Here is a 72,089-nt window from a genome sequence, read left to right as displayed (position 1 = left end):
TGAACGCATTGCACCCGCACTGAATCCGGACACATTCACTTCAATGGGGCTGTGTACATGATCAGTGATTTTCACGCATCAGTTGTGCGTTGCGTAAAAAATCGCAGCATGCTCTATATTCTGCGTTTTTCACGCAGCGCAGGCCCCACAGAAGTAAATGGGGCTGCTTGAAAATCGCATTGCATCCGCAAGCATTGCGGATGCAATGCGATTTTCACGGATGGTTGCTAGGAGATGATAGGGACCCGAACTTTATTATTTTCCCTTATAACATGGTTATAAGGGAAAATAATAGCATTCTTAATACAGAATGCTAAGTAACATGTGGCTTGAGGGGTTAAAAAATAATAAAATATTTAATTATTCACCTCATCCACTTGATCGCGCAGCCCGGCTCGTCTTCTTTCAGGACCTGGCAGGGAAAGTATCTTTGGTGACAACGTGGTGAGCGTGGTGACGTCGGAGCAGGTTCTGCTGAATGAAGATAGAAATCTTCTATCTTCATTCAGCAGGACCTGCGCCGACGTCACCACGCTCACCACCAGGTTGCTAGGAGATGTTGTTTGTAAACTTTTAGTTTTTTATCACGTGCATGAAAAACGCATCAAAACGCATTGCACCTGTGCAGCAAAAACTGAACGCAATCGTAGACAAAACTGACTGAACTTGCTTGAAAAAAGGTGCGAGTTTCACTGAATGCACCCTGAACGCATCTGGAGCCAACCCGTATCGTTCGTGTGAAAGGGGCCAGCCATTCCCGTATTGCGGACTGCATATGCGGATCAGCAATAAATGGGCACCCTTCCGTGTGCGAAACAGAATCACGGAACGGAACACTACATAAGCACTACGCGGTGCTTCCGTGGGGTTCCATTCCGCACTTCCGTTCCACCAAAAGATAGAACATGTCCTTTTTGCAGAATTGTGCTTTCCTGAGTAATATACCCGGAGAGGTGAAGATGACATCACACGACACTGTATGTACAGCACAGGATTACCCCTGCTGTAGGAGAGGCGTCCATTCTATGTATTGCTGCAGGGCTGACACCGACTGTAGTCTGTCCCCATGGTCTGAGCCCCTGGTAACCAGTGGAGCAGCTAGAAATGACTGGGCCCCACAGCAAATTTTTAAACGGGCAGGCAGGCGTCATACAGTGGCATCTGATTCTTTAACATACATGTGTTTTTACTGGACAATGACGTACACGATACAAAAATGCAGTACTCCACGTTCTTGTATCCTGCACAATCCGGTAAAAAAAATGGATACTTTTTTTTTTTTTTTGCAATGAAACTCTATGGTGAACGGATGTCACTGTCATGGCATCAGTATGAGGCATCCGAATACGTTTTTTTGTATACGTTAAACGGATGGGAAAAACGTGATGTGAACCCAGCCTTAAATGTGGGACAAAAATGTGATGTGAACTAGCGGTGCATTGTACAGTTGTTGAAAAAACCATACTCGCCTGCTCCCCGCCGCTCTGTGATCTTCCAGTCTCCATTCTGGCCTCATACTGGTGTCCCCAAGCTGCACATGGGCACCCAGAGGAGTGTGGCATCAGATGGATAGGGGGCCTAGAGGGCAGGGCATCACATAAGTAGGGGGCCCACAGGACAGGACTGGGGGGCTTCTGAAAGGACAGCAGATGAATGCAGCTGGGGGGGGGGGGCAAAGGACAGCAGATGAATGCAGCTGGGGGGGGGGGGGGCTACATGAGATGCTGCAGGACAGCTAGGGTTGGCAGGGATAAGCCTGGAATGTATGGGCTCCTGACAGTGACAGGCACAGCATCTTCTTTCTGCAGCACATTCAATCTCCCCTCTCCCTCCTGTTACTGCCGACTACAGAGCAGTCTCTGTAGCAGAAGCTGGGCTGTACTAATAGTTAGGAGAGGGAGGGGAGACAGGATCTCCCTGTAGCACCCTGTACTGAGCCCTGGCTGCACTATTAAGCAGCCAGGCTCCTCTATTAATGGTCCGTGCTGATGGGCGGGGCTTAGCTCCCTGCTCTGCTCCGACATTCTAAAGCAGCAGTGAAGTGAGTGTAGAGGGGGGTGTGGCCAGTCTGACTGTTTACTACTGCCCCGGGCCCCTTGTCAGCCCGGGCCCCGAAGCAGCTGCTTCCCCTGCTTCCCTGGTAGTTACGCCACTAGTTCAGACAATACACTGGCTGCAGGGCAGGCCAGCACCTCCAAGGCGTAAAGGGCAAGCTCAGGCCATGTGCCCAATTTGGAGACCCAGAAGTTGAAGGGATCAGACCCATCAGTCAGTACATGTAGGCTTGTGCACACATACTGCTCCCACCATGTCGCACGTCCCCGTGATGTCGACGATCCAATTAGATATCTTCTCTATCAACTTTCGATGTTCTTTTATGCTCCTACCATGGTGATCACGGGTAACGGGGAGTCAGGGTACCATGCCGGAGAGGGAGCGTGAGAAAGGGATACCACAACCAAGGGAGGTCAATGGCTAAAATGTGATCAAGCGGAAATGTCGGACAAGTTGTTAAAGCGGAAGGATCGAATGAAAGGAGGGGGCGCGCGTCAATTAAACGAATTTTAGGTCCCTGTCACCTATGCAGAGCAGGGGTTTTTCATGGGCAAAAATGGGTTAATGTCACCCACCAATGGAACAGACGATTTTTAAAAATTTCGGTCCCTGTCCACTATGCAGAGCAGGGGTTTATTCACGGAAAACTGGGTTCATGTCACCCACCAATTGAACAGACGATTTTACAAAAATGAGTTCCCTGTCAACTATGCAGAGCAGGGGTTTGTATACGGCAAAAATTGTAAAATGTCACCTGAGAATGTAACAGACGATTTTATTAAATTTAGGTCCCTGTCACCTATGCAGAGCAGGGGTTTATTCACGGCAAAAATGGTAAAATGTCACCCAAGAATGTAACAGATCCTTTTGCACCCTGCTCCCTCTTTTGCTGTGCTGGTGCCTTTGTGCAACCACAGCCTGTTCCTTCAAACTGCACACATCACTCGCATGACCTTGATTCCATGTGGGGTCTAGTACCTCGTCATCGTCCACCCACTCTTTACCCCTGCTCTCCTTGTGAGTCTGCAGACAGCAGAAAGCCGCAGCAGTTGGCACCTGTGTTTCGCCATCATTAGAGACGTGCTGTGGTGGTCTTCCCATGTCCTCATTCTGAAACGTAAGTGATTGGGCATCAGTGCACTCAATCTCTTCTACTTCTGGGGCAGGGCTATGTGGATGGCCCACGGAAACCCTGCCAGCAGAGTCATCAAAAAGCATAAGAAACTGCTGCATGACTTGGGGCTCAGACTGCTTGCCTGATTTGCAAGGGGGTGAGTTGAAAGACAGATGGCCATGGGCTGTAGGTGCCAAATCTGATCTTTCAGCATGGGACTGGGTAGGAGACAATGTGAAGGAACTGGAGGCACTGTCAGTCACCCAATCTACTATCGCCTATACTTGTTCTGGCCCCACCATTCGTATTGTCCTAAATGCAGTGTAGGCCGCAAATGTACTTTCTAGCGCAAAGATGAGCATTTGTCACCCAACAATGTAACAGACGAATTAGTGAAATGTATTTCCCTGTCCACAATGTAGAGCAGAGGTATATCACAGCCAAAAAATTGTGAATGTCCCACAACAATGTAACAGACTAATTACTGAAATGTATTTTCCTGTCCATAATGTAGAGCAAGGGTATATCACAGCCAAAAATTCGTGAATGTCACACAACAATGTAACAGACAAATTACTGAAATGTATTTTCCTGTCCACAATGTAGAGCAGGGGTATATCACAGCCAAAAATTGGTTTATTTCACCCAACAATGTAACAGACTAATTAGTGAAATGTATTTTCCAGTCCACAATGTAGAGCAGGGGTATATCACAGGCAAAAATTGGTTAATGTCACCCAACAATGTAACAGATGAATTAGTGAAATGTATTTCCCTGTCCACTATGTAGAGCAGGGGAATATCACAGCCAAAAAACTGGGATAAGTCACCCAACAATGTATCGGACAAATTAGTGAAATGACTTAAAATAACATAAAATACGTAAAAATAAAAATTATAATCTTGATCTAGGAGGTGGAGGTCCATATGGAGTAGAAGGTTGGACATAGCGGTGTAGGTGGAAGCGGCGGTGGAGGACGAGGAGGTAGCCAACACTGGTTTTTGGTTTAAATTTTTTTGTTTAAAATAGGGTACACCCCAAAACATTGGGAAACATTGGGAAATATAAAAAATGAGAAAGTGTGCTGGAGTATAACAATGACTGGGTAAGGCCGGTATACATGTGTATTCTGCACAAGGTACGGACAAGTCCTGTGGGATCCATGCCTGGTTCATTTTAATGAACGTGAGCTTGGTCACATTTGCTGTGGATAGGTGGATGCGCTTGTCTGTGATAACGCCCCCTGTCGTGCTAAACACATGTTCAGACAATACACTGGCTGCAGGGCAGGCCAGCACCTCCAAGGCGTAAAGGGCAAGCTCAGGCCATGTGCCTAATTTGGAGACCCAGAAGTTGAAGGGGGCAGACCCATCAGTCAGTACGTGTAGGCGTGTACACACATACTGCTCCACCCTGCTGAAATGCTGCCTCCTGCTAAGATGTTCCATATCAGCTGGTTGTTGTGGCGTGCTGACAAAGCTTTTCCACATTTCGGCCATGCTAACCCTGCCTTCTGAGGTGCTGGTGGTGCCCCAGCTGCATTGGCGACCTCTTCCTCCTCCTCTGCCTTCGCCTTGTACTCCCACTGTGCCCCCCGCTGTCAGGTGGAAATGCCATCAGCAGCGCGTCTACCAGCGTGCGCTTGTACTTGCGCAATCACGCTCCAGTGACGAAATTAAGGACAGTACGTTGTCCTTGTAACGGGGATCCAGCAGCGTTGCCACCCAGTAATCAGCACAAGTTAGAATGTGGCCAACTCAGCGGTCGTTGCGGAGACACTGCAGCATGTAATCGCTCATGTGTGCCAGGCTGCCCAGGGGCAACGACAAGCTGTCCTCTGTGGGAGGTGTATCGTCTGTGTCCTCTGTATCCCTCAGCCACGCACCAGTGATAGCCATGAGCTGGTTTGGGTGCCACCCTGCTGTAAACATGGTTCCTCCTCCTCATCCTCCACCTCGTCATCCTCCAGAACTATGCCCTGGCTGGACAATTGTGTACCTGGCGTATGTTGGTGCAGGAACCCACCCACAGAGCCACTTGTGAATGACTGGCCGGAAACCTTTGTAAATGATTCCTCTTCCTCCACCTCCTGTGCCACATCCTCTTCCATCATCGCCCGAAGTGTTTTTTCAAGGAAGCATAGAAGTAGGATAGTAACGCTGAGAGCGTCGTCATCGGCACTGGCCATGTTGGTGGAGTACTCGAAACAGCGCTACAAGGCACACAGGTCTCGCATGGAGGCCCAGTCATTAGTGGTGAAGTGGTGCTGTTCCGCAGAGCGACTCACACGTGCTTGCTGCAGCTGAAACTCCACTATCGCCTGCTGCTGCTCGCGCAGTCTGGCCAGCATTTGCAACGTGGCGTTTCACTTTGTGGGAACGTCGCATATGAAGCGATGACCGGGAAGGCCGAAGTTACGCTGCAGCGCTGACAGGCGAGCAGCAGCAGGGTGAGAACGCCGAAAGCACGCACAGACGGCCTGCACTTTCTGCAGCAGCTCTGACATATTGGGGTAATTTTTAAGAAATTTCTGCACCACCAAATTCGGCACATGCACCAGGCAAGGGATGTGTGTCAAACCGGCTAGGCCCAGAGCTGCTACAAGATTTTGCCCATTATTGCACATCACCAGGCCGGGCTTGAGGCTCACTGGCACCAACCACTCATCGTTCTGTTGTTCCATGCCCGTCCACAGCTCCTGTGCGGTGTGTCCCCCAAACAGATAAGTTTTAAAACTGCCTGCTGTCGTTTACCCCTGGCTGTGCTGAAGTTGGTGGTGAAGGTGTTACGCTGACCGGTTGAGGAGGCTGTAGAGCAGGGGTCTCCAAACTTTTCAACAGGAGGGCCACATTGAAGATTTTACAAGTATTCGGGGGCCGGAAAAAAAAATCAGTTATGTATTAAATTAAATGTATATATTTTACATGGATCGTTTTTGTAATCAGCATGATATGACTGAGAACAAAAGAGAAAAAACTTTAGCAAAACAACGCAAAGACACCCGTGTCCCTATCAGCGGTGTCCCCATCAGCACAAAAATGTCCCCATCAGCACAGCAATGTCCCCATCAGCACAGCAATGTCCCCATCAGCACAGCAATGTCCCCATCAGCACAGCAATGTCCCCATCAGCACAGCAATGTCAGCATCAGCACAGCAATGTCAGCATCAGCACAGCAATGTCAGCATCAGCACAACAATGTCCCCATCAGCACAGCAATGTCCCCATCAGCACAGCAATGTCCCCATCAGCACAGCAATGTCCCCATCAGCACAGCAATGTCAGCATCAGCACAGCAATGTCAGCATCAGCACAACAATGTCCCCATCAGCACAGCAATGTCCCCATCAGCACAGCAATGTCCCCATCAGCACAGCAATGTCAGCATCAGCACAGCAATGTCAGCATCAGCACAACAATGTCCCCATCAGCACAGCAATGTCCCCATCAGCACAGCAATGTCCCCATCAGCACAGCAATGTCCCCATCAGCACAGCAATGTCAGCATCAGCACAGCAATGTCAGCATCAGCACAGCAATGTCCCCATCAGCCGTGTCACCCTTAAGCACAGCAATGTCCCCATCAACGATGTCCCCATCAGAACAGCAATGTCCCCATCAGCGGAGTCCCCATTAGCAGCTGATAGGGGCCACCACTGATGGGGACACTGCTGTTGGGGACGCGGCTGATGGGGACACCATTGATGGGGACACCCGTGTCCCTATCAGCGGTGTCCCCATCAGAACAGCAATGGCCAAATCAGAACAGCAATGTCCCCATCAGAAAAGCAATATTCCCATAAAAAAAAAAATATTCCCATCAAAAAAACAATATTCCCATCAGAAAAACAATATTCCCATCATGGGGACACCCACTGATGGGGACGCTGCTGTTGGGGACATTGCTGTGCTGATGGGGACACCACTGATGGGGACGCTGCTGTTGGGGACATTGCTGTGCTGATGGGGACACCACTGATGGGGACACCATTGATGGGGACACCCGTGTCCCTATCAGCGTTGTCCCCATCAGCACAGCAATGTCCCCATCAGCGGTGTCCCCATCAGCACAGCAATGTCCCCATCAGCGGTGTCCCCATCAGCACAGCAATGTCCCCATCAGAACAGCAATGTCAGCATCAGCACAGCAATGTCCCCATTAATGATGTCCCCATCAGAACAGCAATGTCCCCATCAGCGGAGTCCCCATTAGCAGCTGATGGGGACACCACTGATGGGGACACTGCCTTTGGGGACGCGGTTGATGGGGACACCCGTGTCCCTATCAGTGGTGTCCCCATCAGAACAGCAATGTCCCCATCAGAATGGGGACGCTGATGGGGACATTGCTGTACTGATGGGGACACCATTGATGGGGACACCTTTGTCCCCATCAGCAGTGTGCCAATCAGCGGTGTCCTCAGCAATGTCCCCATCAGCACAGCAATGTTCACATCAGCAGTTTCCACATTAGCAGCGTCCCCATCATTGCTGATGGGGACGCCGCTGTGCTGATGTGGAAACCGATGATGGGTCACCGCTGATGGGGATACCCATGTCCCCATCAGCGGTGTCCCCAGCAATGTCCCATCAGAACAGCAATGTCCCCATCAGCAGTGTCCACCGCAACATCCCCATCAGCACAGCAATGTCCCTGTCAGCGGTGTCCCCAGCAGCATGTGTCCCCATCACCGCTGATGGGGACACCTCTGATGGGGACATTGCTGTGCTGATGGGGACATCGATTATGGGGTTACCGCTGATGGGGACATTGCTATCCTGATGGGGACACCATTGATGTGGACACCCATGTCCCCATCAGCAGTGTGCCAAACAGCGGTGTCCCCAGCAATGTCCCCATCAGAACAGAATTGTCCCCATCAGCAGTGTGCCCATCATCGCTGATGGGGACACCTCTGATGGGGACATTGCTGTGCTGATGGGGACACCATTGATGGGGACACCCGTGTCCTCATCAACGGTGTCCCCATCAGAACAGCAATGTCCCCATCAGCACAGCAAAGTCCCCATCAGCAGTGTCCCCAGCAGCACAGCAATATCCCCATCAGTATGTGTCCTCAGCAGCTTGTGTCCCCATCAGCGCAGCACAGCAATGTCAGCGTTCCCCATTGTGTCCCCATCAGCGTTGTGCAACACTTGCCTCCGCTGTAGCCGGCTTCTGCTCCTCTTCTTTTTTTTTTCTTCTTAGACTCCTGAGTCCCGACTCCCGCCCGCTGCTACACACGTGGATTTGTTATTTCAAACAGCGGGCGGGAAGAGGGGAGGTGCCGCACCTGTGACGTCACTGGTTGCCGGGACATCGGCGGTCCCAGCAGCCAATCAAAAAGCACAGCGTGACAGCATGGGCGGTTGTGCGGCTTTCGTTCCTGCAACCTGTCAGCTGCGGGCGGGCGCGGAATCGAACACACAACACAAGCGTGACAGCATGGGCGGTTGTGCGGATTTGGTTCCTGCACCCTGCCAGCTGCGGGCGGGCCGGATCGAACGCACAAGCGGGCCGGTTCTGGCCCGCGGGCCGGGGTTTGGAGACCCCTGCTGTAGAGGATGAGGAAGCGGAGTAGGAGGAGGAAGCAGCAGGAAGCAAAGAGAAACGCCCTGCAATCCTCGGTGCTGGAAGAACATGCGCCAAACTGCTATCCACCTCAGGCCCAGCTGCCACTGCATTCACCCAGTGTGCAGTTAGGGAGATATAATGTTCCTGACCGTGCTTACTGGTCTACGTATCCGTAGTTAGGTGGACCTTGCCACAGATGGCGTTGCGCAGTGCACACCTGATTTTGTCCTCCACTTGGTTGTGCAGGGAAGGGATGGCTCACCTGGAAAAGTAGTGGCGGCTGAGAACGATGTACTGTGGGACAGCCACCACCATAAGGCTTTTAAAAACTCTCTGTCTCCACCAGACGGAATGACAGCATTTCAAAGGCAAGGAATTTTGAAATGCTGGCATTCAGGGCCAGGGATCGCGGGTGGGTAACGAGGTACTTCCTCTTTCGCTCCAGTGTTTGGGAGATAGACAGCTGAACGCTTCCATGGGACATTGTGGAGATGCTTGGTGACCCAGATGGTGGCGTTGCTGGCACATCCTCTGTTTATGGGGTGGCAGGTGCCACTGTCACTCCAGAGGGGGATGAAGAGGCTGAGACTGCAGCAGGGGAGGAAGCAGGAGGAGCCAGAGACCTTTCTTTGTTTTTGAGGTGTCTACTCCACTGCAGCTCATGCTTTTCACTTAGATGCCTGGTCATGCAGGTTGTGCTCAGGTTTAGAACCTCGCTTCAGGCTCTGATTGCTGCAAACTACTCGTGTCTCGTCGTCAGCACATTGTCTGAAGAACTGCCACGCCAAGGAACTCCTTGGAGCTGGCTTTGGTGTGCTCGGTCCCTTGTTGCGGTGGGCAGTAGCAGGACGTACTGTCTAGGGGACAGCCGCTCCGCTTTTGCACCCTGCTCCCTCTTTTGCTGTGCTCGTGGCTCTGTGCGACCACCGCTTCTTCCTCCGAACTAGACAGGTCACTCGCATGACCTTGATTCCATGTGGGGTCGAGGACCTCATCATTCTCCAAATCATCTTCCACCCAGACGTCACCCCTGCCCTCTTTGTCGGTCTGCACACTGCAGAAAACCACAGCAGTTGGCACCTGTGTTTTGTCATCATCCGAAACGTGCTGCGGTGGTCCTCCCATGTACTTATCCTGAAACATAAGTGGTTGGGCATCGGTGCACTCAATCTCTTCCACTTCTGGGGCAGGTCTTTGTGGATGGCCCTGGGAAACCCTGCTAGCAGAGTCATCAAAAAGCAGAAGAGACTGCTGCATGACTTGGGGCTCAGACTGCTTTGCTGATTTGCAAGGGAGTGAGGTGAAAGACTGATAGCCATGGGCTGCAGGTGCCAAATCTGATCTTTCAGCAGGAGACTGGGTGGGAGACAATGTAAAGGAACTGGAGGCACTGTCAGCAACCCAATCTACTATTGCCTGTACTTGTTCTGGCCTCACCATTCGGCCCTACCAAATAACGTTGAAGGTTCTGTCACCTACTCGCACCTGAGGAAGGTGTTTTTTACTTGTGCATGTAGCTGGCCCAGATCGACCACGTCCTCTCCCTGCAACAGGAGCTCCACCAACACCAGCAGCACCACGACCAGGGTCACGTCCCTTATTTGACGCTCTCCTCATTCTCTGCGTTCACCAACCAAACTAACAGATGGTTTATGTCAGGTAACAAAACTGCCAATAGTCAACAATTAAGTTCACTGACAGTAAGGCAGTGTCGGTGTCATAAAGAGCAAAAATTTCTTGAGGTCACACAACAGTGTGACAGGCGAATTTTATACAATTACTTCACGGTCACAAAAAAAATTTAATTTGTCAACCAACAATATAACAGCAGTATTGACTGGTTGTATTGGACTGTGACAAATGCAGCAAAGGCCGCAAATGTAGTATCTTGCGGAAAATGGGTGTTTTTTTAAAACCAGAATAAAATAGCAGTATTTATCGCTTGTATTGGACCGTCACAAATGCAGTCTCAAATGTAGTATCTAGCACAAAATGGGTGTTTTTTTTAAAACCAGAATATAACAGCAGTATCTAACGCTTGTATTGGACTATCACAAATACAGCAAAGGCCCTAAATGTAGTATCTTGCACAAAATGGGTGTTTTTTTTAAAACAAGAATATAACAGCAGTATCTAACGTTTGTATTGGACTGTCACAAATACAGCAAAGGCCGCAAAGGTACTTTATGGAACAAGAAATATGATTTTTTCACCCACAGTTAATCAGATGAATTTACTGATTTTATTTCACTATCAGATTTGCAGTGCAGGCCGCAAAGGTGCTTTCTGGCAAAAAAAAAATGATTTTTTTCACCCACAATTAGGCCTCCTGCACACGAACGTATTTTTTTGCGCTCCGCAAAAACGGGTCCCGTTTTTCCGTGATCCGTGACCGTTTTTTCGTCCGTGGGTCATCCTTGATTTTTGGAGGATCCACGGACATGAAAAAAAAGTCGTTTTGGTGTCCGCCTGGCCGTGCGGAGCCAAACGGATCCGTCCTGAATTACAATGCAAGTCAATGGGGACGGATCCGTTTGACGTTGACACAATATGGTGCCATTTCAAATGGATCCGTCCCCATTGACTTTCAATGTAAAGTCTGGAGTCCCATACCATCGGATCGGAGTTTTCTCCAATCCGATGGTATATTTTAACTTGAAGCGTCCCCATCACGATGGGAATGCCTCTATGTTAGAATATACTGTCGGATATGAGTTAGATCGTGAAACCTCATTTCCGACAGTATATTCTAACACAGAGGCGTTCCCATGGTGATGGGGACGCTTCTAGTTAGAATATACTACAAACTGTGTACATGACTGCCCCCTGCTGCCTAGCAGCATCCGATCTCTTACAGGGGGCTGTGATCAGCACAATTAACCCTTCAGGTGCCGCACCTGAAGGGGTTAATTGTGCTATCATATCCCCCTGTAAGAGATCAGGGCTGCCAGGCAGCAGGGGGCAGACCCCCCCCTCCCCAGTTTGAATATCATTGGTGGCCTGTGCGGCCCCTCCCCCCCCCCCTTCCTCCCTCTATTGTAATAAATCGTTGGTGGCACAGTGTGCGCCCCCCCCCCCTTCCTCCCTCTATTGTAATAATTCGTTGGTGGCACAGTGTGCCCCCCCCCCTTCCTCCCTCTATTGTAATAATTCGTTGGTGGCACAGTGTGCGCCCCCCCCCTTCCTCCCTCTATTGTAATAAATCGTTGGTGGCACAGTGTGCGCCCCCCATCGCCCCCCCCCTCCCTCTATAGCATTAACAACATTGGTGGCCAGTGTGCGGCCTCCCATCCCCCCCCCCGATCATTGGTGGCAGCGGGTTACTAGCAATAGTACAATAGTAAAAGATTCATACTTACCTGGGATCTGCGATGTTCGTGTCCGGCCGGGAGCTCCTCCTACTGGTAAGTGACAGTTCATTTAGCAATGCGCCGCACAGACCTGAGGCTGTCACTTACCAGTAGGTGGAGCTCCCGGCCGGACACGAACATCGCAGCAGCCGGTAAGTATGAATCTTCTACTATTGTACTATTGCTATGTAACCATGGCAACCAGGACTGTAGTAGCGTCCTGGTTGCCATGGTTACCGATCGGAGCCCCAGCGATTAAACTGGGACTCCGATCGGAACTCCGCTGCCACCAATGATAATGGGGGGGGGGGAGATGGGAGGCCGCACACTGGCCACCAATGTTGTTAATGCTATAGAGGGAGGGGGGGCCGATGGGGGGCGCACACTGTGCCACCAACGAATTATTACAATAGAGGGAGGGAGGGGGGGTTGCACACTGTGCCACCAACGAATAATTACAATAGAGGGGGGGGGGGGGGCCGCAATGGCCATCAATGATATTCAAACTGGGGAGGGGGGGGGGGTCTGCCCCCTGCTGCCTGGCAGCCCTGATCTCTTACAGGGGGATATGATAGTACAATTAACCCTTTCAGGTGCCGCACCTGAAGGGGTTAATTGTGCTGATCACGGCCCCCTGTAAGAGATCGGGTGCTGCCAGGCAGCAGGGGGCAGTCTTGTACACAGTTTGTAGTGTATTCTAACTAGAAGCGTCCCCATCACCATGGGAACGCTTCTGTGTTAGAATATACTGTCGGTTCTGAGTTTTCACGAAGTGAAAACTCAGCTTTGAAAAAGCTTTATGCAGACGGATCTTCGGATCCGTCTGTATAAAAACTAACCTACGGCCACGGATCACGGACACGGATGCCAATCTTGTGTGCATCCGTGTTCTTTCACGGACCCATTGACTTGAATGGGTCCGTGAACCGTTGGCCGTGAAAAAAATAGGACAGGTCATATTTTTTTCACGGCCATGAAACACGGATCACGGATGCGGCTGCAAAACGGTGCATTTTCCGTTTTTTCCACGGACCCATTGAAAGTCAATGGGTCCGCGAAAAAAAACGGAAAACGGCACAACGGCCACGGGTGCACACAACGGTCGTGTGCAGGAGGCCTTAAACGGGTGGATTTAACTGATTTTCTTTTACTATCACAAATGCAGCGCAGGGCACAAATGTACTTTTTTGCAAAAAAAATATAATTTGTCCCCACAGAATCGAACAGATGGATTTACTTGGATTGTACTTTACAGTTCAGGTTCGCTCAACCCTATTAGTGACTCATTTCTTGCTGAAAACCGGATAGATTCCGCTGAGGCATCTGCCATGAAAGATGTAGCCATCTTCAATAATGGTAGTGACTAGGGATGAGCGAACCCGAACTGTATAGTTCGGGTTCGTACCGAATTTTGGGGTGTCCGTGACACGGACCCGAACCCGAACATTTTCGTAAAAGTCCGGGTTCGGTGTTCGCCGCTTTCTTGGCGCTTTTTGAAAGGCTGCAAAGCAGCCAATCAACAAGCGTCATACTACTTGCCCCAAGAGGCCATCACAGCCTTGCCTACTATTGGCATGGCTGTGATTGGCCAGTGCAGCATGTGACCCAGCCTCTATATAAGCTTGGGTCACGTTGCGCTGCACGTCACTCTGCTGATTCAAGCATAGGGAGAGGTTGCAGCTGCGACGTTAGGGCGAGATTAGGCAGATTAACTCCTCCAAAAGACTTCATTCTGTGATTGATCTGCAGCTGTGGATCATTGAAGTGCTAATATCGACTTGCTCACTTTTTTGAGGCTGCCCAGAGCGTTTTTAGATCACTTTTTTTCTGGGGTGATCGGCGGCCATTTTGTGACTTGTGGTGCGCCAGCACAAGCTATCACCAAGTGTATTTAACCATCAATAGTGTGGTTATTTTGTGCTATATCCTACATCAGCTGCAGGCTGAGCCTGTGTCACCGAAGTGCATTTAACCATCAACAGTCTGGTTATTTTTTGGCCATATACTACATCTGGTGCAGGCTGAGCCTGTGTCACCCAAGTGCATTTAACCATCAATAGTGTGGTTATTTTTTGGCCATATACTACATCAGGGGCAAGTTCAGCCTGTCACCCAGCGCCTAAAAAATAGACCTGACATTTCTATTCAACCAAATCTGTACTGTTTTAGCTGGTCAAGTTATTTGTAGTGACCGTAAAAGCACACTTTTTGTTCTGGGTTGAAAAACTATTCCCAAATTTGCCATTCTCAAAATAACTAGTTTCTGGTATATGAGGCCTACTTGAAATCTATCCCAAAAAGGATATCTTACATTGAAGGTGCTGATAGTGTCATTCAGAAAAACCTAAGACACACGCTACCGTGCAGATAGAAGTCAAATTCTGTGATTAAACCTATACCTGTCACACAGAGCAAAAAAAAAACAGGCCTGACATTTCTATTCAACCAAATCTGTACTGTTTTAGCTGGTCAAGTTATTTGTAGTGACCGTAAAAGCACACTTTTTGTTCTGGGTTGAAAAACTATTCCCAAATTTGCCATTCTCAAAATTGTGGTGAACGGGAACAATGAGGAAAACATCTAATAAGGGACGCGGACGTGGACATGGTCGTGGTGGTGTTAGTGGACCCTCTGGTGCTGGGAGAGGACGTGGCCGTTCTGCCACAGCCACACGTCCTAGTGAACCAACTACCTCAGGTCCCAGTAGCCAGCAGAATTTACAGCGATATTTGGTGGGGCCCAATGCCGTTCTAAGGATGGTAAGGCCTGAGCAGGTACAGGCATTAGTCAATTGGGTGGCCGACAGTGGATCCAGCACGTTCACATTATCTCCCACCCAGTCTTCTGCAGAAAGCGCACAGATGGCGCATGAAAACCAAGCCCATCGGTCTGTCACATCACCCCCATGCATATCAGGGAAACTGTCTGAGCCTCAAGTTATGCAGCAGTCTCTTATGCTGTTTGAAGACTCTGCTGCCAGGGTTTCCCAAGGGCATCCACCTAGCCCTTCCCCAGGGGTGGAAGAGATAGAATGCACTAACGCACAACCACTTATTTTTCCTGATGATGAGGACATGGGAATACCACCTCAGCACGTCTCTGATGATGACGAAACACAGGTGCCAACTGCTGCATCTTTCTGCAGTGTGCAGACTGAACAGGAGGTCAGGGATCAAGACTGGGTGGAAGACGATGCAAGGGACGATGAGGTCCTAGACCCCACATGGAATGAAGGTCGTGCCACTGACTTTCACAGTTCGGAGGAAGAGGCAGTGGTGAGACCGAGCCAACAGCGTAGCAAAAGAGGGAGCAGTGGGCAAAATCAGAACACCCGCCGCCAAGAGACTCCGCCTGCTACTGACCGCCGCCATCTGGGACCGAGCACCCCAAAGGCAGCTTCAAGGAGTTCCCTGGCATGGCACTTCTTCAAACAATGTGCTGACGACAAGACCCGAGTGGTTTGCTTGCTGTGCCATCAGAGCCTGAAGCGAGGCATTAACGTTCTGAACCTTAGCACAACCTGCATGACCAGGCACCTGCATGCAAAGCATGAACTGCAGTGGAGGAAACACCTTAAAAACAAGGAAGTCACTCAGGCTCCCCCTGCTACCTCTTCTGCTGCTGCCGCCTCGTCCTCTTCTGCTGCTGCCGCCGCCTCGGCCTCTTCTGCTGCTGCTGCCGCCGCCTCGGCCTCTTCCTCTACCTCTGGAGGAACGTTGGCACCTGCCGCCCAGCAAACATGGGATGTACCACCAACACCACCACCTGCGTCACCAAGCATCTCAACCATGTCACAAGGCAGCGTTCAGCTCTGCATCTCACAAACATTTGAGAGAAAGCGTAAATTCCCACCTAGCCACCCTCGATCCCTGGCCCTGAATGCCAGCATTTCTAAACTACTGGCCTATGAAATGTTGTCATTTAGGCTGGTGGACACACACAGCTTCAAACAGCTCATGTCACTTGCTGTCCCACAGTATGTTGTTCCCAGCCGCCACTACTTCTCCAAGAGAGCCGTGCCTTCCCTGCACAAACAAGTGTCAGATAAAATCAAGTGTGCTCTGCGCAACGCCATCTGTGGCAAGGTCCACCTAACCAAAGATACGTGGACCAGTAAGCACGGCCAGGGACGCTATATCTCCCTAACTGCACACTGGGTAAATGTAGTAGCGGCTGGGCCCCAGGCGGAGAGCTGTTTGGCGCATGTCCTTCCGCCGCCAAGATCGCAGGGCAACATTCTTTGCTTCCTGTCTCCTCCTCCTCCTACTCAGCTTCCTCCTCCTCTTCTTCCACCTGCTCATCCAGTCAGCCACACACCTTCACCACCAACTTCAGCACAGCCCGGGGTAAACGTCAGCAGGCCATTCTGAAACTCATATGTTTGGGGGGACAGGCCCCACACCGCACAGGAGTTGTGGCGGGGTATAGAACAACAGACCGACGAGTGGTTGCTGCCGGTGAGCCTCAAGCCCGGCCTGGTGGTGTGCGATAATGGGCGAAATCTCGTTGCAGCTCTGGGACTAGCCGGTTTGACGCACATCCCTTGCCTGGCGCATGTGCTGAATTTGGTGGTGCAGAAGTTCATTCGCAACTACCCCGACATGTCAGAGCTGCTGCATAAAGTGCGGGCCGTCTGTTCGTGCTTCCGGCGTTCACACCCTGCCGCTGCTCGCCTGTCTGCGCTACAGCGTAACTTCGGCCTTCCCGCTCACCGCCTCATATGCGACGTACCCACCAGGTGGAACTCCACCTTGCATATGCTGGACAGACTGTGCGAGCAGCAGCAGGCCATAGTGGAGTTTCAGCTGCAGCACCACGGGTCAGTCGCACTGCGGATCAGACACACTTCACCACCAATGACTGGGCCTCCATGCGAGACCTGTGTGCCCTGTTGCGTTGTTTCGAGTACTCCACCAACATGGCCAGTGGCGATGACGCCGTTATCAGCGTTACAATACCACTTCTATGTCTCCTTGAGAAAACACTTAGGGCGATGATTGAAGAGGAGGTGGCCCAGGAGGAAGAGGGGTCATTTTTAGCACTTTCAGGCCAGTCTCTTCGAAGTGACTCAGAGGCCAGGTACAAATGTGGCCAGACAGGGCCCACTACTGGAGGACGAGGATGAGGTGGAGGACGATGAGGATGAAGCATGTTCACAGCGGGGTGGCACCCAAAGCAGCTCGGGCCCATCACTGGTGCGTGGCTGGGGGGAAACTCAGGACGATGACGATACGCCTCCCACAGAGGACAGCTTGTCCTTACCTCTGGGCAGCCTGGCACACATGAGCGACTACATGCTGCAGTGCCTGCGCAACGACAGCAGAGTTGCCCACATTTTAACGTGTGCGGACTACTGGGTTGCCACCCTGCTGGATCCCCGGTACAAAGACAATGTGCCCACCTTACTTCCTACACTGGAGCGTGATAGGAAGATGCGCGAGTACAAGCGCACGTTGGTAGACGCGCTACTGAGAGCATTCCCAAATGTCACAGGGGAACCAGTGGAAGCCCAAGGCGAAGGCAGAGGAGGAGCAAGAGGTCGCCAACGCAGCTGTGTCACGGCCAGCTCCTCTGAGGGCAGGGTTAGCATGGCAGAGGTGTGGAAAAGTTTTGTCAACACGCCACAGCTAACTGCACCACCACCTGATATGGAACGTGTTAGCAGGAGGCAACATTTCACTAACATGGTGGAACAGTACCTGTGCACACCCCTCCACGTACTGACTGATGGTTCGGCCCCATTCAACTTCTGGGTCTCCAAATTGTCCACGTGGCCAGAGCTAGCCTTTTATGCCTTGGAGGTGCTGGCCTGCCCGGCGGCCAGCGTTTTGTCTGAACGTGTATTCAGCACGGCAGGGGGCGTCATTACAGACAAACGCAGCCGCCTGTCTACAGCCAATGTGGATAAGCTGACGTTCATAAAAATGAACCAGGCATGGATCCCACAGGACCTGTCCATCCCTTGTGCAGATTAGATATTAACTACCTCCCCTTAACAATATATTATTCTACTCCAGGGCACTTCCTCATTCAATACTATTTTTTATTTCATTTTACCATTATATTGTGGGGCAACCCAAAGTTGAATGAACCTCTCCTCTGTCTGGGTGCCGGGGCCTAAATGTGTGACAGTGGCCTGTTCCAGTGGTGGGTGACGTGAAGCCTGATTCTCTGCTATGACATGAAGACTTATTCTGTGCTGACATAAGGCCAGATTCTCTGTTACGGGACCTCTCTCCTCTGCCTGGGTGCCTGGGCCTAAATGTGTGACAGTGGCCTGTTCCAGTGGTGGGTGACGTGAAGCCTGATTCTCTGCTATGACATGAAGACAGATTCTGCGCTGACATAAGGCCAGATTCTCTGTTACGGGACCTCTCTCCTCTGCCTGGGTGCCTGGGCCTCAATGTGTGACAGTGGCCTGTTCCAGTGGTGGGTGACGTGAAGCCTGATTCTCTGCTATGACATGAAGACAGATTCTGCGCTGACATAAGGCCAGATTCTCTGTTACGGGACCGCTCTCCTCTGTCTGGGTGCCGGGGCCTAAATATGTGACAGTGGCCTGTTCCAGTGGTGGGTGACATGAAGCCAGATTCTCTGCTATGGCATGAAGAGACTGATTCTCTGCTGACATGAAGCCAGATTCTTTGCTATGGCATGAAGAGCCAGATTCTCTGCTATGGGACCTCTGTCCAATTGCTATTGGGTCATTTTTATTTTTTTAATTTTTATTTTAATTCATTTCCCTATCCACATTTGTTTGCAGAGGATTTACCTACATGTTGCTGCCTTTTGCAGCCCTCTAGCTCTTTCCTTGGCTGTTTTACAGCCTTTTTAGTGCCCAAAAGTTCGGGTCCCCATTGACTTCAATGGGGTTCGGGACGAAGTTCGGTTCGGGTTCGGATCCCGAACCCAAACATTTCCGGGAAGTTCGGCCGAACTTCTTGAACCCGAACATCCAGGTGTTCGCTCAACTCTAGTAGTGACTCCAAAATTTCTTCCCTGGAAGTTTTTAGTTTGAGATGATTCTCCAGTTCTAGCCACAGATGTGGCAGCAATGTTTGTTAATGGACACAGCCGAAGACTCCCATGTTTTTTTTAATAAACAGTCTATTTTACAATCCATTGGATCCTTCAACTGAGATGAATCTTCAAAAGGGATCGTGGTTTTCCTTGCCATTTTTGCTACTTGCACATCGACTTTTGTCTCTTCCGGATCAAAAAGCAATCTGCTTTTAAAATCACGTGGTACATATAGTTTCTTTTTAGCTTCTTCCCATTCTTCCTTTATTAATTCCCTCAGATTCGAATTCACTGGGAAAAGCTTCTTCTTTTTTGCTCTCAGGCCCCCGAACATTTCATCTTGAATGGATCGGGCCTGCTCCTCCTCTTTGATCCCCATAGTCTGTCCTACTGCTGTTAGGAGTCCTCCCCAGAAAAAAAGTATCTTCCTGGTTCATCCGCAAGCAAGGAAGGGGGATGTTGATTATCTGCCTCCACTCCTTCTGAGTAATATAAACCCTCATCCTCAGAATCCATCTGAACCCTGAATCTTTTGGAGGGTGGTGGAGTGGGCTAGGGGCTTGATTTGATCCTGCCGCCTGGACTTCTCTTATTATAGCTCTCAATTCTGACATAAAGGAAGGTTGTTCCTCTTTAAGAATTTTTAAAAGGCAGTCTCCAGTAGTATTTTAGGACATATCGCACATTTTTTAGATTTCTTTTTTGAATCTCCATGGGACTTGTGTCCTGTCTCTTTCTCAGCCTAAGGAGGAAGAGCGAGAGAGAGGAGAGCCAGATTCATATAGAAATCTCTATATTACTGGACAAACAGGGCAGGAAGTGTAACTTACATAACCCTGGATGGGGGGATCTGTAATAGCCTCCTGCTTTCCAGATACCGGGACCTCCATGATTTACAACTGACCATCAGCCATTATTACTTTAAATAAACTTACCCATTTGGTCCGTGACCCCCCCCCCCCCTACCGCTTCGCCTCCTCTTTTCGGGGGACTCATTCCAAGGAAGAGTCGACCCCCATGCAAGGCCTCAGATTACCAACATGCGATGATGTGCGCCCACAATCTTCCGGCGTACTCTCACTTCTGGTCACGCGGTATATTCGGCTATCCTGCCTGGACCGCGCATACAGAGAGGTGCAGGAGCCGCAGCCGAGCCCAGAGCTCCCTGTGGAGAAGCGGAAGCGGCATCGGCGTCCCCAATGCCGGGCCGATGCAGACAGAGGAAGGAGCTTTGGAACCAGCCTTCTCAGGTATCGGGGAAGAGCTAGGGGACCCCTTCTTAGAGGGGTGCTAGCTTGGGCTACTAGAAGCTGAGAGGAGAGGCATAACCCCCTGACCCAGCCTCAGCCCTTTCCTGAAACATCTTCTTTCTTCATCCCTGAGCAGGGACTCCTCTCTGCTCCTATCCCCGTAGGGACAGGAAGAACACTGGAGATGAGGGTGGGGAGGGGACTTTTAAACTCTCTCGCTTCCTGTCCCTACAGAGACCAATAGGACATCCTCCAGGGGGTGCTGTCATAGAGGGACATCCAGGAAATGAACCTTGACATGTTTGCTCATCTTTACCCCCATTGTTTCCTGCTGCTTAGAACTGTGCCATGACTTCTTCAAAAGCAGACACCCTTTAGAAAAGGAATGACCATAGCAGAAAAAAGCTGTGACCACTGTAGGGACTGGAAACAACTGAGTGGTTGCTAGATAGACTGTTTTATGTCTCTACAGAGGTCAAGGATCAGCCTCCAGGTGGTGCTGTCACGGTGACAAGGTGGAGGTGGATGAATTATGTCACCCATGGCCTTGTTTGTGGAAATCCTGCTATTTAATGCAACTGGTCATATAGCCCTAAATATTTCAACTCCTGGGGGACATTTATCATTCAAGTACACCAGAAAACCAGCAGCAAAAATTTGAAGTGTTTGACACACACCATGGCTCCACACTTTTTCATGGTTTAGAGCCCTATTCACCATATTTTCACAAAGTGGGTGTTGCTGGGGCAACTATAGCCAGCATATTATAGCAGAAATCTACAAAACTCCTTTGCTTGTATAGATTTCCGTTTTGAGCATAAACATTCACATATCCACAATTACTAAGAGGCATGCGCCTCTTAAAGAGGTTGTCTCACTTCAGCAAATGACAATGTTAATATAAGGCTCTCATTACTGTGCGATTGTCCATATTGCCTCCTTTAACTGGCTTAATTCATTTTTCCATTGCATTATGCTTTTCTCGTTTCCAGGGTTTTCAGCCACCGCAGCAGCACAGATACGAAGTGGCTGGAACAGGATCTGCTGCGCATGTACAGTGCCTTGCAAAAGTATTCACCCCCCTTGACTTTTTTTGTGTTTTGGTGCCTCACAACCTGGAATTAACATGGATTGTTTAAAGGATTTGCATAATTTAATTTACAGAACATGACCACAACTTTGAAGATATTTTTTTTTATTGTAAAGCAAACCACAAATAGGACACAATAATAGAAAAAGTCAATGTGCATAACTATTCACCCCCCTAAAGTCAATACTTTGTAGAGCCACCTTTTGCGGCAATCACAACTCCAAGTCGCTTTAGATAAGTCTCTATGAGCTTGCCACATCTTACCACTGGGATTTTTGCCCATTCCTCCTTGCAAAACTGCTTGAGCTCCTTCAAGTTGGATAGTTTGCGCTCGTGAACAGCAATCTTTAAGTCTGACCACAGATTTTCTATTGGATTGAGATCTTGGCTTTGACTAGGCAATTCCAACACATTTACATGTTTCCCCTTAAACCACTGAAGTGTTGCTTTAGCCGTGTGTTTGGGGTCATTGTCCTGCTGGAAGGTGAACCTCCATCCTAGCCTCTTATCACGCAGAGTGGTACAGGTTTTGCTCAAGAATATCCCTGTATTTAGAACCATCCATCTTTCCCTCAACTCTGACCAGTTTACCAGTCCTGGCTGCTGAAAAACATCCCCACAGCGTGATGCTGCCACCACCATGTCTCACTGTGGAGATGGTGTTCTTTGGGTGATGTGATGTGTTGAGCTTGCGCCAGACATAGCGTTTTCTTTGATAGCCGAAAGTTCAATTTTAGTCTCATCACACCAGAGCACCTTCCTCCATACATTTTGGGAGTCTCCCACATGCCTTTTCGCAAACTCACAATGTGCCTTTTTGTTTTTAGCTGAAAGTAATGGCTTTTTTCTGGCCACTCTGCCATAAAGCCCGACTCCATGGAGCGTACGGCCTATGTACAGATACTCCAGTCCCTGCTGTAGAACTCTGCAGCTCCTCCAGGGTTACCTTAGGTCTCTGTACTGCCTCTCTGATTAATGCCCTCCTTGCCCAGTCCGTGAGTTTTGGTGGGTGGCAGTCTCTTGGCAGGTTTACTGTTTTGCCATGTTCTTTCCATTTGGTTATGATAGATTTGATGGTGCTCCTCATCAAAGATTTGCATATTTTTTTTTTTATAACCTAACCCTGACTTTTACTTCTCAACAACATTGTCCCTTACTTGTTTGGAGAGTTCCTTGGTCTTCATGGCAGTGTTTGGTTAGTGATGCCTCTTGCTTAGGTGTTGCAGCCTCTGGGGCCTTTCAAAAAAAAAGGTGTGTATATGTAATGACAGATCATGTGACACTTAGATTGCACACAGGTGACATTTCACTAATTATGTGACTTCTGAAGGTAATTGGTTGCACCAGAGCTTTTTATGGGCTTCCTACCAAAGGGGGTGAATACATACACACATGCCAATTTTCTGTTTTCTATTTCTAAACATTAGTTTTATTTATATATTTTTCTCATTTCACTTTACCAACTTAGACTATTGTGTTCTGATCCATCACATAAAATTCAGATTAACAAAACATTGAACTTAAGACTGTAATGTAACAAAATAGGAAAAAAGTCAAGGGGGTGAATACTTTTGCAAGGCACTGTATGTCAATGCATGCTCCCATGTGCAAGCATGGCCACCGCAGCTGGATTGCAGCAGTGGCTGTAACCCCTGGAAACCAGCAATGTATAACACAATTGAAAAATGAATCAAGCCAGCATTGCAGGTAACATAGACAGTAAAATACATTAGTGTCTTTTATTAACTTTGTCTACATGATAAATGCGATTTGTGAGACAACCCCTTTAATAATCGAGGTCTTTCTAATAAAGCCAGCGTATAGTATGCTGGTCTTAAATATTTAAAGGGATATAGGATATTCCATAATTGAAACAGGTGTGGGTCCCACAAGTGAACAGATTAGCAAGGTGTGCATGTGCGGCTACCCTCCATTCACCTCTACGGAACAGTGTTCTCTTTGGGGTCCCATTATTGAGGACCCACACCTGACATTTATGGCATATCCTATCAATATGGCAGTAGTGTCTCAGATGGGAATACCTCTAAAAGTACTCATGTCAGAAAAGTAATGACACACTAGGCCAACTGTATAGGAAGGAGCCATCCTCTAGAAGTGACGACTTGGGTATAATCACTGCTGCAATGTCGACGGCGAGCAGGTATACAATGAAGAGAAAGCCGTGCTCGCACAGGTGCAGCCTTCTCCTCAAACAGCTGATCAGCGGGGGTGGACCCCCACCAATCTGATATTGATTAACTATCCTGGGGATAAGTCATCAATATTAAAAAGGACAAAGAGGAGACACAAAGCAACCTAGAACCAATTCACACACAGAAAGAGAAGCGCGGAGAGTAGACAAAGGCCACCACTGTAACACCTGACTTGTGGCTTTAAAAACTGCATGAAAAAAACTGAACATGGAAACCCAGACTAGTCAGTCCACCCATAAAGCAAAACAAAATGAAGTCAATTAAATTGAAGGAATTTGACTTGAATCGGCATACTGGAATCAAATTTGTCCATTTTCCTGTTACAAAACAACTTCCTAATTTTTGCAGAACAGTGTAACGGAGACATGATTAAGTAATTTTACATAATTTTGTAGTGCTAAACACGAAAATGACATTGAAAATGCAACATTAGTTCTTGTTTAGAAGATGGAAAAAAATGCTGAAAAAATTGAAAAGGTCAAAACCTGTTGAAGGAGAGCGAAATAAAAAGCATAGGGAAGGCTTTTAAATGTGTGTCAACTAGTTTGTGAGAAAATATAGAAAATTTTCATCAGTTTGTAGATGAGCCTCTATATAAAAAGAACTGGCTGCAGAATGTCCCTGAAGCTGCATATCCTCTATTCCCATTCAGATGTCTTTCCCATTAACCACTTCCTGACTGCCTGTAGCCTTTAAAGAGCCTTTTTGCAGAGATTGAAGCGATGCCGCTTCCTGCCCCGATCCCAGCGGTTACAGTATTACTGCCAGGGGCTGGAAGTCTGCAGAGCTGGATCGGTCTTATGAGACACAGACCACCTCTGCAGTGAGGTTGTGCAAGCAAGACAAGGTCTCCAGGTTCCAGTGGGCGACCTCTCTTCTTTCAGAGAGCGATGCAGGAACAAGCTCTTACAAGAGCTAGGGATTATACTCTGGAGAGTATAATGATTATAGCAATCCCCAGAGTGTAGTTCTCCAATCCCCCAAACATGAGCCCAGACAGGGCAGTGGTTGGTAGATCGATTCCTCTACCGAACTAATAAAACATAACATGGCCTATAATACTCCACACATAAATCAGGGTTAATAGTTCCTTGTAACTCAAAGAGACTGAGGAAGGGGGGGACGACGACAACGACTCCATAGTTCTGGGTCCGTAAGAAGGAGGCCTCTCCAGCAGCCCCAGTGACTGTTCAGTCAGTCACATTCCCTAAAGGTCTTTGTAAAATAAAAAAATAAAAAGGAAAAATAAATAAATGGATAAGCGGCACCACACTCCAAAACACAGATTCTAGCCTCTCCCCTGGCGACCAAGACCTTTTCCTCCCATATATCAAACAGAGAAATAAATAAATAAAATTTCAGTGGCCTGTTATGCTAATAATATAATAATCTTTATTTATATAGCGCCAATATATTCATAAATTACATAGCAACAAACAAGTCAACAATTAAAACAAGAGGAACAAGGGCCCTGCTCGCAAGAGCTTACTGTTAAAAATAAAAAAAACTTGAAAAACTGACAACTTTTTCCCTTGGTTTTGCATTTCTCCCAAAAAAATATTAAAATCAAAATAAAGCCCCATGTATGACCAGAAAAGGGCCAAAAATTATTTCCATAACTAAAAAAAAATAAAAATCATGTTTTTCAAAGACGCATGTATTAAAAAAAAACTGAAATGCGCCTAGTCAGGAAGTGGTTAATTGTGTAAAAGTCAGTGACGAACATGAGGAGCATTACAAACATGGAGCCCTGCAATGCTGGCATATTACTGCTGATGTGTGTGCATTTTCTTTCTAATAAGGGAAAATCTTTTTACACTCAGTGCGGGAGATTTATCATACCCCATTCTTGAGCCCCTGTACGCTGGAGTGAGGGGTCTCTTAATAAATTAGAATTCAGAAACTCAAATCTAGGCCAGCTAGGAGCTGGTGTAAACTTGTGCTATAACTTACAGTAAATCTGGGAAGCCATGGTAGGCTCCCCTCCCACTAATCCCTACCCCTTTAGAAAAATGACCAAATTATGGCATGCGCCATCATTTCCGACTTTAACACCCCGATAGTGGGGTAAGTAGCTTGGTAAATACCCTCAGTGTTCTTTCCTTTTTTCCCTCTAACTTCCCAACAAGAACCAATCTCACATTTACAATGTCATTTTTGTGTTCAGCAACCAAACATTATATTACAAAAATAGTTAAAGAGCATCTTAAAGGGTAGCTGAAGGCATCCATCTTCATATGTGCCCACATTGCTGAGAAAAATGATGTTTTATTATATGCAAATGAGCCTCTAAGGAGCAATGGAGGCGTAGCCATTACCCCTAGAGGCTCAGCTCTCTCCGCGCTTTAACCTTAGGATAAGCCAGGTGTGATCACGTTTACACTGCCTGGCCCTGTTAGAGAGAGCAGAGCCTCTAGGTGGAACGGCAACACCCCCGTTGCTCTTAGAGGCTCATTTGCATATATTAAAGCATCATTTTTCTCAGCAACGTGAGCACATATGAACATGGGACCAACACGGATGCCTTCAGCTGCCAAGCGCTCATGGAGCCGGTCAGCCAGTGTCATAGGTGCAAGTCTGCTGACATGTCTCCGTTACAAAACCTGTGTTGAACAGTGGTATTTGAAGGAACACTAAACACAGAAAATGTACATTAAATAAAAAATATGCCAACACTTCCTCCTTTCTCTTGGTCCTATTTTGTCTCATATTCGTTAAAACTGAGAAATATATAAAGAAATCTAATATAAAAGCTCAGCCATGCCTCCCCACCCCCTCCTCATAGTCAGGGGTGCAGAGGTAGCAGGAGCTTGAGGGGGCCCAAAGACCCTTGTGCCAGTATTCTAGAAAGTGGAGGGCTCAGTCATAGATTTTAAATTAGGGCCCAGAATCTTCAAGTTACACTTCTGGCTGGAGGGAAAGGTTGGTCAAGAATTTGGCATGAGGATAGGGGGGGGGAGGGGGGGGGGGGGGAGGGTTTGTTGCCGTTTCAGTTTTTGCCTCCGGCAGCATGAAGGCTATGTTCTCCCCAGCCCCTTGCCACGAAGCACTGAGGGAAGGGGGGCCCACGATAAACTCTTGCACCAGGGCCCATGAGCCTTTAGCTACGCCCCTGCTCACAGTGGTTGTCTATAGGTCACATAGCTGGAGCAGCAGCCTCCCGGCGGTGCGCTATCTGCATTAATACAAAGAGATCGAAAAACAAATAAGTAGCAGCACACCACTAAATGCACTAAGGTAAATAGGTGAATGTGTGAACAGGGTCAAATACATGACTAGCATACTTACTATTAGGCTACATGCACACAAACGTTGTTTATTTCCACGTCCGTTTTTGTTTTGTGTGGATAGGATGCAGACCCATTCATTTCAATGGGTCTGCAAAAAATGCAGACAGCACACAGTGTGCTGTCCACATCAGTATGTCCGTTCCGTAGCCCCTCAAAAAAAAAAATAGAACATGTCCTATTCTTGTCCTTTTTAGGCATTGTTACAATGGATCCACAAAAAAAACAAAACACATATGGTCGTGTGCATGTAGCCTTAAGCGGAGTAGAAGAGTATATAGTAGAGGAGTAGGCATCCTCTGTGGAACTTGGCACTCCCGCCCACCTGCCTGGTGCTTTTAACCAGTTACAATGGAGCTGGACCCTCCGTGTTAGAGTAGGTCCCATCTGATGAGAAGCCACCTTGACGTCTGGTAGATGGGCCCGACATATTTTTTATCAATTATATGCGCTAAGAGCTTCTACCCCGCTTAATAGTAAATATGGTAGTCATGTATTTGACTCTGTTCACACATTCCCCCGTTTACCTTAGTGCATTTAGTGGTGTGCGGCTACTTATTTGTTTCTCTACATAGGTGCTATGGTAGCTTGCACCTGCTTTTAAGTCAATTATCTCTGGAGGTGATGTTCCTTTTTTTGATTATGCATTAATACAAATAGATATTTAAGCCCCATCCCCTTGACTAATCCATGTCCCCTCTGCTGGCCACCAGCCAAAGATCAGCAGATTAAACCCTGTGTCAGTCTGCATGATCCTGGAACAAACCTTAGGGGGCAACTAGGTTTCAGGTTTACGATCAGTATTTTTTTATGGTTTAGGGTTCTATCATTGGAATACCCCAGGTAAGGCTACTTTCACACTTGCGTTAGGTGCAGATCCGTCTTGTATCTGCATTATCGGTGCAGATCCGTCTGTGCAAATGCTTGTATCAGTTCATAACAGATCTGTTTGCATTATTCATAAAAAATTAAAAAAAGCCTAAGTCAAAACGGATCCGTCTTGACTTACATTGAAAGTCAATGGGGGACGGATCCATTTTTCAATTGCACCATATTGTGTCAGTGAAAAACGGATCCGTCCCCATTGACTTACATTGTAAGTCAGGACAGATCTGTTTGGCTCCGCATAGTCAGACGGTCACCAAAACGCTGCAAGCTGAGTCTAAAAAACGCAACGGAGACCAAATGCAGCCAAATTGATGCATTCTGAAGGGATCCTTATCCACTCCGAATGCATTGGCGCTGAACTGATCCATTTTGGGCCGCTTGTGAGAGCCTTGAAACAGATATCACAGGCGAACCCAGAAACACCAGTGTGAAAGTAGCCTAAAACTGACACACCAGGACACATTTACTATAGTGTCTGCGCCCGATTTCAGGAGTAAAAAGCCAGTTTCTGGCGGTCTTATTTTTTTTTAAGTCTTATTTTCCAACTGATTTTGCACCTGGAGGCGTTTTCACATCTTGCGCCTATTTCGAGTTTTAAGACTTATTCGGAAGTGTTCAAACTTTATGTAGGTGCGCCTTATTTAGTTGTCCACTGCAGGCCAGATCTTCACTGCCTCTGTTTTGAGTGGTCAATTGCACCACATTTTGCCTACTTTCGTTGCGCCACATTTTCATGATCATCCTAATTAGACACATCTTAGTGAATTTGAACCTGTCTTACAAGAAAACGACTACCAGATGTCAGAAAAACCAAAAACAAAAAACCTAAATTAATAAGGGATAATGAATGAGATGCTAACAGAAGACTGACCACGCCAATACGTTTTTGTTTTTTTTACTGCCAAAAAAAGGCGAGCTTAGTAAAAGTGCCCCACTGTGTTGTCTAGAGCAGGGCATGACTAATCGAAATTTCTGTTTAAATCCTGCTCCAACCCTCACATCCCTGCGGTGGGCATCGCAATGTATTACTGTAGCTGGCACAATACCTTCTTCCGGCTCCTGGAGCGCATTTCCAGGTTTGATGATGAGGCTAGGATTTGTAATTTATAGTTTAGAAATCCATCTAAAGATGAAATTGTTTAATACACAGATTTTCTTTCGTGGCAATAGTGGAGTAAGTCCTATCTACACAGAGCATTTTAGAAATTATTTTCTTGGTTGGCAGCCTATACTAAAAGGTAGAAGGCATCATTTCGAAATGGACAAACTGACAAAATGGGGCCCCGTAAAATAATCCTAAACCAGAAGAGAAACACTGTTTGGCTTAATATTCATCTTTCAGTGAAAAGCAAGCCATGGTTTTATTAAATAAAAATATTCAAAATGTCACGTTCAATACTGAACATTGAGTTAGGTGAACATCCTGTACAGTTCCTGGCGTCCTAGTGATACTAGGTTATGGTTTATAGCTGTGTATAGGCGCAGACAATGTGAGCTGGCCATTTGGAGCAATTTCATTTGCATTATCTTCCAGAAGTCCAGAAATATCAGCATTGGGGATGCTGTCATGGTAACTGCTAAAACTGATATTGTCCTCTTTCAGTTCAATGGTCCAGAAAGGAGCGTTAAGCTTCCGGCTCTGGTATTCTCTATACATATACACAGCCCCCACAAATCCCATTAACAGAACCACTACAATTATAATGACTGTCAGGATGATAATGTTAAACTGAGTCCATGACATATCTGCTAAAGCAGATGTACTATTATCAGATGAACTGGTTAGATAAAAAGTTTGCAACGTTGTAGTTATTAAACTTTTGCTTGACACAAGATCTGCCGTAGTAACTGCAGCTGGGGGGCTTGAACTGCTAACATGTCCGTCCAATGCAGGCGTTCCAGGAGTCTCGGTGACCGGATCTAAAAAAAAGAACAAACAGCAATTGAAACATGGAAAATCAGTTTTTTATTTCTTCTGAGCAAGTGGCCTAGAAGTTTTTATTTGCCCTGCTACAAAGTATACCTTCCTGTGGACTTCACACTGAAAACGTGCAGCAAAGTCCAGTACAATGTAAGTCAGCTTAGGGCATGCGGCGGCTTTTTAAATCCAAGGATTGCTCCGTCTATAATTTTTTTTCAGATCTTTATGTGGATTTTGCAGTTTGCGTTGCAAAACCATGGCAGAAATATTCAGTGTGGCCTAACGGTTCACGCATGTTCACAAGCCCAGGAAGGCGGTACAAGTTCTGTCTAAGTTCACATTTCAGTGCCAAAACCAGGTGCTGAACAAATGCAAATCGTAGCGAAGCCTACTCATCTCTGAATAAATAACTGAACTGAGGACCCATTCACACGACTGTATGGTCGCCGTGCCCGTGCTGCTATCACGGTCATCGGCTGTGTGAACTCCGCATCACAGATGTGGACCCAGTGGATCGGCAGCCGGCTTCCAATCCGTGCTTCTGCTCCATGCAAGATAGGACCTATCTTTTGTGGATCACGTACCCATTCAAGTCAGTCGGTCCACATCCGTGATGCAGAGTTCACATAGCCATACTATACGGTCGAGTGAACAGGCCCCAATACGAACCCCTAGGCATGTCATGTGCCTAGGTTAGTACTTCAGAGAAATACTATATCCCATATTGCATCAAGTGAATACTACCTTGTGACCCAGTTTGTAGGGCACAGTTTTCCTGTGGATGCTGCCAATTACTGCTGTGTGCAAGGAATGGATGTGGTCATGGTGTTGTCACATTTAGCCTCAAAGACCAGGGCTGCAGTAATTGTTGTAAGGGCCCAGCATCGGTGCCACAGGCTCCAGCTCTTCAAACACTAGGACACACAACGTTGTCCCCACTGCCCAGGTTTTAATATTGGTGTATGTCCTTTTGCTTAATACCGAGGATAAACCGTGTGAAAAATGAGAAGGGCACAATTGTGCTCTAGGAGACGTAATGGAGAACACGACACAAAGTGACAACCCTACCATCCATATACAGAGGCTTCTACCGGCCTTCGGAAAAGACCATTTACATTTAACAAACCACAATGATCATTTTTCATGTATGAAATTCCATATAAAAATGGCGGCATGTTCCATAGCATGCCTTATTACACAGATTGCTTCTAGAAGACAATATTTCTGTAAAACAGCAGCGTATGAAAGCACCTGATTGAGGTCTACTAAGCAAAAGGCACTTCCTTTGCCCACGACTGTGCATGTGCATGACCCCCTGTGTGTGACACAGAGGACTGCTCTCTGCTAAAAATCACACCAGTCTTCTGAAATTAGTTCCAAAGAATTGCGCCAAAATCTCATGACAAGTTCTTCACTTTCAATGAATTTGTATCAAGTCACACCTGTAATAAGTCTGCATCACTGGGGTCTGTGATTACAGAAAGAGACCCATCAGCAGTACAGAGAGAAGGATACTGTGGTGCTCGCATGACAGCTGCATCTTTTTAAGCTATCAGGATACGTGCAAGCACATCTGTGCCCTGATGGCTGCGGATCACACAGAACTGCATCGCAGCTCACAGGTTGGCAACCCCTGCTATACACTAAGGGCACAAGTGTAAAAAAAATGGTACAGCCAAAAAAGCAGTGAAGAGAAAATGTGCCCTGAAGGACCCATGGCTGTGATCATCTCAGTGAAACTTGCCAAGGGAAAGGAAAGTGTAGAAATAAGTGCACATGGGACACGATCAAAAAGAAACCCTAAGTTTCCTTCAACTTTTGGGAATATTACGACAGCTCGCTCCACCCCATTCAATTGAAGGTACAGCCACATCTTCAGACTTGACCCGCTGTCTGGACTAACACTGAAGAGGCCATGATGTTCCAGAGAGCTCAGCAACCCCTGTCTTCTGCTGATCAGCTGGGAACCTGGGCTCCACCAATCTATCTAAACAAACAGGGAATGTGGGCAGCACCACTATCTGTAGTGTACAGTCGGAGTGCCAGCGGCTGAGTAGGCGATCCGCCTCCAAAAAATGTAGAATAGAAGAAATCCGCAGCACATCCAAGTAGTGAAAAAGTAAAAGAAGCTTTAATCACCAAGCATGCGACGTTTCAATCCTCTCAATGGGATTTTTCTCAAGCAGTGACTGCTTGAGAAAAATCCCATTGAGAGGATTGAAACGTCGCATGCTTGGTGATTAAAGCTTCTTTTACTTTTTCACTACTTGGATGTGCTGCGGATTTCTTCTAATATATATATATATATATACACAAAAGTAGGAGGGCAACTCGTGACAACCAAATCCTGCAGCATGCAATCGCAGAACACGACCCCATTCATTCCTGCGGGATAACTACTAAACTGCGATACCCCAGCAATCTGGGCTGCAATAGCTGTCGTGCGACCAGTGTTGACGTACCCTGAGACACATTAACCCCTTCAGGACCCTGCCATTTTTCACCTTAAGGACCAGATCGTTTTTTGGAAAGTTGACAACTTTGGAACGCTTTTACTTATCCAAGCCATTCTGAGATGCATTTTTATTTTTTGGGGACGTTAGAAGGCTTCGAAGTTTAGAAGCAAATCTTGAAATTTTTCAGAAAATGTCCAAAACCCACTTTTTTAAAGGACCAGTTCAGTTATGAAGTCACTGTGGAGCTTACATAATAGAAACCCCCCCATAAATGACCCAATTTTAGAAATTACATCCCTCTCAAGCTATTCAAAACTGATATTACAAACTTTGTTAACCCTTTAGGTGTTCCACAAGAATTAAAGGAAAATGTAGATGAAATTTCATAATTTCACTTTTTTGGCAGATTTTCCATTTTAATAAAAAAAATTCCGGTAAAGCAACGGTTAACATCCAAACAAAACTCAATATTACCCCGATTCTGTAGTTTACAGAAACACCTTATTTGTGATCGTAAACTGCTGTACGGGCACACGGTAGGGCACAGAAGGAAAGTAGCGCCATATGGTTTTTGGAGGGCAGATTGCACTGGGATAATTTTAAGTTGCCATGTCACATTTGAATGCACCCCTAGAGTAGGAACTCCCAAAAAGTAACCCCATTTTAGAAACTATTGGATAAGGTGGCAGTTTTGTTGGTACTATTTTAGGGTCCGTATGATTTTTGGTTGCTCTATATTACACTTTTTGTGAGGCAGGGTAACAAGAAATAGCCGTTTTGGCAGGTTTTATTTTTAGTTTCTTTTACAATGTTCACCTGACAGGTTAGATCATGTGCCATTTTTATAGAGCAGGTTGTTACGGATGCGAAAATACCAAATACGATATGATATTTTTTCGTTGTTTCAGTTTTACATAAAACATTTGTGAAAAAAGATTTTTTAGCATCTCCATATTCTGAAAGCCATAGATTTATTTTTATTTTTTGGGCGACTGTCTTAATGTAGGGGCTCATTTTTTAAGGGATGAGTTGACGGTTTGATTGGTACTATTTTGGGGTGCGTATGACTTTTTGATCGCTTGGTATTACACTTTTTGTGATGTAAAGTGACAAAAAAAATTTTTGACAGTTTTTATTTTATCTTTTTTTTTAGTGTTCACCTGAGGGGTTAGGTCATGTGATATTGTTATACAGCAGGTCGTTAAAGACATGGCAATACCTAATGTGTACTTTTTTTTATTTTTTTCACTTTTAACACAAAAGCATTTTTGAAACAAAAACAAACAAAAAAAAAACCAAAACATGTTTTAGTCTGCATATTCTGAGAGCCATAGTTTTTTTAAATTTTTGGGCAATTGTCTTAGGTAGAGTCTCATTTTTTTTGCAGGATGAGATGACTGTTTGGTACTATTTTGGGGTGCATATGACTTTTTAATCGCTTGTGTTGCACTTTTTGTGAAGTAAAGTGGCAAAAAATGGTTGTTAGCACAGTTTTTATGTTATTTTTTCTATGGCATTCTGGTGAGGGGGTGGATCATGTGATATTTCTATATAGCATGTCGTCACGGACGTGGCAGTACCCAATATGTCTTTTTATTTTACATATTTTATTTTGGGAAAGGTGTTTTTTTTATTATCATTATGAAAAACACTTATTTTTTTTGTCCCACTCTGGGACTTCAACTTCTGGAGTCTGATCCCCTCTGCAATGCATTACAATACATCCTGTATTGTAATACATTGCATGTCAGCTTTTATGCTGACAGCCTGCCTGTGAGACCAAGCCTAAGGGCTGGATCTCACAGGCTTCCGTAGAAGGCAAGCCCCGTGCCTATATCGAGCTGCCTTCTCTGCCATTGGGTCCCCGTCACTGCAGTGCAGGGATCCAATAGAGATGTGAAGGGCACCTCTGCATGCCACGGGCGGCTTTGACCGCAGCATACAAGGGGTTAATACGCCGGCATCTGTGTTTTCACTGATGTTGGTGTATGCAGCAGGGGCCCGGCTGTCAGTGACTGCCGGGTCCGTGCCATTAAGGAGCTGCGCCCGCCATACATGTATGGCGCTAGTCCTTAAGTCACGTCCACCAGCGTTGTACATGTACTGCGGGGGTCCTTAACCTCTTTAGGACACAGGGCGTACCTGTACGCCCTTGTGTATTTCCGATCACCGCCGCGCAGCAGGCAGTGATCAGAAACAAGGTGCCTGCTCAAATCATTGAGCAGGCACCTCGGTTAATGGTGGGGGGCGGGGTCCCGTGACACCCCCCCCCCCCCCCCCATGTCGGCGATCCATGCGGCTTTTTATGGTGCGGGTGGCGGTGCCATCGGGTCCCCATGGGGCTGTAGGGGGGACCCGATGGCATGGAAGGCAGCGCGATGCCTTCCTGAGGCATCGCCACTGCCTTCCTGCGACGTGCCTGTGAGATCCAGCCCCCTGGATCTCACATGCCGGAAGCTGTATAAGTAAGGCCTCCTGCACACGACCGTTGTGTGCACCCGTGGCCGTTGTGCAGTTTTCCTTTTTTTTCGCGGACCCATTGACTTTCAATGGGTCCGTGAAAAAAAAAAAAAAAAAAAAACGGAAAATGCACCGTTTTGCAGCCGCATCCGTGATCCGCGTTTCCTGTCCGTCAAAAAAATATGACCTGTCCTATTTTTTTGACGGACAACGGTTCACGGACCCATTCAATTCAATGGGTCCGTGAAAGAACACGGATGCACACAAGATTGGCATCCGCGTCCGTAGGGTACTTTCATACAGACGGATCCGAAGATCCGTCTGCATAAAAGCTTTTTCAGAGCTGAGAACCTCAGAACCGACAGTATATTCTAACACAGAGGCGTTCCCATAGTGATGGGGACGCTTCTAGTTAGAATATACTACGAACTGTGTACATGACTGCCCCCTGCTGCCTGGCAACACCCGATCTCTTACAGGGGGCTGTGATCCGCACAATTAACCCCTCAGGTGCTGCACCTAAAGGGTTAATTGTGCATATCATAGCCCCCCATAAGAGATCAGGGGATGCCAGGCATAATCGAAAGATGACATTACTGAGCATGCGCCTGAAATGCCTAAGTATAGGCGCATGCTCAGTAATGTCATCTTTCGATTATAAAACTATAAGTTCTCGCGCATGCGCAGTGTACAGGTTTAAACGCAAGACGCGACTATATGACGAAAACATAGCCGAAATGCCTAAGTATAGGCGCATGCTCAGTAATGTCATACCTCCGATTATAAAACGAAAAGTTCCGGCGCATGCGCAGTGTGCAGTTTTGAACGCAAGACGCGATTATATGACGAAAACATAGCAATTAATGCTCAGATTGGGCCACTAGACTATCACTCAAGATGCTTTAGCAGCGGTTGGCTGCAGCACATTCAATGACCCACCCACAGAGGTTAAAAGAACACTTTTGAAAATAATTCTTGTTGATAGTAACTATTCCCCTGATGAAGCCACGTTCAGTGGTGAAACATGTTGGGGGAGCTCTAGCCTTGAGATTTTAGATTAGGTTAGGCAGGACTTCTGTCACGGCGAGGAGTATCTGCAGACCCCTGTAAACCGTGACCATAAATGGTGGAGAGTCGTGCTAAAGATAGACAAAGATGGAAAATAATGATTGAAAACGACTGAATAGGTGACCTCCTAACATAAAATTCCATCAAGGCGGAAAAAGTGTACCGCTAAAATACAAAGCAAAAGACGGATGGACGGATGTTATGGAGGCAGAATATATGGGTGAATGTAACCCTTAGCTCTGCCTATAGAATCCTGCTATATCTAGAATTTTAAAGTTTTCCTTTGTTCTCCCGTTTTATGTTATATTACTTTTAATAAATGAAATAAAATAAACGTTATGTTTTAAGTTGACCGAAAACGGGAGCCTACTAAGTCTAGGAAACTAGACTATTTGAATTATATAATTCTATTATGTAAGCCTCACAAAGTGACTTCAGACCTGAACTGGTCCTTAAAAAGTAGTTTTTTTTTTAATTTCTGAGAAATTTCAAGATTTACTTCTAAACTTCTAAGCCTTGTAACGTCCCCCAAAAATAAAATGTCATTCCCAAAATGATCCTAACATGAAGTAGACATATGGGGAATGTAAAGTAATAACTATTTTTAAAGGTATTACTATGTATTATGGAAGTAGAGAAATTGAAACTTGGAAATTTTTCAAGTTTTTCAAAATTTTTGGGAAATTTTGTATTTTTTTTATAAATAAAATTATTTTTTTTTACTCCATTTTACCAGTGTCATGAAGTACAATATGTGACGAAAAAACTATCTCAGAATGGCCTGGATAAGTCAAAGTGTTTTAAAGTTATCACCACTTAAAGTGACACTGGTCAGATTTTCAAAAAAAGGCCTGGTCCTTAAGGACACAGCCTTATTTCACCTTAAGGAGTTAAGGGGTTAAGAGTCCCAATTAGGCCTCATGCATATGGCCGTTGTGCGACCGTTCTGTGCATTTGGTACCACAATTTGCGGTCCCCAGTGCACAGGCAACATCTGTGTGGCGGCTGGGACAGATGGAGACCCATTTTTTTTAGGTGCGGTGGCACGGACAGAAACACCACGGAAGCACTCCGTAGTGCTTCCGATCCGTGCTTCCGTTCTGCACCTCCCGGATTGCGGACCCATTCAAGTGAAAGGGTCCGCATCCGTGATGCGGGGTGCACACGGCCGGTGCACGTGTACTGCGGACCCACCATATGGTCAACGGTCAACGGCCGTGTGCATGAGCCCTTACCCCGTACACACGGAGGATTAAAGCCATTGACCAATCAAGTCCATTCTTTCATTTGACAACCTGCTCAGGAAAAACTGAAGCAGAAAACGGACCACCATTTTCTGTGTATGGCAAACGCTAGTCACACATGCACAACCTGTGGCTTCTGTGGTGTCACAGCAATGAAGGGGAACACCTATGTCATCCAGTAATGATGCCACCCCAGCAGCAGGCCAACCTGCTTTCCCAGTCTAACACCATGAGCTAGTGACATTATGACATCTCACTGGTTTCTATCAGACATGACTCACTGCTTTCTACAGCTGTGTGGTTATCACAATGGCGTATAGGAGATGCTGAGAATAGGCCTCATTCTGTGGTCTGCAAAATCTAAATACCAGCCGCATACATGCTGCATTTTCCTAATGAACGGCAAAACAGACAATAGGCCATGTTATATCATTTGCAGAGCGGCTGCATGGATGTGGACAGATGATATCCGTGTGCTCTTCGCATTTTCTGCGGCCCCTAGAAATGAATGGTTCCCTGCGCGATCTGCAAAAAAATGCTGGTCATGTGCATGAGGCCTTAGTCCTCGGGCATAAAAACAGTCCTAAGAAATGGTCAGTGTTTAACCATAGTAACTAATGACATGACTTCTAGCCCTAACCTGAAAACCAGAATGGCCCTTAGACTTTAAAGGGGTTCTCCAGAATTTAACAATTGATGACCAATGATGGGTCGTCAATAACAAATCAGCGGGGGTCCAACACCTGGCACCCCCATCAACCAGCTGTTCGGGAGTAGCTCTGGCACTATACAGCTCCATCTGTTGTCTAGTGGGCAAAGCTGGTCACTGCAGCCCTGTTCCTAATGAAGGGCATGGGAGCAACCCTGCAGTTACCAGCTCCGGAGACCAGCACAAACATTTCATCGTTTGTAATGCTGCATTCTCAAGGTTACCCCCGAAATGTTTCTTATTCTATAAAACTAGAGTGGAGTGAATATTAATTTTATAGGTCCAGTTGAAGGAAAAAAAAATAAAAAAAATCAGAAACAGGAAACACTTAGTTTTCATCATTTTTCATGCTATTTTTTAAGACACAGTTTCTTTAATAAATAATATTCACCCTAAAAATTCATCTTAAGTTTCATGTGCATTAGGCTACTTTCACACTAGCGTTGTTCAAATCCGGCGTTCAATTCAGACACCGGAACTGCCCGCCGGATCCGGAAAAACGTGTGAAAACGGATTACATTTGAATCCTGATCAGGATTTTGATCACAATGAAAAAAATGCATTGGAAAAAACGGATCTGCCATTTATGGGCTTTAACTTTTTTTTGCACATTTTTCGGGTTTAACGTGCACAAGCCGGATCCGGTTTGACTGAACACACGGCGCCGGATCCAGCGTTAATGCAAGTCAATGGGAAAAAGACCGGATCCGGCGTTCAGGATTTTTGGCCGGAGGTAAGGCTAGTTTCACACTTGCGGCAGGACGGATCCGACATGCTGTTTACCATGTCGGATCCGTCCTGTGGCTGTTCGTCGTGCCCCCGCTCCGTCCTCATTGACTATAATGGGGACGGGGGCGGAGCTCCGGCGCAGCACGGCGGTGCACGGAGAAAGCCGCCGGACTAAAAAACCTGACATGCAGTAATTTTAGTCCGGCGGCCTTAAGCCGTGCTGCGTCGGAGCTCCGCCCCCATCCCCATTATAGTCAATGGGGACGGAGCGGCGGCCCGGGGGCACGGCGAAACAGCCGCAGGACGGATCCGACATGGTGAACAGCCTGTCGGATCCGTCCTGCCGCAAGTGTGAAAATACCCTTAAAATACAACATGCTACGGTTTTCTGAAAAGCCTGATCAGTCAAAAAGACTGAACTGAAGACATCCTGATGCATCCTGAACGGATTACTCTCCATTCAGAATGCATGGGGATAAAACTGATCAGTTCTTTTCCGGATTTGAACCCCTAGGACGGAACTCAGCGCCGGAAAAGAAAAACGCTAGTGTGAAAGTACCCTAAAAAATAATCAACCACTTCCACATGCCAGAACACACACTCCTTACTAAAGGCAGCAGTGACTGCGCTCCCAGCATGACCATGTGACCTCACCACGCTGGGATTGCAGGTCTTGCTGTATCCAGTGAGGAGCCAGCGTTCCGGCGGCACATGCAAGCGGTTGAGGCATTTTTTATTTTAACCCCCTGAAGGCCCTTTTTTCACAGTGTACCCATTTTTAACAGCCGTTAGACGGGTGCATTCCTGTCTAAACGGACGTTAATAAAAAGCCCCAATCTGGCCATGCAAACGTAAACATTCACATAAATAGCCCCATAGACTTCAAACTGTTCTAAAAATGTCTGTGTGATGGATGTTACTTAAAGGCCGTTACACAGCCATTCACATTCGTGAATGGATCTGCCTCCTTAAGGGCTCATGCACACGACCGTCTCCGTTTTACATCCCGAACATTGTGGATCCTCGCCGTGTGCATGCCACCATTTTTTTCAAACTCCTCTAGAAATGTCCTATCCGTGTCCACAAAATGGACAACAACAGGACATGTTCTCTCTTTTTGCAGGGCCGCTGAATGGGTATACAGATGTGGCCAGAGCACAGTATGGGTGCGCATTCGATCTGCAAAAAAATGTGGACTGGATGCGGAGCGAACAATCAGTCGTGTGCATGAGGCCTTAGATTCAGGATCCCCATGTTTTTTTTTCCACCACAGATCACATCTTCTCTGCATGGGGAATCTCTGACATCGTTACCGCCAAACATGGCAGCAGCACTTCCACATTAGGTAGCACAGTGCTTACTGGTTTCCTGTGGAAGACTTCACAGGTTGTAGGCACAAGGACCAGTCTATTAGCCCGCTAATTTAGAGACTTAAAGATCTTGGGGTGTGAGTGCTTGGGGCTTGTCATCAATAAGCACTCCAGCAGTCCTGCTGGTTGACTATGTAAATCTCCAGGGCCACTTTAGTGCATTGTAGGGCTTCGGATGTGAAGAATATCATGAGTGGCATTATTTAGTGCAGAGCAATTCCTTGCCAGTACATCACACCTGTCACAAATGCCCCATAAGTACCTCAGCTTGGAGGTGTCCAAACTGGCAGTCACATACACTTCCAGAGTGCCAATCATTCTCCAGGAGCCAGCCTTCCAAAACCATCCTCAGCAGTGATGACCTACAAATTTCCTTTATGCGTTAGGTTATAGTAGTAGTACTGCCATACAGAGGTGACCAATCAGAGGACAACCATTTACATGTAAAGTTCCACAGACTGGACAAATGGTGCACATCCATTCTCAGATCACATATACAATATTAATTGCCTTATAACCCTCAATGGTATCAGGTAGGAATCTAGCCCTTATATAGTATCTTCTATCACTACCTCATGGGGTCACATTTTGAACCCTCTAAAAGGCCCTTTTAGGGTATGGCCGCAAAGGATGGATTTGCTGCATATTTCACCCTGTGAAAACCATGGTGGATATTAGTAGCATACATCCACAACACAGGTCGATTTACACTGTAGATTTTATTTTACAGCGTAATCCACAGCATGTGTGTCCAGTGAGAACATACCCCAACACAGGCTGATGCCCAGACAAGTGAACGCTCATTCCCAACTACTGCCCTATGTAATAACTTATTAAAGGGGTTGGCCCAGCTCTCACATTGATGGCATATCGCTAGGATACGCCACCTATGTCAGATAGATGCAGGCCCCACACCTATCTCTCTGGCCTCCTTAAAGCGAAGGAGAAAAGGTTGGGCATGAGCAACACACACTCTCCATTCACTTCTATAGAAGCTCCAAAAAGAGCCAAGCCAGCACAAGGCAAATTTCAGCACTCCCATAAAGGTGGTAACCCTCTGGTCACTAAATCACCATGGACAGCACACACATCCATTGATTTAGTTGAGTTTATCGTTTTCCACAGACCATGGGTGGACCAAACACATCCTCTGACGTCTAGGGATCTCTGAAAACCACTGACATGGAAGCCATCAGCGTTCTAAGGGCAGTGGAGCCAGAGTCGAAAGAAGTATTGGTTAGCAATATTGTATAATTAAAGGGTACCTTACCTTCTGTCACCCCACTAAAGTCATTTTTTTTTTTTTTGGGCTAGTTAAATTACTTATACTGCGATATATGAAAATATAATGGTCTTACTTACTTTGATTCAGCAGTTTCTTCTAAAAACAAAGTTTTATAATATGTAAATTAGGTCTCTACCAGCAAGTAGGGCGGCTACTTGCTGGTAGCAGCTGCAGAAAACCGCCCCCTCGTCGTGTTGATTGACAGGGCCAGCCGGGATCTCCTCCTCCGGCCAGCATTTCAAAAATCACGCGCCTGTGTTCATTCGGCGCAGGCGCTCTGAGATGAGGAGGCTCGCCTCCTCAGCACTCCCTCAGTGCGCCTGCGCCGATGACGTCTTCTATTTCGGTGATGTCATCGGCGCAGGCTCACTGAGGCGCATCTCAGAGCGCCTGCGCCGAAGGAACACAGGCGCGCAATTTTTAAAAATGCCGACAGGGCTGGCCGGAGGAGGAGATCCCGGCTGGCCCTGTCAATCAACACAACGAGGGGGCGGTTTTCTGCAGCTGCTACCAGCAAGTAGCCGCCCTACTTGCTGGTAGAGACCCAATTTACATATTATAAAACTTCGTTTTTAGAAGAAACTGCTGAATCAAAGCAAGTAAGACCATTATATTTTCATATATCGCAGTATAAGTAATTTAACTAGCCCAAAAAAAAAAAAAAAAGACTTTAGTGGGGTGACAGAAGCCCTTTAACCTTCAAGCAAAGCACAGGGGGTGCAGTGCTGCTTCTCAGAGACATCTGCACCTTCTGTTGCATCGGAGGAGAATCCTATATATACTGTCTATGGACCTATACTCTGCATGCTGCACAAGATGAAGCTCTGAGAAACGTCGGCACTTTCCATGCAGGTTTAGGTACCTATTTATTTTTCACTTGCAGTAAAAGAATTAGACTGTTTGAAGCAGGCTCTGGTGAGTACAGCAGCCTCTTCTTAGGCCAGTAACATTACCGTACATCAGTCACATGGCCTAGGCATAGCTCTGTCCCATTCAAGTGAATGAGGCTGAGCTGAGATACAAAAGCACAGCTGCTATATAATGTACAGCACACGATTGGTAAACTACAAGGAGGCAACAGTGCTCACCGAAACACTACAGCCTCCTCACAGCTGATCAGTGGGGGTCCTGGGAGTCAGACCCCCGCTAACTTAATATTGATGACCTATCCAAAATATAAAAAAAAAAAAAAGATTTACAGTGCTTTGAAAATGTATTCATACCCCTTGAACTTTTCCATATTTTTGTTTCATGTTACACTCAAACTTAAATGTATTTTATTGGGACTTTATGTGATAGACCCACACAAAGTAGCAAGTATGTGTGAAGTGAAAAGAAAAATGAGATTACACTTACCGGTAATCGGTTTTCTTTGAGCATATCACAGCACCCATTGAGAGACTGCCTCCTACTCCACAGAACAGCAAACAGAACCCGCTTTAAAAGAGGGACCACCATCACCACCTCTAGTCCTTTACCAGCAAGTGTAATCTAATTTTTTCCCCCTTACCTATGACAGCATCCATGGAGATATAAGCAAGATCTTTCTAGGGTGGGAGAACATCCTGAAGAACTTTAAAGGCCAAATATCAGGCCTTCATTAGAAGGCAGATGAAATTTATGTTTGAAAAAAGTATGCGGAGAACTCCATGTGGCAGCCCTGCAAATCTGCTCTATAGAAGCGGAAGCCCTCTCTGCCCAATTAGTAGAGACTGATCTAGTAGAGTGAGCCCCGAACCCCGATGGTGGAACAGCTCCCTTGGAAGAGTATGCTAAGTAAATAGCCTGCCTGATCAAACTAGCGATAGTCTGGGAAGATGCAGTGGAGCCCCTCTTACTACCCTGAAAGTTCTGTGAAATTTTGAGACTGGGTAAGGGAACCGAAGTCCCAGGTTCCCTGCAGTAGCAGAGACTCTACATAGACTCCCCAACCAAAGGGGCTGGCATCCGTGATCACAGAGAGAACTGCATCTCTGTGCCAGAGAACACCTTTTTGTAGATGTTGAAGATTCATCCACCACTCCATAGAAAGCAACGTCTGGGATGATAGCTGAAACTCCCGATTCAGAGAGAGAGAGTACTCCTGTCTAGTGTTGAGCGAACTTCTGTTTTAAGTTCGGCTTCCGGTTAGCGGAGAATCCCGATATGGATTCCGAATTCCGTTGTGGTCCGTGGTAGCGGAATCAATAATGGCCGATTATTGATTCCGCTACCACGGACCACAACGGAATTCGGAATCCATATCGGGATTCTCCGCTAACCGGAAGCCGAACTTAAAACAGAAGTTCGCTCAACACTACTCCTGTCCCAAACCTTCAGAATCTGAAGGGGCCTTGAGTGGTACTGGGCCCATTCCACTCCCAGAATTGCAGCAGTCATCAGCATCGACATGGCTTCTCTTAGGAAAACTACCTGCCGAGAAAGAAGGTTCTGAATCCTTGATGAGATCAGCAGAGCTTAGTGTAAGGGCAAAAGACACTTCTGGGACTTTGAATCTAAGATAATCCCCAAAAAACTGCACTTTTGACTCTGTTGCAAACTGGACTTTTCTAAGTTCATCTCCCATCCTAGTTTGTCCAGAACCTCTGTCAACCAGGTAATCTGTACTTCCAAGATGTGATCCGACTTGGCGAGGAGCAGAAAATCATATAGATAGTGATAATTCACTAAATCCTTCTCTCTCACATGAGCCATCATCTCTGCAATAATCTTCGCAAACACCCTTGGGGCCTTAGACAGTTCAAAGGGAAGGGCCTGAAATCGGGCATGCATAATGCCGCTCTCTAAGAGAACTGGTACTCTCAAAATCTTTTGGTGGTGGGGATGGATAGGAACATGATAATAAGCATCTCTGATATCCACTGTGGCCATGTAATAGTCTGGGATGAGGTAGTTCACTGCTGACCTGATGCATTCCATCCAAAAAATTTTGTTTAGGGAATAAACCTGCTGCTTGCCTTGTGGGGTCTGTACGATTATCAACACAAATCTTTCTTTCGGAAGCCTCTGAAAATTTAATTTTAAGCCCTCTTTTAGAAAAGCATTTATACATGGGCTGTTGGAGATTTTTTGCCACTGACTTGAAAAGTGAGAGACGACCACCCACTGGAGGCCTGGCATCATTGGGGCTGCTTTTTTGAAGCCTCTGCCCCGGAAAAAAATAAACCCCTTTGACTTTTTTGCCGCTCCTGTATATCGTCTAGATCTTTTTCCTCCCTGAAAACTTCCCTGTTAAACTTGGGGCGGACGGGCGAAATAAGAATTCCCCTTGACACGGAATGCCACAAAGCTTAGCCTTAGAGCTAGCATCTCTGCTCCAGCTTTTCAACCTGATAGCTCTACGGGCAGAATTGGATAAAGCGAAAGCCTTGGACAATAATCTTAGGGAGTCGGCCGAAGCATCCGCCATAAAATCTAGGGAATTATAAAAAGTAGGAAAAGAGGATAACAACTGCGCCCTAGGGGTACCCCCTTTAATGTGATCCTCCAACTCCTTCATCCATGCCTTAAGGGATCTAGCTTCCAAAGTTGCGGCAATAGCTGGTCTAAAGGCCGCTGCCGAGTCTTCCCAATTTTACTTTAAATAGATGTCTGCCCTTCTATCCAATGGGTCTTTTAGAGAACCCATATCAAATGGAAGCGCAGGTTTTTTTTTTTTGCTATTTTGGCCACAGGGGCATCTAGCTTAGGGGCTCTATCCCAAGAGGCAGTCATCTTCTCCTCAAAGAGGTATTTACGTTTCACAGAGGAGGGAATAAAAAAAAAACTTCCTATCAGGCTTTTTCCATTCTTTAGCAATAACAGCCTGAATATTTTAATGCACAAAGACTTTTTCTTTTAGGGCCCAGACCCTCAAACATAAGAGTCCTGAACAGACTGCGTCGGCTTTTGGTCATCTAATCCCATAGTAGCTCGCACAACCTTTGCTAGGGAATTAATGTTCTCTGTATGAAAAAGCGGCTTCCCAATCAGGGGAGTCATTTGATGAAAAGCATTCTCCCTCTTCCTCCAATACAGAAAGTACATCACTGTTGCTAGAGAAGGGATTTGATGCAGCTGCAGAGGTACTAGGGTGGCTTTTTAGCAGACCGCTAACCGACTCCTTAACCTCCTCCCGGATCATCTGCTTGAAGCTGCCCCTCAGAGATGGAGCTTCCTCCTCCATTAACTTACTTACACAAGCCTGGCAAAGGGGCTTTGCCCAGGCAGAGGGTAGTTTCTTTTTACATATAGCACACCCCTTGTCTTTGGATCTGGAGACCTTTCTAGACTCCTTAGACACCTAGACACAGAAAATGACCCCCATGAGTAATCAGCAATATGCACATAGAGGGATCACTCCTCTTACCCCACCACGGTACAGGCGTATCATTGGTGGTTTCAGTGGCTTCTGCGCGTTGAGACTTCTCCATGTTCAGACACTGGATCTTCCAAATGGAGGAACTGCCCGCTTCTTCAGCCAGCAGGGCAGTGAGCTGGCTGGGCTTTTCTCACCTAGGCGCGCACACCGGCTTACAGGGATAGCTTCCCTCTACTGTCGCACCGGAAGTACATTACAGTCCAGGCTGCGGCGTCCGTGAGCACGCCACTCGCGGTGCTGACACCCGGACATGCGACGCGGCCGCAGCGTCAGGAAGGTAAAAACACCCCCCTGGGCAGAGAAGGAGCAGGGAGGAGGGACAAAGAGGCCCAGACTTAGCAGTGGCTCCTAAAGGAGACTTACGCCGCATGGGTAAGCCTTCCTACACACTTATAAACAGTCGGGTGCCCGCAGCTCCATTTATTGACGGTTTCCAACTCCCTCCTGTCCCCTTAGGACAGGAAACAGAACTGGAGGTGGAGGGTGATCCCTCTTTTAAAGCGGTTTCTGTTTCCTGTCCTGAGGAGTAGGAGGCGGTCTCTCCATGGGTGCTGTCATAGGCGAGGGGGAAAACGATACAAGGTTTTCAATCATTTTAATCAATAAAAATCTGGAAAGTGTAGCATGCGTTTGTATTCAGCACCCCCTGTACTCTGTGTGGCCTTCAGAAGTCACCTAATTAGTAAATAGAGTCCACCTGTGTGTAATTTATTCTCAGTAGACCTACAACTGTTCTGTGAAGGCCTCAGAGGTTTGTTAGAGAACATTGGTGATCAAACAACGTAATGAAAACCAAGGAACACACCAGACAGGTCAGGGATAAAGTTGTGGCAAAGTGTAAAGCAGGGTTAGGTTATTAAAAAAAAATATCCCAAAGGCTACATGCACACGAACGTGGTGTTTTGCGAATCCGCAAAACAAGGATACCTGTCCATTTGTGTTCCGCAATTTGCAGACTGCATATGCCGCGGCTATCATAGAAAATGCCTATTCTTGTCCGCAATTGCAGACAAGAATAGGACATTTTCTATTTTTTTGCAGGGCCATGGCACGGAGCAATGGATGGGGACAGCACACGGTGTGCTGCAAGTATCTTTTTTCAGCCCCATAGAAATGAATGGATCCGCACCCGTTCCGCAAAATTGCGGAACGGATGCGGACTCATTTATACGGTCGTGTTAATGTAGCCAAAGTCTGTACATCTCACGAAGCACCGCTCAATTCATCATCCAAAAATGGAAGGAGTATAGCACAACTACAAACCTACCAAGACATGGCAGCCCACCTAAACTGACAGCCTTGGCAAGGAGAGCAGCAATTAGAGAAGCAGCCAAGAGGCCCATGATCACTCTGGAGGAGCTGCAGAGATACAGGACAACTATTAGTGATGTACTCCACAAATCTGCCCTTTATGGAAGTGTAGCAAGAAGAAAGCCATTTTTGAAAGCAAGACATAAGTCCCATTTGCAGTTTGCCACAAGCCATGTAGGGGACACTGCAAATATGTGGAAGAAGGTGCTCTGGTCAGATGAGACCAAAGTTCACCTTTTTGGCCTACATTCAAAACGCTATGTGCGGCAGAAAACTAACACTGTACATCACCCTGAACACAATCATCCCCACCGTGAAACATGGTGGTAGCGGCATCATGCTGTAGCGATGCAGGGACAGAGAAGATGATCCAGAGTTGATGGAAAGATGGATGGAGCTAAAAACAGGGCAATCCTGGGGGGGAAACTGGTAGAGGCTGCAAAAGACTTCAGTCTGGGGCGGAGGTTCACCTTCCAGCAGGACAATGACCCTATACGTACAGCCAAAGCTACAATGGAATGGTTCAGATCAAAGATCATGTGTTAAAATGGCCCAAAGTACAGACCTAAATCCCATTGAGAATCTGTGGACAAACTTGAAAATTGCTGTTCACAGACGCTCTCCATCCAATCTGACTGAGCTTGAGCTATTTTGCAAAGAAGAATGGGCACAAGTTTCAGCCTCTAGATGTGCAAAGCTGGTAGAGACATACCCCAAAAGACTGGCAGCTGTAATTGCAGCGAACGGTGGTCCTACAAAGTACTGACTCAGGGGGGGGCCCCGAATACAAATGCTTACCACAGTTCCCAGATTTGTATTTATTCCAATTTTTGAAAACCAAGTATCATTTTCCTTTCACTTCACATACTCTTGCTATGTTGTGTTGGTCTACCACATAAAATTCCAATAAAATACACTTAAATTTGTGGGTGTAATGTGAAGTTCAAGGGGTATGAATACTTTTTAAAGACACTAAAAAATTCATAGTGTGTTGCATATTTACTTCCAGGACTTTAGAAAAGGTATTTACTCAGAAATTGTATTGCAATTACTTTCACGATGGTGAAAAATAGCCCGATGCAGATTTATTACTCATTAGTGGCTATTCATGAAGGAGCCGAGTCAGAACTTTGACTTACTGAGGGTACAGCCCTGGGGATTCGGTCTATGGTTTTCATTGACCACTGGTAGGACATCCCTTTTCCAGCCCAGCAGTGCACGTACGAAGTGGATGACCAAAAGGAGTGGAAAAAACAAACAAAACGGAAACACGGACCAACAACTGACCCTTCACAGACTTAGGGCCGAGGAGAAGCTGCTGCTTGCTGAGTGGAGGTGAAGTGATGCATTTACATGCAGCAATCACCTCCACGGTATGAGAACGCATGGTCGCTATTGTAGTCACTCGTCCTCATACAGCTGCATTGTTTCTGGGCAGCAGAAAGCAGTTTACACAGCACGATCTGCTGCCCAGAAACGATGATTGATGTGCCTGCACCGAGCATTTCACTTGCTGATCGGCGCCACCTTCAGGGCGGTTTCACACAAGCGCGTCCATTGCAGGAATCATGCTCAGGGTGTGAACTTCCGTTCTGGACTTGCAGGAGTGCACGGCATTATGCTTCATGTCAGTAGCAGTGAGGTCAAGCAGAGACACAGCATTATACATCATCATACATCATGATAACGCCGTGCGCTCCTGCAAGTCCAGAATGGAGTGGACTCGCACACACTGAGCGGGATTCCCGCAATGGACTCGTGTGAAACAGTCCTTGGACGGACAGACTCACGGGAATGAGCGTCTGCAATAATCTGCCTAATTATTGCCCCATCTAAATCCACCTTTACTCATGGATGAAAGTGACCGTCTTGTCACAGACATCATCACTGATGTGTGAAGGAGGCCTAAAGATACAGAGATGATCGGTGTCAGCTGATCCCATCGTTGATGCCGGCAGCATGTCTATAGACAGGGATGTGCCGCCATCAACATGCAAAGATCGTATAGACCAGTGGTGGCTAACTTGTGGCACGGGTGCCAGAGGCTGCACTCAGAGCCCTCTCTGTCGGCGCCCGCACCCTGGAAAAATTAAATTGTAAAATTAAACACTTAAATTGTGACTGAAGAAGATCCCGGTAAGTGATTGCAGCACGTTGCGCCATTTTGTTCATAAATAAAATCTGCAACTGTTCCAGCCGGCCATCAAGGACTCGATTTGCTGCACAAGTCTTGCCGGTTGGTAGGCCCGGGACACCCCTCTTTTCCCTCTTTCTTCACTCACTCGCAACAATAGGAATCATTTTCCTTTGGAAAAACTCTCTCATAGCGACAATTTACAAGGGGCACAGACCTGTCTTCTGAATGAATTTCATTCATCCATACCACAACGTGAAGTATTGCTGGACGGCGCATTCAGCTCCACACACAAGCAGGGGGCCACATAATCCGCCGCAAAGAGGCTGCGTTCACAGCACGTTTTTTCCATCCGTTTAACGTATACGTTTTTTTACAATGAAACTCTATGGTGAGAGAGGCCTCTGTATCTCATAAACATCATAGTAAGCAGCACTACATACCCCACCATAGGGAAAAGTCCAATTGCATCCGGTACCAATAATTGAGCTCCAGACGTGGTGCTCGCAGATCCAGATCCAGGCTAAGGGTCCCTCGGTATAGCACAAATTAAAGGAATCCGCAGCACTCTTCCATTTGGACAAAAAATCCGGTGTCTTTATTTAGCGGAGCAGCATACAATTGCGACGTTTCGACTTAGTCTAAATCGATCCAGCTATTATAAGTCGAAACGTCGGAATTGTGTGCTGCTCCGCTAAATAAAGACACCGGATTTTTGGGCAAAATGGAAGATTGCTGCGGATTCCTTTAATTTAGAGGCCTCTGTATGAGGCACCCGTTAATGTATACTGTTGCTTACCATGGAACCCTATGGTGACGGACGCCCCTATATGGCATCTGTATGAGGCACCCGTTAATGTATACTGTTGCTTACCATGGAACCCTATGGTGACGGACGCCCCTATATGGCATCTGTATGAGGCATCCGTTAACGTAGACATTTTTTGTACACGTTGAACAGATGGCAAAAACGTTATGTGAACCCAGCAAAAGTGACCCAGATCCGCTCCTGGCAGTGAGTGGAGCGGGCACCTGCTGTGTCTATCTTCATGGCATGGTAACAATAGGAGGGATAACCCAGCTGCATATCAGAGGGGTTAGAACCCCACATGCCCACTCCTCCTCATCCCCCCACACACAGGACAATGCTCGCTACCTCAGACCCCGCGGAGCCGGAATCAGGTGCAGCAGCCAGGCCTGAGCCATAGGAACAACAGGCATTGTGTGACGTCGGCGGAACAAAGACCGCAAGAGCGAACGGCCCCGTCTACGGAGCGTCCTAACAGAGCGGCCATGATGCTGGAGAACAAGCCCCGTATATTCACCTTCAGTCGTGCGGCCTCTGGTGACGGGGACTGTCGGTGCCGGGGTCACCGCTGCTGAGGTCTCCGCGGCGCCAGTGCTCGGCAGTCCGAGCTCCCTGTAGCCGGCCACAGTCCCCGGGTCCTGGGTTAACCCCTGAAACGCCGTAGTCGCTGCTTCTGTCGCATTCACAAGTAGTGTGATTGTTTCGGTTCCGGAACCGTTCACCGGCGTTGTAATCCCCGTAGAATTCAGATCTTCCGGGAAAGTCGTCGTCGTCGTCTCATTCAAGCCAGAGCTCCTATAGCTACGTAGAAGCACAAAGGCGGCCGCCAGATATAACGCCATCCCTGCTCGTACAGCCATCTCCCATTTTCCTGCTCAGGGATCCCGGCCTCGCCTAAACGACAGCAGCGATCTCCACCACAACACCCCGAGCACAGGCAGCACCGTACCTACTGCTCATTGCCTGACAATGCGGCTAACACCTGTGTTTGAGTGGCAGCGCCTTCATCCAATCACAGGCTGAGGCCCAGAACGGTGCGAGCGGATTGGCCAATGCCAACATTGCTTGCGCAGTGACGTAAATGCGCCAGCCAGTAGCGTGCCTCGGCTACCCAGCAGGTAACGTGGGTTAGGCCGTCCCTGTGTGAGAACCTAGCTGTCACCCTGACAGGGAGGGACTGTACCTGGCGCTGACGTCAGGTGTTACATACAGGTGACGACGAGGGTGACGTCTGTGTGAGAACCTAGCTGTCACCCTGACAGGGAGGGACTGTACCTGGCGCTGACGTCAGGTGTTACATACAGGTGACCGGAGGGCGAGTGACGACGAGGGTGACGTCTGTGTGAGAACCTAGCTGTCATCCTGACAGGGAGGGGCTGTACCTGGCGCTGACCTCAGGTGTTACATACAGGTGACCGGAGGGCCACTGACGACGAGGGTGACGGCTGTGTGAGAACCTAGCTGTCACCCTGACAGGGAGGGACTGTACCTGGCGCTGACGTCAGGTGTTACATACAGGTGACCGGAGGGCGAGTGACGACGAGGGTGACGTCTGTGTGAGAACCTAGCTGTCATCCTGACAGGGAGGGACTGTACCTGGCGCTGACCTCAGGTGTTACATACAGATGACCGGAGGGCCACTGACGACGAGGGTGACGGCTGTGTGAGAACCTAGCTGTCACCCTGACAGGGAGGGACTGTACCTGGCGCTGACGTCAGGTGTTACATACAGGTGACCGGAGGGCCACTGACAACGGGGGTGACGTCTGTGTGAGAACCTAGCTGTCACCCTGACAGAGAGGGACTGTACCTGGCGCTGACATCAGGTGTTACATACAGGTGACCGGAGGGCGAGTGACGACGAGGGTGACGTCTGTGTGAGAACCTAGCTGTCATCCTGACAGGGAGGGACTGTACCTGGCGCTGACGTCAGGTGTTACATACAGTTGACCGGAGGGCCACTGAAGACGAGGGTGACGGCTGTGTGAGAACCTAGCTGTCACCCTGACAGGGAGGGACTGTACCTGGCGCTGACGTCAGGTGTTACATACAGGTGACCGGAGGGCCAGTGACGACGAGGGTGACGTCTGTGTGAGAACCTAGCTGTCACCCTGACAGGGAGGGACTGTACCTGGCGCTGACGTCAGGTGTTACATACAGGTGACCGGAGGGCCACTGACAACGGGGGTGACGTCTGTGTGAGAACCTAGCTGTCACCCTGACAGGGAGGGACTGTACCTGGCGCTGACGTCAGGTGTTACATACAGGTGACCGGAGGGCCACTGACAACGGGGTGACGTCTGTGTGAGAACCTAGCTGTCATCCTGACAGGGAGGGGCTGTACCTGGCGCTGACGTCAGGTGTTACATACAGGTGAGCGGAGGGCCAGTGACGACGAGGGTGACGTCTGTGTGAGAACCTAGCTGTCATCCTGACAGGGAGGGGCTGTACCTGGCGCTGACATCAGGTGTTACATACAGGTGACCGGAGGGCGAGTGACGACGAGGGTGACGTCTGTGTGAGAACCTAGCTGTCATCCTGACAGGGAGGGGCTGTACCTGGCGCTGACCTCAGGTGTTACATACAGGTGACCGGAGGGCCAGTGACGACGAGGGTGACGGCTGTGTGAGAACCTAGCTGTCATCCTGACAGGGAGGGACTGTACCTGGCGCTGACGTCAGGTGTTACATACAGGTGACCGGAGGGCCAGTGACGACGAGGGTGACGGCTGTGTGAGAACCTAGCTGTCGCCCTGACAGGGAGGGACTGTACCTGGCGCTGACGTCAGGTGTTACATACAGGTGACCGGAGGGCCAGTGACGACGAGGGTGACGGCTGTGTGAGAACCTAGCTGTCGCCCTGACAGGGAGGGACTGTACCTGGCGCTGACGTCAGGTGTTACATACAGGTGACCGGAGGGCCACTGACAACGAGGGTGACGTCTGTGTGAGAACCTAGCTGTCATCCTGACAGGGAGGGACTGTACCTGGCGCTGACGTCAGGTGTTACATACAGGTGACCGGAGGGCGAGTGACGACGAGGGTGACGTCTGTGTGAGAACCTAGCTGTCATCCTGACAGGGAGGGGCTGTACCTGGCGCTGACCTCAGGTGTTACATACAGGTGACCGGAGGGCCAGTGACGACGAGGGTGACGGCTGTGTGAGAACCTAGCTGTCACCCTGACAGGGAGGGGCTGTACCTGGCGCTGACGTCAGGTGTTACATACAGGTGAGCGGAGGGCCAGTGACGACGAGGGTGACGGCTGTGTGAGAACCTAGCTGTCACCCTGACAGGGAGGGACTGTACCTGGCGCTGACGTCAGGTGTTACATACAGGTGACCGGAGGGCCACTGACAACGAGGGTGACGTCTGTGTGAGAACCTAGCTGTCATCCTGACAGGGAGGGACTGTACCTGGCGCTGACGTCAGGTGTTACATACAGGTGACCGGAGGGCGAGTGACGACGAGGGTGACGGCTGTGTGAGAACCTAGCTGTCATCCTGACAGGGACGGGCTGTACCTGGCGCTGACCTCAGGTGTTACATACAGGTGACTGGAGGGCCAGTGACGACGAGGGTGACGGCTGTGTGAGAACCTAGCTGTCATCCTGACAGGGAGGGACTGTACCTGGCGCTGACGTCAGGTGTTACATACAGGTGACCGGAGGGCCAGTGACGACGAGGGTGACGGCTGTGTGAGAACCTAGCTGTCACCCTGACAGGGAGGGACTGTACCTGGCGCTGACGTCAGGTGTTACAAACAGGTGACCGGAGGGCCACTGACGACGAGGGTGACGGCTGTGTGAGAACCTAGCTGTCACCCTGACAGGGAGGGACTGTACCTGCCGCTGACCTCAGGTGTTACATACAGGTGACCGGAGGGCCAGTGACGACGAGGGTGACGGCTGTGTGAGAACCTAGCTGTTATCCTGACAGGGAGGGACTGTACCTGGCGCTGACGTCAGGTGTTACATACAGGTGACCGGAGGGCCAGTGACGACGAGGGTGACGTCTGTGTGAGAACCTAGCTGTCATCCTGACAGGGAGGGACTGTACCTGGCGCTGACGTCAGGTGTTACATACAGGTGACCGGAGGGCCAGTGACGACGAGGGTGACGGCTGTGTGAGAACCTAGCTGTCACCCTGACAGGGAGGGACTGTACCTGGCGCTGACGTCAGGTGTTACATACAGGTGACCGGAGGGCCACTGACGACGAGGGTGACGGCTGTGTGAGAACCTAGCTGTCACCCTGACAGGGAGGGACTGTACCTGACGCTGACGTCAGGTGTTACATACAGGTGACCGGAGGGCCAGTGACGACGAGGGTGACGGCTGTGTGAGAACCTAGCTGTCACCCTGACAGGGAGGGACTGTACCTGGTGCTGACGTCAGGTGTTACATACAGGTGACCGGAGGGCCAGTGACGACGAGGGTGACGGCTGTGTGAGAACCTAGCTGTCATCCTGACAGGGAGGGACTGTACCTGGCGCTGACGTCAACTGTTACATACAGGTGACCGGAGGGCCACTGACGACGAGGGTGACGGCTGTGTGAGAACCTAGCTGTCACCCTGACAGGGAGGGACTGTACCTGGCGCTGACGTCAGGTGTTACATACAGGTGACCGGAGGGCCAGTGACGACGAGGGTGACGTCTGTGTGAGAACCTAGCTGTCATCCTGACAGGGAGGGACTGTACCTGACGCTGACCTCAGGTGTTACATACAGGTGACCGGAGGGCTAGTGACGACGAGGGTGACGGCTGTGTGAGAACCTAGCTGTCATCCTGACAGGGAGGGACTGTACCTGGCGCTGACGTCAGGTGTTACATACAGGTGACCGGAGGGCCAGTGACGACGAGGGTGACGGCTGTGTGAGAACCTAGCTGTCACCCTGACAGGGAGGGACTGTACCTAGCGCTGACCTCAGGTGTTACATACAGGTGACCGGAGGGTCAGTGACGACGAGGGTGACGGCTGTGTGAGAACCTAGCTGTCATTCTGACAGGGAGGGACTGTACCTGGCGCTGACCTCAGGTGTTACATACAGGTGACCGGAGGGCCACTGACGACGAGGGTGACGGCTGTGTGAGAACCTAGCTGTCATCCTGACAGGGAGGGACTGTACCTGGCGCTGACGTCAAGTGTTACATACAGGTGAGCGGAGGGCCAGTGACGACGAGGGTGACGGCTGTGTGAGAACCTAGCTGTCACCCTGACAGGGAGGGACTGTACCTGGCGCTGACCTCAGGTGTTACATACAGGTGACCGGAGGGCCAGTGACGACGAGGGTGACGGCTGTGTGAGAACCTAGCTGTCACCCTGACAGGGAGGGACTGTACCTGGCGCTGACCTCAGGTGTTACATACAGGTGACCGGAGGGTCAGTGACGACGAGGGTGACGGCTGTGTGAGAACCTAGCTGTCATTCTGACAGGGAGGGACTGTACCTGGCGCTGACCTCAGGTGTTACATACAGGTGACCGGAGGGTCACTGACGACGAGGGTGACGGCTGTGTGAGAACCTAGCTGTCATCCTGACAGGGAGGGACTGTACCTGGCGCTGACGTCAAGTGTTACATACAGGTGAGCGGAGGGCCAGTGACGACGAGGGTGACGGCTGTGTGAGAACCTAGTTGTCATCCTGACAGGGAGGGACTGTACCTGGCGCTGACGTCAGGTGTTACATACAGGTGACCGGAGGGCCACTGACGACGAGGGTGACGGCTGTGTGAGAACCTAGCTGTCACCCTGACAGGGAGGGACTGTACCTGGCGCTGACGTCAGGTGTTGCATACAGGTGACCGGAGGGCCAGTGACGACGAGGGTGACGGCTGTGTGAGAACCTAGCTGTCATCCTGACAGGGAGGGACTGTACCTGGCGCTGACGTCAACTGTTACATACAGGTGACCGGAGGGCCACTGACGACGAGGGTGACGGCTGTGTGAGAACCTAGCTGTCACCCTGACAGGGAGGGACTGTACCTGGCGCTGACCTCAGGTGTTACATACAGGTGAGCGGAGGGCCAGTGACGACGAGGGTGACGGCTGTGTGAGAACCTAGCTGTCACCCTGACAGGGAGGGACTGTACCTGGCGCTGACGTCAAGTGTTACATACAGTTGAGCGGAGGGCCAGTGACGACGAGGGTGGCGGCTGGGTGAGAACCTAGCTGTCACCCTGACAGGGAGGGGCTGTACCTGGCGCTGACGTCAAGTGTTACATACAGGTGAGCGGAGGGGCACTGACGACGAGGGTGACGTCTGTGTGAGAACCTAGCTGTCATCCTGACAGGGAGGGGCTGTACCTGGCGCTGACGTCAGGTGTTACATACAGGTGACCGGAGGGCCAGTGACGACGAGGGTGACGGCTGTGTGAGAACCTAGCTGTCACCCTGACAGGGAGGGACTGTACCTGGCGCTGACGTCAAGTGTTACATACAGGTGGCCGGAGGGCCAGTGACGACGAGGGTGACGGCTGTGTGAGAACCTAGCTGTCACCCTGACAGGGAGGGGCTGTACCTGGCGCTGACGTCAAGTGTTACATACAGGTGGCCGGAGGACCAGTGACGACAAGGGTGACGGCTGTGTGAAAACCTAGCTGTCACCCTGACAGGGAGGGACTGTACCTGCCGCTGACGTCAAGTGTTACATACAGGTGACCGGAGGGCCACTGACGACGAGGGTGACGGCTGTGTGAGAACCTACAAAAAAAGAGGGTTAGTCAGCACCTCCCAGTGCGCAGGTGCACGCCGCCATGGCAAAGACCTAGAGGAAAAAAAGGAGACAATGCGGCAGCACTCTGCAAATCAGACAAAGTACAACAATGCTTACAAAAATTATGGTGCTAATACTACGCTTAAAAAGCGAGATGCTTGGTCAATGCATTTTGTACAAAACCATCTAAGCCCGTATGCCAAACGTCAAGGCGATCTCTGTTACACGGGTCCTAACACTAAATACTACCTGTTATGCGCCATAATGACCGCCATAAAATTCAGGGAGTGTTGGACCCACATGCATGCTGGATCCACTCTGCCTTTTTCCGTTTTTTGTGCCAAAATGGCCTCCATTACAAGGGATGCAGGTACCAACATGCATGCTGAGCCCACTCTATACCCTTCCTGGTGCTAAACAGCTTCCAATGAATGTAGTGAGAGCAGGCCACAGCTTTATACTGAAAATAATTAAAATCAGCCTATGGGGCAGACAGTGTGAGAACCTAGCTGTCACCCTGACAGGGAGGGGCTGTACCTGGCGCTGACGTCAGGTGTTACATACAGGTGACCGGAGGGCCAGTGACGACGAGGGTGACGGCTGTGTGAGAACCTAGCTGTCATCCTGACAGGGAGGGACTGTACCTGGCGCTGACCTCAGGTGTTACATACAGGTGACCGGAGGGCCAGTGACGGCTGTTGTGCCCTGTGTTATGGACCAAGCATCACCCGGGGGCTTTAAATGCTGCCTGCTGTCACCCTGGGTACATTAGGCAGAGTACAGGGCTTCTCTCTCACGTGTCCTCCTGTTTCTGGCTGATTTCACACCGGTCACAAAGTGTCATCTAAGGAGGGAAACAGAAGGAGTCAGCTCGATCCCGGGAGCTGCTAGTCCTCTAGTAGGAATTTTTAAAAGTTCAATAAAACTTAGTAAAAATATTAAAAAAAAAAAAACTTTTATTTAAAATAAAGAAATATGGTGTCATTTATAAAACTGGTGTAAAGTAGAACGTGGCTTAGTTGTCCATAGTAACCAATCAGATCCCACTTTTAATTTTTGACAGCTTCTTTGGAAAATGAAAGGTGAAATGAAAGCCACTTCTACTTTACACCAGTTTGATAAATGACCCCATAATTTTAGATTTATAGTACCGCTGCAACATGTAGAAAAAAGGTAACGGATTAGTTAAACTGTGGTGCACATGGCTTGGAAAAAAAGAAATGGTAGATTTTCTTTTTTTAATTCCCCTTGTTAAAAAATTAATAAAGTCTACTAACAATTTATACACTCCCCAAAATTGTGCCCAAAAACATGCAACCCATCTCACAAAAAAAACAGAAACAGCTCGACAGAAAAATAAAAAAAAATGTGGATCTGTGAATGTGAGAACAATAATTTTTTTTCCTATAAAACATGCTTTATTCAGCAAACCTCTGACAACGTGAAAAAAAAAACCTTGGTAGAACTGAAGTTTTTTCCATTACCTGCGAAATGCTGCAACATGTTTTGTGTTTTGGGGTGTGTGGCATTCAGAATGCATGTGGCTTTCCTATAGGACTTCATGAATGGCAGAAGAAATACACACAAAGGAAGGATACTTTCACATTAGTCCGGCAGGCTGTTCCAGCGAGTGAACAGCCTGTCGGATTAGTCCTGCCGCTAGTTCACGTGTGCCCCCGGACTGTCGCTCCGTCCCCATTGACTATAATGGGGGCGGAGTTCCGGCAGCGCGCGCCGAGAGGCATCCGGACTAAAAGTACTGCATTCACCTGCCGGAGTCCCCTGCCGGTTTGTTTTGTGGACCGTATGCGGAACCATTTACTTCAATGGGTCAGCAAAACAAAACAGTTACACCTAACCTCCCAACCAGGCTCTGCCACACCTAACCTTCCAACCAGTCTCTGCCACACCTAACCTCTCAACCAGGCTCTGCCACACCTAACCTCCCAACCAGGCTGTGCCCCACCTAACCTCTTAACCAGGCTCTGCCACACCTAACCTCCCAACCAGTCTCTGCCACACCTAACCTCTCAACCAGGCTGTGCCACACCTTACCTCTCAACCAGGCTGTGCCACACCTAACCTCTCAACCAGGCTCTGCCACACCTAATATCCCAAGCAGGCTGTGCCACACCTAACCTCTCAACCAGGCTGTGCCACACCTTACCTCTCAACCAGGCTGTGCCACACCTAACCTCTCAACCAGGCTGTGCCACACCTAACCTCTCAACCAGGCTCTGCCACACCTAACTTCCCAAGCAGGCTGTGCCCCACCTAACCTCTCAACCAGGCTGTGCCACACCTTACCTCTCAACCAGGCTGTGCCACACCTTACCTCTCAACCAGGCTGTGCCACACCTTACCTCTCAACCAGGCTGTGCCACACCTAACCTCTCAACCAGGCTCTGCCACACCTAACTTCCCAAGCAGGCTGTGCCCCACCTAACCTCTCAAACAGGCTGTGCCACACCTAACCTCCCAACCAGGCTGTGCCACACCTAACCTCCCAACCAGGCTGTGCCCCACCTAACCTCCCAACCAGCCTCTGCCACACCTAACCTCCCAACCAGCCTCTGCCACACCTAACCGCCCAACCAGGCTCTGTCACACCTAACCTCCCAACCAGGCTCTGCCGCACCTAACCTCCCAACCAGCCTCTGCCACACCTAACCTCCCAACCTGGCTGTGCCGCACCTAACCTCCCACCTAACCTCCCAACCAGGCTCTGTCACACCTAACCTCCCAACCAGGCTGTGCCGCACCTAACCTCCCAACCAGGCTGTGCCCCACCTAACCTCCCAACCAGGCTGTGCCCCACCTAACCTCCCAACCAGGCTGTGCCCCACCTAACCTCCCAACCAGGCTCTGTCGCACCTAACCTCCCAACCAGGCTGTGCCCCACCTAACCTCCCAACCAGGCTGTGCCACACCTAACCTCCCAACCAGGCTGTGCCACACCTAACCTCCCAACCAGCCTCTGCCACACCTAACCTCCCAACCAGGCTGTGCCGCACCTAACCTCCCAACCAGGCTGTGCCGCACCTAACCTCCCAACCAGGCTGTGCCGCACCTAACCTCCCAACCAGGCTGTGCCACACCTAACCTCCCAACCATAGTAAGGCCTTATATTATTATTATTATATTATTCTTTATTATAGTATTGCCTTCTATTGCAGTTTAAACGAGAGAGAAAAAAAAATTGATAAAAAAACATTTATGTGTCTCATTTATGTATCAAACTGGTGTAAAGTAGAACTGGCTTAGTTGCCCATAGCAACCAATCAGATCCCACTTTTCATTTTTCAAAGCTCCTTTGGAAAATGAAAATTGGAATCTGATTGGTTGCTATGGGCCAGTTCTACTTTACACCAGTTTGATAAATCTCCCCCATTATCTCTACATACAAGGCTGAGAACTTATCACTAAGATATATCCTCTCCACACAGAGAAAACTGACACATATCACTGGTGTCTGCATCAGCATTTATTGTGCCTGTGAATAAAGCAGTAATATGTAGATTGCTTTCTGAGCAGATCTCAGTGTATGAAATCTATGATATTACTAGCACACAGCTCCACACAGGGCTAGCCCTGTCAATCAAGGGGAGGGGGAGTGTGCAGAGCGCAGGGGGTGTTACATAGCAGTGCTCAAAGGATTCAGCCCCGCCCTCTTGGTACTTGAACATGCTCATTTGCATATGAATAAAAAACAGATTTCTCTACAGCTGTTTAGCATACAGACAAAATAAAGGTATCATTTTAATCAGCATGATGAGCCCTACCAGCCTGTATGTCTGTTTTAATAGGGTTGATCCTGGTGACAGAGCCTCTGTTCACAGTAAGGCCTCTTTCACACGACCGGTTTTTTTTTTCTGTTTACGGGGCGTTTTTTGCATTCCGTATATGGTCTGTATACAGAACCATTAATTTCAATGGTCCCGCAAAAAAAACGGAATGTACTCGGTATGCATTCCGTTTCCGTATTTCCATTTTTCCGTTCCGTTGAAAGATAGAACATGTCCTATTATAGCCCACAAATCACGTTCTGTGGCTCCATTCAAGTCAATGGGTCCGCAAAAAAATCGGAACACATACGGAAATGCATCCGTATGTCTTCCGTATCCGTTCCGTTTTTGCGCAACCATCTATTGAAAATGTTATGCTCAGCCCAATTTTTTCTATGTAATTACTGTATACTGTATATGCCATACGGAAAAACGGAACGAAAACGGAAACACAACAGAAACAAAAAACGGAACAACAGATCCGTGCAAAACGGACCGCAAAACACTGAAAAAGCCATACGGTCGTGAACAGGAGGCCTAATAAGGGTCCATTCACTCGTCCGCGGGAACGGAATTGCGGACCCATTCATGCCTATGGGGCAGCACGATGTGCGGACCCCCAACAAAAATAGAACATGTCCTATTCTTGTCCGCAATTGCAGACAAGAATAGGCATATTCTATAGTGCCGGCAATGTGCGGAACGCACATTGTCGCTGTCCATGTTTTGCGGATCCGCGGCTCCGTGGATACGCAAAACACGTTGCGGACGTGTGAATGGAGCCTAACAGTAATTTTGACCAGGGGTGCCCAAATGTTTTCATGGCACTGTACACACATTTTCCCACAGCATTCTCATTTTATATACTAACCTTTTATGTGGCCCAGTATCAAATGCTTTGACGAAGTCAAGATATATGACGTCCATTGACTCACCCGGGTCAAGTCTAGAAACGGAATAAATTAGTTTGACATGATCCCTCATGAAGCCATCCTGAAATGGAGTGATACACGTTTTAAACTGTTTACCCGCAACAGATGTTAGGCTTACTGCTCTGTTTTTGACCCCTTTTTGAATATTGGCACCACATTTGCAAATTGCCAATCCTGTGGAACACTCCCTGTCAGTATAGAATCCTTAAAAATCAGAAATAAGGGTCTGGCTATGACATTACTTAATTCTCTTAGAAAACATCAGTGTCTGACCTGGCATTGTCTGACCAAACACTTTTCTGGATGAATGAGCAAACATTCCCACACTCCAGAATCTAGGAGAAAGCCCTCCTAGAAGAGTGGAAGCTGTGTTAGGCTACTTTCACACTTGCGTTCGGAGCGGATCCGTCTGGTGTCTGTACAGACGGATCCGCTCCTATAATGCAAACGCTTGCATCCGCTCAGAACGGATCCCGTTTGCATAACTGTTTTTTTCAGATCTGATTTTTCACTTCGTGAAAACTCAGATCCGACAGTATATTCTAACACAGAGGCGTTCCCATGGTGATGGGGACGCTTCAAGTTAGAATATACTAAAAGAACTGTGTACATGACTGCCCCCTCTCCCCCCCCTGTTTTTAACTCATTGGTGGCCAGTGCGGCCGGCCCCCCATCCCTCCCCTGTATTTAACTCATTGGTGGCCAGTGCGGCCTGCCGCCCCTCCCTCCCCTATATTTAACTCAATGGTGGCCAGTGCGGCCGCCCCCCCCCCCCCCTCCTGTTTTTAACTCATTGGTGGCCAGTGCGGCCGGCCCCCCCTCCCCCCCCTGTTTTTAACTCATTGGTGGCCAATGCGGCCGGCGTCTGCATTCCTGGTTGCCATGGTTACGTAGCACTTAGCAATTTTAGAAGCATTATACTTACCTGCGATGTCTGTGACCGGCCGGACGCTCCTCCTACTGGTAAGTGAAAGGTCTGTGCTATAAGCAATGCGCCGCACAGACCTTTCACTTACCAGTAGGAGGAGCGCCTGGCCGGTCACAGACATCGCAGGTAAGTATAATGCTTCTAAAATTGCTACGTAACCATGGCAGCCAGGAATGCAGTAGCGTCCTGGTTGCCATGGTTACCGATCGGAGTCCCAGCAATTAAACTGGGACTCCGATCGGAACTCTCCGCTGCCACCAATGATGGGGGGTCGGTCATTTTAATTAGGGGGGGGGAGGGGGGGCCGGCCGCACTGGCCACCAATGAGTTAAAAACAGGGGGGGGAGGGGGGCCGCGCGCACTGGCCACCAATGAGTTAAAAACAGGGGGGGAGGGAGGGGGGGTGGTCTGCCCCCTGCTGCCTGGCAGCACCTGCCAGGCAGCAGGGGGCAGTCATGTACACAGTTCTTTTAGTATATTCTAACTTGAAGCGTCCCCATCACCATGGGAACGCCTCTGTGTTAGAATATACTGTCGGATCTGAGTTTCACGATCTAACTCAAATCCGATGGTATATTATAACATAGAGGCGTTCCCATGGTGATGGGGACACTTCAAGTTAAAATATACCATCGGTTAGGAGAAAACTCTGATCTGATGGTATAATAGGGACTCCTGACTTTACATTGAAAGTCAATGGGGGACGGATCCGTTTGCAATTGCACCATATTGTGTCAACGTCAAACGGATCCGTCTCCATTGACTTGCATTGTAAGTCTGGACGGATCCGTTTGGCTCCGCACGGCCAGGCGGACACGAAAACGCTGCAAGCTGCGTTCGGTTGTCCGCCTGCTGAGTGGAACAGAGGCCAAACGGTGCCAAACTAATGCATTCTGAGCGGATCCGCATCCAATTAGAATGCATTGGGGCAGTACGGATCCGTTCGGGGCCGCTTGTGAGAGCCTTCAAACGGAACTCACAAGCGGAACCCCGAACGCAAGAGTGAAAGTAGCCTTGGGATTGGTATGTTTGTCAAACTTCATATTAATGCTTAAGAAGGGGGTGTCGTTAAGATCCTGTAGGTGTAATGTGTAGGTGTCCCAATACTTTTGTCCGTATAGTGTAGGTAGGGACAGGAGGTAATGCATATCTCTGTTCTCTAATCAATAGACTTTGGATGCTGCAAGCACCATTCCCACAATTGCAGTCCATTTTTCATGCCACGGAATGGTGCCCCAACGAGGCGTCTGCCCATCCGGACAGAGCCCTTCCGGGAACATCGGGTGTCCCAAGGGGCCCGGCCCTCATGGACAAGTTTGGCAGGCCTATGCAATAATTTCAACTTCGGTCACTGCATGTTCAGCGGGTGCAGGGCCCTTCACGTGTGCACGGTCTTCTTTCGGGCACATCCCAGATCCACCTATCCCAAAAAATCTGCCAAGCAGGCATGACTGACCGACGTCAACGTGGATCTCCTGGAGGCGCTCCTGGAAGGTCATGACGACCGGCAGTTCGTGCAACACTTGATCACTGGCCTGTCACTAGGGTTCCACACAGGATTGGTGGCCCTGCCACATTCGAATTGGCAGTGGGAGAACCTCCTCTCTGCCAGACAGGATCCTGAGGCGGTGCAAGCAGCATTATCCTCGGAATTGGATAAAGGTTTCATCATCGGCCCTTTTGACTCGATTCCCTTTGAAGTTTGGAGGGTCAACCCGATTGGAGTGGTGGCTAAGAGAGGCTCAAATAAAAAAAGGCTGATCTACGATCTCTCGGCTCCTCATTCCTCGCACATCCCTAGTATTAACTCTCTCATACCATCAGAAGAGTTCAGCATGAAGTACTCCTCTATCGATGAGGCCATTCAGTTCGTTCTCAAGGCGGGCAGGGGGGCCTGGTTGTCTAAAACTGATATTGCCGATGCCTTTAAGTTGCTCCCGATCCTCCCGCAACTGTGGCAATATTATGGCATCAAATGGGCAGGCAGATACTACTTTGCTAATCGTCTTACGTTTGGCTTGTAAAGCAGCCCATGGCTGTTTGACCGGCTGGCCCAGGCCCTGCACTGGATTCTGGTCGAACATGGGCAGGCTCCTATGTGTATCCACTACCTGGATGATTTCCTGCTGGTGGAACACCCCTCCCGTCAGCCCTCCGGTTTATCCTCCCTGTTGGAGTTGTTTTCGGCGCTTCAGGCTCCTGTCGCCACGGGGAAGACGGTCGGTCCTTCCTCAACGATCACCTTCCTGGGGGTCATTCTGTTAAGTTGGAAGCAAGGCTCCCCGAGGAGAAGTTACAGCAGATCCGGTTAGCCATCCAGGAGGCTGCCAAATCCTGCTTCCTGACCAAAACAAGTCTCCAATCCTTGCTGGGCCGGCTGAATTTCGCCATGAGGGTCATGCCCCAGGGGCGCACCTTCGTGTCTCGGTTCTTGCTGCTCCTGCCATCAGCAAGACAGTGTCATTCGTTTGGACCAACAGGCCATGGCAGACCTGTCCATGTGGAGCACGTTCATGTCCTCATGGAATGGCGTCAGGTTGTTCATCCCCCCCGGGACCCGTCCTCTCCCACGGTCTATTCCGACGCGGCCGCATCCAAGGGCTTTGCAGCCATATTTGGCAACCACTGGCTGGCCGGTGCCTGGCCATCCCAGATTATGCTGGACGGGCAGGCCCTTAGGTCTTCTCCCTTGTTGGAGTTGTATCCAGTGGAGGCAGGGGCCCATGTGTGGGGCCACGTTTGGTCTAACTCAAGGGTATTATTCATTACCGATAGTCAGGACTTGGTCGACATCATCCGCAATGGCAGAGCCAAATCCCCTAAAATCATGGCTCTTATGCGTAGGCTGGTTTGGTTGTCCATGGTACACAATTTCTGCATTGAGTGCTCCCACATACAGGGTTCCAAGAATACGGCTGCTGATGCGCTGTCCAGGTTTAACGTCGATGTCTTCTTTCAGAACATGCCGATCGCAGACGCAACGGGGGCAGTCGTTCCAGCGTACAGCGACCTGGTGTGGGACTAACATCATTAATCACCAAAGCAAAGGACCTGTTGCACCAGAGCCTGTCTGAAAATACAGTCAGGAACTATCGTACGGGCTGGAATCTGTTTTAAGAAATTTGCCGAGAGTCATCAACAGGGCGACGTGGATGACGTGTCATTCATTAGGGCCTTCATCGCGCATTGCCATGCCAACCTCGGGCTCGCTCACAATACCATCCGCCTCTATTTAGCAGGGGTACAACATCAATTCACGTTGGACAATCCGGCCCGGATCTCTTTCTTGACATCACAGGCCATCAAGGCCACACTCCAGGGCATTGAGAAAGCCGGTGCAAGCAGGCCGGTGGTCCGGCAACCCATGTCCGGCTCCTTATTTAGGCTATTGTCCTTGGCTCTGGATGGTGATCCTTTTGGGCCCTTGATTAGCACAATCATTAAAGCCGCCCTTTACCTGGGGTTTTACGGGTTCCTTCGTCCAGGGGAATTCACCACCTCCGTCCGCAGCGGCCGTCATCTCCAGAAGCAGCACTTGACCTGGCATCACGACCTGTTTGTACTGAGCATTCCATCTACCAAGACCGCTCAGACAGGGCCTCCAACCCTGGTTTCTTTCTACCCCTCGCACAACGACTGGTGCCCGGTCAAGGTGCTGCGACAGTTGTCTGTGGCTCTGCAAGCGGCAGCAGCAGATAGTCCCCTACTCCCCTTCAAAGGAGGGCCGTTGTCCACGCCCCAGTTCATGTCACATGTGCGTTCATTGGTGGCGGGGTTAGGTCAAGACCCGAAGGGCATCTCGGGACACTCCTTTCGTATTGGGGCAGCCTCTGTGGCATCGAGGCACCAGATACCTCCTCATGTCATCAGGTGCATGGGGCGCTGGAGGTCGTCATGTTTTTCTAGATACATTCCGAATCCTCAATCAGAGATCCGTGATGTTTTTTGTTCTCTTGCCCTGTAACAGTGCAATAAAGAATCTGTCCGTATGTTTGTCTCCTTTTTGGCCCCTTTTAGGCCTATCCTCGTTACAGGCTTCCGGCATTTCCAAGCCAGAGGTTGGCGCTAGCTCCTACGTCCAGGGACCGTCGCCCTGACCACAAGTAGTTAAGGCTGCCGTGCAGCCTGTATTTGTGGGAGGGGCATAGGCCCCGGCCCTTTGCTATAAAATCCACGGAGTGCAGGGGACGGGACGTGCAGCCAGTTACCCCCACCCTCCCTTCCCTTTTCTTAGCTCTTCCTTAAGGATAGGCCCCCTTTTAGGCCTATCCTCGTTACAGGCTTCCGGCATTTCCAAGCCAGAGGTTGGCGCTAGCTCCTACGTCCAGGGACCGTCGCCCCCGCCCACAAGTATGTGCTATTTTATTACATTTTGGGGCACTGGGGAGCTTTCTTATAATGAAGGGTGTACGTTAAGGGCTACGCTGGAAAAATCCAGCAAGCTTTTATTTTCTGCAGCTGTCAGCTTGTGGTCGCTCTGTGTTGCGTATCACAACATGACCATATTAAATGTGTTATAAGGAAGAAAAGACCGGTACTCGCGATGGTGATTCAATGATGCGTTTATTCAGTCACATATTAGAGAACATAGTGACGCGTTTCAGCACACACACGTGCTTTCTTCAGACTAGTCATAGTCTGAAGAAAGCACGTGTGTGTGTTGAAACGCGTCACTATGTTCTCTAATATGTGACTGAATAAACGCATCATTGAATCACCATCGCGAGTGCCGGTTTTTTCTTCCTTATTGCAAGTTTTGGGACGCCTCCCCATCGACTCGTGCACCGCATATACTCCAGCAGTGCCGACCCTTTTCTACATCATATTAAACGTGTTGTGATCCTCATGTTGCACAAAGTGTTGCCCTAGCATTATACCAGTCACAAATGTTTTGTATTATTTTTGGTTTAGAGCTACTTATGGTTTTTAACCTCTTCTGGACATGGCCTATTTTGGGCCTTTTTTTTTTTTTTTTTAATCATCACATTCAAAGGGCCAACATTTTTTTCTTTTTCCATTGTCATATCCGTATAATGGCTTGTTTTTTCTGGAACAAGTTATATTTTTCAGTGGTACAATTTTTTGACTCATTTAACTCATGATTATATCGGGATGGTTCATGAACGCGATCAAATGTTCGTGAACTGAAAGTTTGCAGCGGGCCCCGTTTACTTAAAGAGGACCTTTCACCGATTCTTACCCTATGAACTAACTATACAGATATGTAGAGCGGCGCCCGGGGATCTCACTGCACTTACTATTATCCCCGGGCGCCGCTCCGTTCTCCCGTTATGCCCTCCGGTATCTCCGCTCACTAAGTTATAGTAGGCGGAGATACCAGTCCCTAAGTTATGGTAGGCGGAGTCTGCCCTAGCGCTGGCCAATCGCAGCGCAGAGCTCACAGCCTGGGAGGTTATTTTCTCCCAGGCTGTGAGCTCTGCAATGCGATTGGCCAGCGCTAGGGCAGACTCCGCCTACCATAACTTAGGGAACGGAGATACCGGAGGGCATAGCAGGAGAACGGAGCGGCGCCCGGGGATAATAGTAAGTGCAGAGAGATCCCCGGGCGCCGCTCCACATGTCTGTATACTTAGTTCATAGGGTAAGAATCGGTGAAAGGTCCTCTTTAAATGGCAGGCGAACCTGAAAAACCTTCAGCTCATATTTGCAGCCACCAAATACTTAGTAGAAGTGTATAAATAGTCCCACAACATGGACAGTGACATACTAGATGGGGATCAATGACATAAATTCCAACAAAAAATATGTATCTTAGGCCTCTTTCACACTTGCGTTGTCCGGATCCGGCGTGTACTCCACTTGCCGGAATTACACTCCGGATCCGGAAAAACGCAAGTGTACTGAAAGCATTTGAAGACGGAACCGTCTTCCAAATGCTTTCAGTGTTACTATGGCACCCAGGACGCTATTAAAGTCCTGGTTGCCATAGTGGGAGCGGGGGAGCGGTATACTTACCGTCCGTGCGGCTCCCCGGGCGCTCCAGAATGACGTCAGAGCGCCCCATGCGCATGGATGACGTGATCCATGCGATCACGTGATCCATGCGCTTGGGGCGCCCTGACGTCACTCTGGAGCGCCCGGGGAGCCGCACGGAAGGTAAGTACACTGCTCCCCCGCTCCCCGCTACACTTACCATGGCTGTCAGGACTTTAGCGTCCCGGCAGCCATGGTAACCACTCTGAAAAAGCTAAATGTCGGCTCCGGCAATGCGCCGAAACGACGTTTAGCTTAAGGCCGGATCCGGATCAATGCCTTCCAATGGGCATTAATTCCGGATCCGGCCTTGCGGCAAGTGTTCCGGATTTTTGGCCGGAGCAAAAAGCGCAGCATGCTGCGGTATTTTCTCCGGCCAACAAACGTTCCGTACCGGAACTGAAGACATCCTGATGCATCCTGAACGGATTACTCTCCATTCAGAATGCATTAGGATAATCCTGATCAGGATTCTTCCGGCATAGAGCCCCGACGACGGAACTCTATGCCGGAAGACAATAACGCAGGTGTGAAAGAGCCCTAAGGCTACTTTCACACTTGCGGCAGGACGGATCCGACAGGCTGTTCACCATGTCGGATCCGTCCTTCCGCTATTCACACTTGCGGCAGGACGGATCCGACAGGCTGTTCACCATGTCGGATCCGTCCTTCCGCTATTTCGCCGTGCCGCCGCTCCGCCGCTCCGTCCCTATTGACTATAATGGGGACGGGGGCAGAGCTCCGGCGCAGCACGGCAGTGCACGGCGAAAGCCGCCGGACTAAAAAGTCGGACATGCAGGACTTTTTAGTCCGGCGGCTTTCGCCGTGCACTGCCGTACTGCGCCGGAGCTCCGCCCCTGTCCCCATTATAGTCAATGGGGGCGGAACGGCGAAATAGCGGAAGGACGGATCCGACATGGTGAACAGCCTGTCGGATCCGTCCTTCCGCAAGTGTGAAAGAACCCTTAATCAGGGGACATTTTTATGCGTCTTAAAGGAAAATTCTCTGAAATGTGCCCTGTTGGAGCCTAGAAATTTTTTTTTTTAGGCCACGGGAGTACGGGCCTTAAAAATTAGGCATTTACCTGACATAAAAGAAATTCTGATTATGTGGCTCGAGGTACATTATGCGGTCAATGGATAAAATTTTACTGTAGGCCACTGGACAACAGGCCCCAAACATTAGGCATTCAACAGACAGAAAAGATCAAGTGATTATGTGGCTGGAGGTATATTACACGGTCAATGGATATCAATTTTACTGCAGGCCAGTACAAATACAGGTCAAATACATATGTTTAAAAGAACAAAAAATATAAAATTGGATTAAAAACATGGCTAATGAAATCCCCCCTCTGAAATTCGATAACACAAGGTCGTCACTGGTGTTGAATTCCTCCGAGACCGCAACAATTATTCATTCACCGTGCAGAAAAGTATGTGGCTGGAGGTAAATTACACGGCCATTGGATATCAATTTTACAGCAGGCCAGTGGACAACAGGCCCCAAAAATGATGCATTCAATAGACAGAAAAGAACAAGTAAGTATGTGGCTAGAGGTAGATTACACAGTCATTGAATATCAATTTTACAGCAGGCCAGTGGACTACAGGCCCCAGAAATTATGCATTCAGCGTACAGGAAAGAACAAGTAAGTATGTGGCTGGAGGTAGATTACACAGTCATTGGATATCAATTTTACAGCAGGCCAGTGGACTACAGGCCCCAAAAATTATGCATTTAATGGACATAAAAGAACAAGTAAGTATGTGGCTAGAGGTAGATTACACTGTCATTGAATATCAATTTTACAGCAGGCCAGTGTACTACAGGCCCCAAAAATTATGCATTCAGCGTACATAAAAGAACAAGTAAGTATGTGGCTGGAGTTAGATTACACGGTCATTGGATATCAATTTTACAGCAGGCCAGTGGACTACAGGCCCCAAAAATTATGCATTCAGCGAACATAAAAGAACAAGTAAGTATGTGGCTGGAGGTAGATTACATGGTCATTGGATATGAATTTTAAAGCAGGCCAGTGTATTACAGGCCCCAAAAATTATGCATTCAGCGTACATGAAAGAACAAGTAAGTATGTGGCTGGAGTTCTATTAGACGGTCAATGGATATCAATTTTACTGAAGGCCAGTACAAATACAGGTCAAATACATATGTTTAAAAGAACTAAAAATATAAAATTGGATTAAAAACATAGCTAACGAAATCCCCCCTCTTGGGAAAAAAAAAAACTAATGATAATAGTTGAAACACGTGGTCATCACAGGTGTTGAATTCCTCCAAGGCCCAAAAGATTAGGCATTTGACGGAGAGAAAAGGCCTTTTATGCAGCTTTATTTACCTAAGACATGGACCATTATTTGTTCTGGGTGGTGGCGGATATTTGTGGGCTGTCATGAGGAAATTCAATTAAACGTAGTCGACTCGTCATGTGTTGAATTCCTCCGAGATCCATGCCTCATTCATTTTTAGAAATGTGAGGTAGTCCACACTGTTGGGAGCTAGGCGAGTGCGCTTATTGGTCACGATCCCCCTGCTGCGCTGAACGTCCTTTCGGACAGGACAAGGGGCAAGCCAAAAGTTCCAAGGCAAATTGTGCCAGCTCTGGCCACAGGTCAAGCCTGCACACCCAGTAGTCCAGGGGTTCCTCGCTTCTCAGAGCGTCCACATCGGCCGTTAACCCGATGTAGTCGGACACCTGTCAGTCTAGGTGTTCCCTGAGGCTGGATCTGGAGGACGGCTGTCGATGGGTTGGCTGCAAGAATGATCTTATATCCGAAGTGACCAACACATCTTCAAACCGCCTTCTTCTTACATGCGCTGTTGGATTGGTACCCGCAACCATTTCTCTATGAGTGGAAATTCCTCTGCCAGCGTCCGCAAAAGCAGAATGCAGCATTTCTCGAAACAAGGCCTGGAATTGCTGCATTCTGCCAGCCCTTTGTGATGCTGGTAACATGTCCGCCATTTTGTGTTTATACCGGGGGTCTAAGTACATTGCCACTCAGTCCTGGTCATTGCCCTTTATGCTTTTTATACGGGGGTCCCTCTTCAAACACTGGAGCATGAAGGCCCCCATTTGCACTAAACGGGAAGCGGTGGATTGGCCTGGCTCCTGCTCATCGTCCAGGATGATTTCGTCCTCGGTCTCCTCCCCCCAGCCACGGACAACACCAGGGATCCCAGAAAAGTTTAAAGCATGCTCTTCTTGCTCCTTCTCCGCCCGGCACCATCCTCCTCTGACTCCTCTTCAGACTCCTGTTGACTTGTCTCAGATGGAGTAGCCCCCCCTGGGAATTCATCCAGGATTACGACTTCCTCTTCCTGCTCCTGCTCGTCGACGGCTTGATCAATTACACGATGCAATACACGCTCCAGAAAGAAGGCGTAAGGTACGATGTCACTGATGGTGCCCTAGCTGCGACTGACCAGTTTGGTGATCTCATCAAATGGCCGCAGAAGTCTGCATGAGTCGTGCATGAGCAGCCACTGGCACGGTGTAAAAAAAAAACTCCCCAGAACCTGTCCTGCCGCAGAGTTCATACAGGTAGTCGTTAACTGCATGTTTCTGCTGGAGCAGCCTATCAAGCATATACAAGGTGGAGTTCCATCGCGCCGGGCAGTCACAAATCAGACGTCTGACGGGCAGGTGGTGTCGCCGCTGAATGTCAGCAAGGTGAGCCATGGTCGTGTAAGATCTTCTAAAATAGCCAGATTTTTCCTGGCCTGCCGCAAAACGTCCTGGACCCCGGGGTATTTGGCAATGAATCGCTGCACGACTAAATTCAGAACGTGTGCCATGCACGGCTAGTGTGTCATTTTGCCCTGTTTCAGCACCCTCAGCAGATTGGTGCCATTGTCGCACACCACTTTACCAGCGGGGTTAGCCACTGATCGGCCTGTAACTGCAAAGCTGGAAGGAGTGCAGGACCAGTGTGGCTCTTGGCTTCCAGGCACAACAGTCGCAGCACAGCATGGCAACGTCTCACCTGGCACAATGAATAGGTTTTGGGGGGCG

At 48.6% G+C, this 72,089-nt stretch overlaps 1 protein-coding gene across 1 annotated transcript; it reads right to left on the bottom strand.

The window, feature by feature from the left end:
• Nucleotides 1–29,193: 29,193 nt before the first annotated feature.
• On the bottom strand, nucleotides 29,194–50,697 carry MEGF9 (multiple EGF like domains 9). Its single transcript, XM_040405569.1, has 2 exons — nucleotides 50,216–50,697; nucleotides 29,194–29,763 (listed from the first exon to the last, which is right to left on the bottom strand). Exons 1-2 carry the CDS (start codon nucleotides 50,556–50,558, stop codon nucleotides 29,300–29,302), a joined length of 807 nt encoding a protein of 268 aa, XP_040261503.1. The 5' UTR covers nucleotides 50,559–50,697; the 3' UTR covers nucleotides 29,194–29,299.
• Nucleotides 50,698–72,089: the final 21,392 nt, after the last annotated feature.

Source organism: Bufo bufo, chromosome 8 (genome assembly GCF_905171765.1).
Source record: "Bufo bufo chromosome 8, aBufBuf1.1, whole genome shotgun sequence".
NCBI classification, from domain to species: Eukaryota; Metazoa; Chordata; class Amphibia; order Anura; family Bufonidae; genus Bufo; species Bufo bufo.
Note: the sequence above shows the minus strand (reverse complement) of the source record. Positions and strands in the feature narration are given on the sequence as shown.

What these genes read in the sequence shown, in the direction of transcription:
- MEGF9 (XM_040405569.1), bottom strand. Translation starts at nt 50,558, where the DNA reads ATGGCTGTACGAGCAGGGATGGCGTTATATCTGGCGGCCGCCTTTGTG. An exon ending in CAGAGGCCGCACGACTGAAG is followed by an intron (nt 29,764 to 50,215) that starts GTGAATATACGG and finishes TCTTTTTTTTAG; the next exon opens with ATCCGGTCACCGAGACTCCT.